Genomic DNA, 59,544 nt, shown 5'->3' with positions numbered 1-59,544 from the left:
TTGTTCAGTAAGGTGTGATGAGAGGGACTTCAAAATTCCCTTGTAGGCATTGACCATGATTGCAAAATGCTTATACAATCGCCTAGTTATGCTACTTTTGGCATGAAACAATGTGGGGAGTTGGAAAAGAACAAAAAGTAGGATCATATGATGTGATTGTAATTCATGGATAGTTTGGTTATGTACTTTTCATTAGGCAATTGTTTTTGCTGGAATTCCACACAAGCTGGAGGATGCCCATGTTTTCATCTTGTTCACAGGTGTCTTGAAAATCTCATGGATCAATTAATTTTGTTGTCTTTCACCCAAAAGAAAAAATTAATTAATTAATTTTTGTTGTCTTGAAGATGGGTCAAAGGTTGGAGTTTGGAGTGTGCCATCATTTGCTTCACGTGGAGAAATTGTTTTGTAGATCTTACTCACGGATAATAGCAATAAGTGAATCGTGTCCTAACTCACTAGCTGTTGGTGATTTCGTGCTTTAGCTGATGTTGCTTGAATCTTTCAAGCAGAGATAAGGGTAATCTGTGCAGTTCTGCCCGTTTGCTTTTAAGTCATCCAAGAGGATACGGCTTGTTTCCTCAATAAATGTTGTTGTACATTCAGATTGACTTCTTTGTTAAAACATTCTCTGTCATGCCTTTTTGTCCACCTCAATACAAAATTAGCCATTTACCTCAAAGATTGTATTATCCACTTGTTGTGGCGCTGTTATACGGTTCTTTATTTTACTTAACATGGTGGATGAAGCAGTGGAAACTAGGAATTTAGTTTCTTCACTCAGCAAGGTGAAGCTCATGAATCCGTTAACACAATTCCAAAATAATGAGTGCTGTGATTGACCTTTTCATGTAAATGCTTCCAATTGCAAACAGCCACTTTAACCATTGCTTTGGACATGTTGGGAACAGATTATCATGGTTGTGATATTCGCATTTGTTTTTTTGGCCTTTATTTGCTACCTCTCGGTCTAGAGCTGTCAAAGTAGAACTAGCCCATTCTTATCGCAGAGAAGTATGACGGATGTTGGGGATGGCAAGTTATGTTTAGACTAATTAGTTGTGGGAGTACAAACCAACGAGTGGGTTGTCTCCATTTAAGCCATTGATTGGGTCTCCTGTTGTCTTCATCAAGACATAAACAGAACTCTCAGGTGGTGAAGGAAGTTAGGTTCATCTTGGACATTCTTCAATTGAATTGATAGATAAGATCCAAGGAAGAAATAACAGGGAATTTGGTAACAGCTTATGAACTCTGATTATGTCATGATGATTATGTCATAGAACTAGGTTGATAAATTCTCTTAAAGCAGCCAAACTCCTTAAAGCGGATGCATGCTTAGCCTATTTGTGATGGGACTCATGGAAGATTCACACTTAGATCAGAAGATGCGGTTTGCCCTGTCTCCATTTTCATTTAAACGTTAAACATCTCCAAATCTAGAATGCTTTTCTGGGTTACTTCCGTTATAATGATAAACCATGAGCTATATGGCCTCCTAACATTGCAGGGACTGCACTTTGCACATTCTTAGATCAAGAATGGGAACCTTTCAAGTTTCTGCCTTTCTTTTTTTTCATGCATGACCAGCACTTATAGCTTTTGAAGTTGATTGTCCTGTTGTTGTAATAATTTGACATTTTCTTCCATCCTGTTCGCCTGCTGTTGTGAATACAGACAGGACGTGGATCCCCTGAGGACGATCTTCTACGGGAGTACCAAACTGCGGGGTGGGGCCGAGCACGCCCCAATGGGTCGCGTGGGCCGGGTATAAGCCAGCTCTCACGGCGACTAAGGCCGGGAAGTTCATGGTGGGGTCGTTCATCCAAGGGAGCGAGTGGTTGCCTCAAACGAGCATGACGTTCGACGCCGCTTTTTGTAATACGGTAATTGGTAATGATGTAGAGCCGCGAAGTGCCTATAGAGAAAAGAAAACTGTTTTCTATTGTCCCCTTCTTCTTCTTCTTTTTTATTAATCGACAATGAAATTTCTTTGTAGCATTTCGGTTTTCTCATATATGCTGTACACTAATTATGAAAACGGCAAAAAGAGAATCAATAGAGAAATGGTACCACTTTCTAAGCTTGTTCGTCCGTATGTCAGCCGATGTTCCATTATTTAATGAATGTGTGTGACAAGAGGCAAGGGGGAGGTTATATGGTTCACCGATGATGGATTCTCTAAGTCTAAACGGGTCGCGATACATTAAAATCTTCGTAACTCCTGCACAAAATGTCATGACACATGAAAATTCCAAACTTTAAGATCGACACATGAAAGTATCCGAACTTTAAGATCCTGCACAAAATGTCGTAACGCACGAAAATTTCTGAACTGGTAAGATCGACACATAAAAGCATACTAACTAAGATCAACCCCCGGACGGAAGATAGTTGGATGATTTCTTATCAGAGCCCAGTAAGGAAGATGTGTATTGCAAGAGCGAATATCTATGACTAAAATGCAATCTCTTTCGAGTTAACATAGACCCTCCCCTATGCGACCCGAATGTATAAGCATCTTGTTGTGTTGAGATGTCACGAAAAGTTCAAGGGGGCCCATTTCCTATACTTTTGTCCTCACGCGTTAGGTTTTGCTGAGCACCAATTATACTCTGTAACTGCTGTTTGTAATACTAAGTATAACGTATTTCTTTTTTCCGACATATATGCCCATGTTTACTATCATGAAATGACTCTTTCTAGTCAAATTTGTACGAGAGAAACTTGGTTTTATTCAAAGTTAAAACAAAACCTAAAGAACCTTAGGCTAAAAGTTAAGCTTTGCATTTAATCTATAATCAAATTTTTTGAATATAATTTTTAAATAAATTTACTAATATGTATCTTTTATATTACTTCTCAACATGAAAATGCAAAAATGTTATATACTCATTGTTTCTTTTTTTGCAATTTTAAAAATACTAAAAATAAAACACTTAATTTGGTCACGCCAAATGGATTTTCAAATACAAGTTTACCAAATGCTTTTGCATTTCCCTAAAGCACTTTTCAGTTTTAATTTACCAAACAGTCTAACACTTCGAAAACCCTTTATCTCAGGTATTTGCATTCTCCTAAGGGCATTTCCCCAAAGTTCGAACCAAACGGCCTCGGTGTCAGTGATGCTGCAAGCTGTTTTCCGTTGGAGGAGGAGGAACTCTGGCATGGGCAGCTACGGGTGGCGGGCATCAACGGTGCCACGGCTGAGTTGGTCCCAAAATTATATATTATGCAATTTATTTCTAATATTTTTATTTATGAGTTAAAAATTAATTCATCATTTTCTATGTAATAAAATGAATGACCAAATCACCAAAATTTAAGTGTTAATGCATCTCCAGATGAGAAGGAGTATCTTTGTTGTTTTCTAAAATAACAACCACCACAAACATAATTTCTAGATGGATGTAAAGTCTTTCATCATATTTTTCACACCTAATACCCTAAAAAACTTTAAAATTTTAAGTTTATTCCTAATTCTATCATAATTTTTTTTTTATCTTTTAAAAAATTTCAAAATTTAAGTCTAATTTCAATTCTACCTTAAATTTTTTTTATACTTTATAAAAATTTACCAACTTTTACTTAAGTCTCAAATTTACCGTCATTAACCCTTTATCTAAAATTTCTCTTAACAATCAAGAGATGAAAAACTCCCTGACCACGTGCTATGGTGCAGCAATTGGTTAACATGGACTTCTTGGCTTAGTTTACACCAATGAAGAGTATTTAATGTCCAATTTTTACAAAGCCATGACCATTTGTCGCGAGAAAGCTTAGCTAGAAGTGCTAGTAACATTCCATCACGAGAAACATTCTCCAAGTTACAATGGCATTTCTTTGTGCCTAAGAAAATGTTAAATTAATGTCCCAAGTTTGAATTCAAATAACAATTAGTTAAACTGAATTTATTAATAAAGTTTTTTCTTCTAAGGATTGAAATCAGATGAAGAAAGAAGTAACAATTTTCTTCTTGGACTTTTTCTATGGGACGAGCAAAGCAAGACAAATGAAGAAACAAGATATAAAAAAGGAATAAAAAAGGAAGTTTTTTTCTTCTCCTCTGCAGCTACGAATTCCTTTGAAAAAGGAAATCAGACCGTGGGGACCAAAGTCAAAGTTGTTGACTCCGGGCACACCTATAATAATAAAATAGGAATCTCCTTTTGGTGTGAAGGTTGCACATAACAACGCTTATTAGTTAAGGAAGAGTTTTTCTTTTTTCAGAAATAATTATTTTATACTTTTATTTCAAGGAATAATTTCTAAGTAAAATAAGGTGTTTGATAACTACACAAAATTTATACTCTAGAAATAGAAAAAGAATAGTAATGCGTTTGGTACAAAACAGTTTATTTTTTATATTTATTCGTTTTTTTATTCTTAATTACGAATCGCCGACCGCTAGGCGGTGGCGGCCGGCAACGACTCCAAGCGGTTGGAGGTGGCCATGGCAAGAAAGAGGAACAAAAGAAAAATAAAAAAATAAAATTGGCTTATTTCTAGAAATTGTTCCCAAGAACAAAATGCAACTTTTTTATTTCTCATTTCTACTTCAAATCCATTCTCGGGCTAACTTTTTCTATTTTTAACGTTAAAAATAACTCGACGTTATCAAATGATTTATATATATATATATATATATATATATATATATATTTTTGTTCCGAAACAAAATAACAGAAATTGAGAGAAACAAAAATACTGTCATGCAAACCCGAAGTTGCTGCAGCCTTACAAGAGTCAATGAAGCCCTTGCACGTAGAAGAAAGGAAGCAAATCTCTCTGCACGTGGAGCCGAAAATAGAGCTAGTGGGCCTAGGTCAAATATTTGACCTTTGGGCACACGAATTTCCCTTTGGCGTGTGAAGCGGCTACGAAAGAAAAGAAGCCGCACACATCAAGTTACAAGGAGCCGCACGCGTTTTTGTTTCGAACTTAAATGCCGGTACTTTATGCAAATGATTTATATCCAAATCAGGTGTTATTTATAAATACTTGAAAGCTTTGAAGTTCAACCTGTGTCCTAAACACTGAACAGACGTATGAGCGATTGTTAACTCAAGTTGACACATAAATTTTGTCATTTTATTTAGACTTAATCGTGTACAAAATTTGAAATTAGTCACTAAAAACAAACAAAAAAATAGAAAAAAAAAGAAAAAGAGAAAAAAAGAAACAACAACACAAAAAAAAAGGCCTAGGGGGTCGGGTTGAGCTAGATTTGGCTTTGGCCCGGCTCATCGCCCTCCTCTCTTTCCCCTGCATGGGCCAAAGCCATCTCCTTTGGCCCAGCCCACATCCCCACTTGTCTTCTTCCTAGTGTCTTCGCGTGCGGAGCCTGCACCAAAGAAAAGGAAAAGCAGCAATGTCAGAAAAAAAGGAAAAAGAAGAAAGGGACAACAAAACAAAGGAGAAGGAGACCAATTTGGAGAGGGAGAAAAAGGAGAAGGAACAGAGGGGAGGAGGGCAGGGCGGCGCTGCCCGTCGCTGTCTGAGCCGCTGCCCTCCTACTCGTCGTCGTCTGAGCCGCCACCCTCCGAGCCCCAAGCCGACGCCGCCGCTGCCCACTGCATCGCCTCTGCCACCCGCTACTTCGCCTCCACCATCGACACTGTAACCGCTGCTCGGCATCTCGACCATCCTCTTCGCCGCTGCAACACGTAGGAGAGAGGTGAGGCGAACCGGGTCTTGGCCGAGTCAGGCGAAAGCCCCGTGGGTAGGGTTTTGGCCCAAACCTGGTATGTTCTTTTAATCAATTCGGGCCAAATTTAGGTTATTCTTGCATATGGGCTTATGGGTTTTTGGGCTTGTGGGTTTGGGCTGTTTAGTGGGCTTATAGGTTTAGTTTCTTTTAAAAAGAGAGGAGGGGACCTCTTGGGTTGGGCTTGCAATTCGGGCCCACCTGCTCCTAACTGGACCCAATCCGTGCCGACGGGCCAAACCTAGGTCGGGTTGGACCCGACCGGTTTGTCCGGGATTCAATTTTTTTTAATTTTAATATTTTTTAAAAACAATTTCGAAAATCCAAAAATATTAAAATTAAAAATCTCAAATATGGCATACATGGAAAGATGAAACCTATTCTGCTGCAGGAGTCAATTGAAGCATGTTAAGCCCTCCATCGACGACCAGGTTTTGGCCATTCACGAATTCGGAATCTTCCGAAGCTAGGAACACCACAGCATCAGCCACGTGCTTTGCGTTCAAAACCCCTTTTAAGCTCGAGCTCGGCTCGAACATTCTCTCAATTTCCTCTTCGCTCCGGCCAAAGGTGTTGCAGACCATTGGTGTCGCGACTGCTGCTGGCGACACAAAGTTCACGCGTATCCCGTGTGCTAGCTGACCTTATCAAGCCCAGCAACGCATGCTTAGACATGGTATGGTCTATGTACTTGTCGGTCCCGACGGTCGCAAAAACGCTCGCCGTCCAAATTATGCTTCCCTTTATGTCCTTATCCAACATTGCGTGGGCACCGTGCTTCACACACGAGGCCATGCCTTTAACATTTACGGCGAAGAGGCGCTCGCAAGTCGACATGTCGAAATCAAGAATGTCTTGTTCAGCAGACTCCAGCGTTGCTGAACATGACGTCGAGCTTACCATACAGTTGAAGGGTCAAGCGTACTAAGTATATCACCTGTTGCTCATCCGCAACATCGCAGTGAATGTAGGTGCAGCAACGGGAGCCGATTGATTCTACGAGGTCTCCGCCCTTTTCATCCTGGATGTCAGCAATCACGACTTTTGCACCATGACTGGAGAAACGGCGAGCCGTTTCCTCGCCAATACTGCTTGCACTGCCAGTTACAATGGCTACTTTCCCCTCGAGTGTTTTTCAAGGCAGAGTTCGTCATCCCTTTTTGTATGCAAAGCCAGAACGAAAAGGAATGAGAAATGATCAGAGACATGCCTGTGGGAAAACAAAAATCTCGTAACAGGCTACTGTCGAAAATTGGTGATCCATTCTTGGCATAGAAATCTAGAAATCCTAGTTTAATCTTAGGCTGCGTTTGGCAATATTTTTGTTTAAAAATTATTCTAGGAAATAGAACAAAAATCCAAGGAACAATTTTTTAACAGAAGAACCCATTTGGTTGGTAATCGTACAAAATTTATATTCCTGAAATAGGAAAATAACAAAAACACATTTGGTAAACTTGTATAATTTTTTTTTTGTTTCTTTTAATTTTTTTCTTTTTTCTTTTTTCTTCCTTTTGGCCAGTCGCTGGCCTCGGCCATGGCCGGCAACCAGCCGACGAGGGTCAGCAGAGGGTGCAGCAAGAAGAGAACGCGTGAGAGGACGTGTGCAGCAAGGAAAAGAAAAAAAAGGGTTGTTCATCTCCTTCGCAAACGCCCTTCGTTGGTGCTCCACGCTGCACCACCGCGCCCGCACCACCACGTCCGCCTCACTCGCAGCAATCGCATCGCTTGCAACCCAACGCCGAGCCGCCGCCTACAACCTGTCCCTTGCAAATACCACCACGACTCCGCCCTCAGCCCGTCACCAGGTGCCTATGCCCGAACATCGTCATTCCACCTTAACCCCGTGAAGCCGTTGTTGCCCGACGCTACTACTCTCCACCACCCAAGTCGACGCCGTCGCTGTAGCCCACAGCAACTTGTGTCGCCTTGTGGTGGCCCGACGAGGCCGAGCCTCACCAATGGTTGGGCGAGCTCAGCCTCACCAAATCTAGGTGAGCTTGAGCTCGCCCAGCCAAGGCGAGGGGCTAGTGCCAGGGGCCTCGCCAGGGGTTGGCGAAATCGCCGACCCTCAACGGCCGGTCGCCGGTCATGGCTGAGGCCGACGACCAGCCAAAGAAAAAGAAGAAGAAAAAAAGAAAGAGAAAGAAAATTATTTATCGGAAGTGTTCCCAAGAATAAGAAATAACTTTTTCTTGTTTTTGTTTCTTGTTTCGTTCCAAATTTGTCTTTTGAGAACAAAAATATAAACAAATTTGTTTTTATTCTTTTTTGTTCTCCGGAATAAAAGAACAAATTATGTTCCATGGAACAAAAAAAACACAAACAAACAACCCTTTAGGCTACTACAGTGGACGTGAGAAACAAGCAAAGAAAAGTCCACAAGATTCCTAAAAGATATCTTGTCCTTCGGCAGCAGTGAAAGTGTGGAGAGCACTAAACATAGGAGAAATTATTGCATAGACCGGGCCCTCCATATCATTATCGATGCGAGTCCGTTCGAAAAATTATTGGATATCCTAATGGTGACAATACATTTTTAAACAATTCATTCAGTGAACATATTTGACCGCACCCGCCAGAGATGAAACGCCTCAACATGTCTACTCCTCTCTCTCTTTTCGAAGGTCCCTCTTGCATTGCAAAGAGCAAAGCACTCTCCCTCTCTGTCCTTTTCTGTGCAATATTTTCTCCTCGGGATGAGAGAGCGAGAGGAAGAGCTTGGCCATGGTGGAAACCATGGAAGCCCCCTAGGGCAAAACCCTAAAGCGCATTGACAATTGCGGATAGAGCAACATTAGAAATCAAAATTGCATAGTGAGAGTAAGGGTGTGCATGACAAAATTTCTAGAATGGAAATTGATTTCGACAAGAAATTGATTTCTCAATTTATATTTTAGAAACTGAGAAGTTAAAAATTTTAGTTTCGATTTCTTCTTCAAATCTATTTCTAGAATAGAAATCTGTTCCGGAAATAGAAAAATCAAATTACGTTACCAAATAGATTTCTATTCCAAATCGTTCTTGAAAAATAGAGAAACGGAGAAATATAAATTTTATCATGTGTGCCCTAAGAGATCGAGACCTCCTACAAATGGAAGGACTGGAGGAAAACAAAAATCTAATCGGACGGAGACGATAGTCAAAGATGGACAGCTGCCGCAATGGCTGACAACCGCCAAGGTCAAAGATGAAAAGGAAGGAAAGGACGAAAAAGGAAAAAAATTAAAACTCGATTAAAAAAACATAAAAATAAAATTAAAATGTGTTTGGTGAAAGAAAGTAAAGTGAAATAAGTTATAGAAAATGATTTTTACTTTAAAAAGTGGAAAATATTTTCCTTACTTTTGAATGTATTTTTCTAGTAGCGAATACGTTTTCCCGACTATTCATTTTCCGTAAAACAAATGTCAAAAAATCCTAGAAACGTTTTCTTGGAAATTATCTTCCTTGAAACGAACGGAGTTTAAATGATATGATAGACCGGCCTTAACAAGTGAACCATATTCGATATTTATGCATGTTATCTGGTGTATAATTCATAATATACTTTTATTTAGGGGGATAGGGAGGGGGAGAATATTGAATATATGGTTTCCGTTCTCTAGCATCTGGTCATTACCCTAGAGGACGGGTAATGTGTGCATGCATCGGGTCTGCATTCAAACATGTGGGATTCGAGTTGTTTCGAGACATGTTATCGATGTACCTGAAGAATATTTTCCTTGTGTCGATCTACCTGATGTTTCAGCAAACATTTTATGAAGTACAAAAAATCTCCGAGTAGTATTTGCTCTCTTGCGCATAGAAATGGTAAAATAGTAGGTAAACATGAAGTTATTATTTTACTTTTGATCATCCAAGAGAAATTCATTTCAGTCATGACCCTTTGTCGCACGAAGCTATAGCTAGAAACACCTATAACCTATAACATCATATCATGAGAACTTCCTCCGAGTTACAGTTTTATTTCGTTGTGCCAAAGCTGAAAATATAAACTCGAAAACCTATTTTGTTGCAAGCGCTAGCTAAACCGTGTTAAACCCTCCATCGACGACCAGGTTGTGGCCATTCACGAATTCGGAATCTTCAGAAGCAAGAAACACCACAGCATCAGCTACGTGCTTCGCTTTCAAAACTCCTTTTAAGCTCGAATTAGGCTCGAAGATTCTCTCGATTTCCTCTTCACTCTTGCCAAGCTTGTTGCAGACCAGTGGCGTTGCGATCCCTCCAGGCGACACGCAGTTCACGCGTATACCGAGTGCTCCGAGTTGCTTGCTTGCCGACCTCACCAAGCCCAGCACCGCATGCTTAGACATGGTATAGTCTATGAACTCGTCACTCCCGATGGTCGCAGCAACGCTCGCTGTGCAAATTATGCTTCCCTTTATGTCCTTATCCACCATTGCGCGGGCGCTGTGCTTAACACACGAGGCCATGCCTTTGACATTAATGGCAAAAAGGCGCTCAAAGGCCGGTATGTCGAAATCAAGAATGTCTTGTTTGACGGAATTTATCACTCCTGCATTGCTGAACATGATATCCAGCTTACCATACAATTGAAGGGTCGACTGTACTAAGGATATCACCTGTTGCTCGTCTGCGACATCGCAGCGAATGTAGGTGCAGCAGGGGGAGCCAATCGATTCTACGAGGGCTCGGCCCTTTTCATCCTGGATGTCAGCGATCACGACTTTTGCACCATGACTGGAGAAACAGCGAGCCGTTTCCTCACCGATGCCACTTGCACCGCCAGTTACAATGGCTACTTTCCCCTCAAGTTTTTTCAAGGCAGAGCTCGTCATCCCTTTTCCCTCAGCGAAGCCGGAACAAAATGGAAGTACAAATGATGACTTGCCGAATTCTGCCCTTATTTCAGTTATGATGCCTGAAGGAAAACAAATCTCTAGTTATAAGCTAGCAATGCTTGTCCAACAAGAAATTTTTTTTCTTTTTCAAACTTCAGCAAATTCCAGGGAACTTACTAAGAGAAATCTTCAAACTTTAGAATTTTCCGTGGCTGCTATTTTTTATGAAGCATTGATGCTGACTGTCCACCTAATAAAACTCAAAGTTTCACCTGGAGCCGCCTACTATCAGCTCCAGTCCATGACTTTTCAACAGATATGAATAAAAGAAGAAAAAAAGCGGGAAAAAGGACTCCCAGCTTTTTCCTCATCAAATTGGCTTCTTTGGTCTATATATCGAGAGAGGAAATTGCAAAACTTTTGGCTTGATTTGTTTCCTAAGAGACGTGACATTTTACAATATATTTTCTAGAAATTCATTTTTTAGAAAAATAACAACATTTTTCAATGTTTGGCTCAATTTTCACAACTGAAAAATATATCAATGAGGAAAATAACAACAAATTTCAAAAGTGACATGCACTATTTGTGTGATACAACGAATACACATGTTATATCAAATAATTTTTCTGAGCGTCAACGACCTCATTCTCGAGCTCGAGCATTAACATTACAACAAATGGGATTTGATTGAATTTTATTTTAAAAATAGAACTCGAATCCACCACATACAAGGATGCGAAAGCATGTATCAATCAATACATTAGCTTCCAAGTAGGGGGTGTTAATGGGTCGGGTGGGCTTTCTATGATACCTAACCCAACCCGAAACACTACAAGAGTGTTTGACCTAACCTGAGATGAAGTTCAAATAACCCAAGCAATTAGGTTGGATTGGATCGTGTTTAAGGTTTTTAAGATTAAAATGTGTTAAAATATATCTCGAATTTGAGTCCAATGTCAAATTCCGAATATTCAAAATTGGATATGTTGCGGACATTCGAAATTGAGCAAAGAATATCCGAATATCAACTTCCCAAAATTTGAATGTACGTTGGAGAATTTGACTACTAAAATAGGAAAGTCCAACTTTGACCTGGACTTGGATTTTGTTTAAAATACATGAAGATATGTTTTCGTTGAAATCGGCAAGTTAACTGCAAAAGAAAAGTCCAACCTTTTACTTCTGTTGATCGAATCCTGGTTGATTCGTCTTCCCTTGTGCATGGAATTCTTTGGTGGTGGATTATATTATTCTTCTTAAGGCTTGTTCGTGGGTAGCTGTTGATCAATGAAGAATTGGTCTCGAAGCATCGTCTCATCTTCGAGTGTTTGGAAGGGACTTTTTTCTTTGTCGTTCTTGTCCGTAAATTACATCCAAGAAGATTTAGTGTTCAAGCCAATTAAATCTTGTGGTAAGATTGGCGTGTAATTCATTCGTGAGATTGAAAGATTATTTCTTGAGAAATTTCGAAGCTAAACACTAAGTGCATTATTAGGTGTAATTGGGGCTTAGGAAACACCGAGAGTGTTTAAGTGACTCGAGTGTATAATCTCCTCGTATCGCTTGATCTATAGTGAAATTCGCTCTTCTTGCTCTCCCCCGTGGACATAGGTCTTTACAACCGAATCACGTAAATCCGGTGTTCAATTTTTTTTTTCTTTTGTCTATATTATTGTTCAATCTCTCGTTTTCGCAACAAAATGAACATGTTTTTCACAATCACTTAAGGGTTTAAGATGTTATAATAATAGGATCTTTCAATCATATAAACATGAGATCAAATTGATAAATATAGCGTGCTCGAATCAAAGGAAGTCATTATTGATCCAATGAGAGAGGTGTCTTTCCTTCAATATGAATCTTCACCATTCACCTCTATAAATGAAGGGATCTATGTTTAAAACCAGGGAAAACCAGGTCAGTTGTAGTAGGTATGTTATCCCACAGTAGGCAAACCACATGTTTAAGTCATTCAGGATTTGCTTTTTAGCTGTGGACTACCTAGAGATTTGATTTATAGCATAAACATATACAATGATGCCAGAATGATATCATTTCTAACTAGCCAAGCTACATTCCTTAAAGGATCCCATTAGCAATTTTATGGAAAATAGCATAAGCCTGATAAGTGGATGCCAACATTTTCCACCAAAGAGAGACCTTATATAGAGGGAGCGATGGGACCAACCCTAAGGCTATCAAATCTCAACTGTCCATCAAGATTCAGGATATGGATTCTACATGAGATATGGCTCATGATATATTTAATTAAATTCAACTCATGTCAAATGTTAAATAATAGACCTGATAAGCCACATAAATGGGTTGGGGCTTGCCAAGTCCAACATAAGAATCACACATCTCAATTAAGGCAAAACTTAGTGTTATTGCCTATGCTTGTTTCACTCTTTTTTTTTTCATTTCTCAAACTCCTGTTGAGTCCATAGATTTATTAGAATGCCTAACCAAAAGTTCTTAACACAATAGCTACTTGATCATGTACTTTCACGTTGTTGAAGGGTAGTTTAGTCTTCTTCTATTGAAGGGTAGTTTAGTCTTTTTCATTGTTGGTGAACCATAATGCTCACTATATATATATATATATATATATATATATATATATATATATATATATATATTGATGTAATCCGTAATTATGAAAATAATGATTTCTTATCTTCTATTCACATGGAATCAAAGCTGGAAGTCTTCAGCTCAAATCTTTCTAGGCCCAATTTACCTCTCCAATTAAATATATCCACACTTAGTATTAGGCAAAAATATCAGAGTAAGCTGGATATCAATGATCACAACACATTTACCATGATTAACGAATTGACAAGTGTCCTCAGCAATGCCACTCAGCCGGTTATGATGGCTACTTTTCCACCGAGCTTTTTCAATGCATGGTCTATCATCCTTTCCCTACGCAAAGGTTGAGATAAAGGATGGACCCATAAATGGTTTTCTGAGTTATATCAGGGAGATGGAGATCCCCTTCATACATAAAACTAGAGAGAATTCAGATGGAGGCTGGTTTTTTCATTGATTAATATGTTTGGAAAAAATAAAATGAGTTCCTAGTGTTAGGTTAGCAATGCCAGCTCAATAAGAAAGTTTTTCAAAACCCGGATGAATCTCAATTGACTTTTACTTGACCAAATCTTCTACAATTCTTATGAACAGTCTTTTCCATCACCTTATTAGTGAGAGGTCACCAGCCAACATTTACTTCGGGAGAAAATGCATGTTAGCCTCTGATATACATCATTCTGAACCCATACAACAGAGTATAAAATTTCATGCTGCTGCCACTGAGAAACTGGAAAGGCTAGAAATGTCACTATTTCAGCAATGGCATAGAGAAAGAAACATTGCTTTCATTTGGTGCTGCTCAAGTGATATAATAGTGAAATCTTTGGTCAGAGATTTTAGGATGCAGAGCATATTAACGTTGATATCTTTTCCACTGCTTCAAATTACCCTAAAAGCTAACTCTGCCGTTAATCAACATCACCAGAGAGGAAGATGGCTTCTGTCATTTTGAGGCCAATTGTTAGATATTTGCCACTCAATTGTAGTACAAAATATTTTCAATTTATCAGCAATCAACATCAAAAGGGACACTGCAACCGATAAATAATCAAACAATGAGAATTGGTGTGGGCAAGTCAACCTTCAAAAATTGATGAAGGAATCAAGCCACCTTTGGAAAGGCAGCAATCCTTCTGCTAGACAGACTTTCCATATTGTTTCCATATCCTCGAGGAAACAAAGAGAAATTGTACATCCAAACCAACCATTGCAAGGAATCATACCCTAGACAGCATCTAAGAACATAATTTACAGGCCCCAAAGAGAGGGGAAAATTGATGACAGCGAAACATTCCAAGCAAGTTGTTACATTCTAGCATGATAATGATGGCAAGAAGCGACAATCATCTGACTCCTCATTCAACAATAGTCAGATTGTGACTCGTAGAAGTCGCTGGGGCAAGGTGACATAACCTCTTGCTCGAGCAACTGCAACACCTGGTTCATTGATGGCCGTTCATCTGGGATTGCATCGGTACATTTAGCAGCTATATCAAGAATTGCTTCTACAGTTTCAGCATCAGCACCAGAGCATCTCTTATCCAAGACATCTTCCAGCCTGTTCTCTCTCAATAGGGTGTTCATCTGCAAATGACAACACATTACTATCTACACTTGACACAGTAGTAAGAAGTAGTCTTTTCTCGAGTTTTTGGACAAAGAAGGTATCAAGAAAGCTCACCCATCCAACAACATTCAAGCCTTTCTTCACAAAACATGGATCGGTCGGTCTCTTTCCAGTTACAATCTCCAACAACAGAACTCCAAAGCTATACACATCTGACTTCTCAGTAGCTATTCCACTTTGAAGATACTCTGCTTGCCAAATGATCACAACCTAACTGGTGAGAGTTTGTCAAAAGAAGCGCTAAGCATATATTGCACTAACTAGAAAACCTTGACAATCAAATTATCACATAATTTTACTTTTACATGCACTTTAAGATTCCACTTTCCAGCTGATAGTGACAGCCTAAATTCAGAAAGCAAAATAAAACTAAGCAAGCAATAGCACAAACAAGAGTTAACAATATGCAGGATTCTGCTGCTAATTATGAAACAAAATGTCATGGGACTAAATCAGCAGGAACTTAGCCACAATTCATTTTCAATGGGCCTTACCGTACAACAATCACTTCATCCCATGCTATGTCAATGTGAGCATTAATTACTAGAAGAATCAGATACTTGCTCATCCCATGTCCGTTGTATGAGAACTAACTCAGCAAGGTGTGTTCAGAAGATCTTGTAAGCATTCCAATTAAACTATTCACGGAGAATTAGTTGACAAATAGAGGCATCACCAAACTACCAGAATAATTAGGGGCACCGTCATGTTGTTATCTAAAAGTTATTACTGGACAAAGTCCAGTTTAGGCCAACTTGGCAGAAAATCACTGAAGCATGCAACAAAAGATACAGAAGATATATACGATTGCTTGATGTAACCATGGAAATAATGCCGTTTAGGCAGTGCCAATTTCCACAGTCCGGCATTTCATGTCTGATGTCTATGTGGAAAAAGATGCATGATAAGATACATACTAAAGTGCGTATCATCTGCGCCATAGAAAAAAAGGCCGAACTAATAAGTTCTTTAGTTATTCGAAAGGAGGAAAACGAAGCAGAGACACTAACCAGGCGCAAGATAACCAAAAGTGCCAGCAACTACAGTTGTAACATGTGCTTCTTCATCTACCAGAAGCTTGGCAAGTCCAAAATCAGAGACATGGGGCTCCAAGTTTTCATCTAAAAGAATGTTGCTGGACTTTATATCACGATGCACAATCTTAGGACAGCAGTCATGGTGCAGATATGCAAGCCCTCGAGCTGAACCTAAAGCAATTTTCAGTCGAGAACTCCAGTTCAAGGGTCGCGCTTCCCCATGCACTGGGACAGAAAAAATTAGAGGGATGGAGAGGAGACAAATCAATTGACAAAAGGACAAACAACATAAGTCCTGAAGAATAGCTAAAAATGCACCCTTCACCGCCTAATTGTTTCTGAATATGGCTTGGAGAAGACAGTGATTAAGTTTTGAGGTCTAGGAAATGACACATACCATGCAAGAGATCGTCTAAGCTTCCCATGGCTAAATAATCATAGATGAGAAGTTTTGTTGCAGGGAGCCTGCAGTATCCACGCAGGTTCACTAGATTTATGTGCTTGATGCTGCCCAGTATCTCTAACTCCCTTTCAAATCCTTGATCAGATCCTTCGCGATTTCTGTCAATCCTTTTCACAGCAAATGTCCCACAATCATTCATTACCATTCTGTACACAATGCCAAATCCTCCAGATCCCACCACATCCTCTTCATCAAGAGACTCAAGCTTCTCTATTAGTTCGCACGAGGGATATGGAAGATCTCCATGGAAAGTAATAAGCTTCGTGCCTGTAGAAGAAGGACGTTTTAGTACAGCAAGAAGTTACATAGAAATGGCATACATCGAATTTCAAGATATCGGATCTCACTTGCTTCTGGTTCGACTTGTTTTTTGACTTCTTTATATCTCTTTGCTGCCCTTTCCTTCTTTGTTAGCAAACAAACCCATAGGAAAGCCAAGAGCATGACAAGTGCAAGACCCATCATGGACATGGCACCAATCAAAACTCCTTTGATGTAATGCGAAGATCGCTTAGCAGGGACTGCAATTAAACCGAGTAAGTTACGCATTAATACCTTGCAGTATTAACATATTCTTATGGAAGTAACATATCTCTTCCTCCTAAAGTGCTATTAATCACTCTATGAATGTTACCGGATGCTTCGTCACTCTCAGCATGCGGCAGCACCGCAGGAAATCCCATCGAGGTTCGACATTGCTTCTGCACTTGTTGGCCACAAAGATCTAAATTTCCAGTAAATCTGCAAAAGATAAAGCACAGTTTGAGAACCGTGTTTCAATGGATGGAGTCTAAAGCTTATAAATGGCTGACCAAGGTCAACCCAGGCAGAGCACTGAGTATCATGGGCATATATCTGCATTTGTATGTATAATTTTCATGTCCACCATATTTAGTGATGGTAATTATGTGAGGTGAAACCACATTGTAAAAATCCACAGTTAACTCAATTTCCATTGCTTGGATAGAACAGAAAAGCATCTCCATTACCATGCATAATAAATGCCGCTAATTTCCATCCTAGTTGAGCTGCAGAACACACCTCCACTTCAAAGTAATTACCCTGAATCTTATTCACACAATGTTCATTGCCGCTAATTTCAAGTACATTATTACCCACTCATTCATTTCCTTTATTGCAAACAGTGTGAGGTACTTGACCCATCATTGCAGAAGAGGGTATAAGAGATTATTTTGACTTGGTAACTGCATGCGCTTGCTTAGAAGACAATACTTCTCAAATGAACGATAATTAGCTTGTCTGAGACTCTGGTCTGGTTACTTACGAACTGCGTTTAAAAGTGCTAAGGACTCCAACATCAGGGATTTCACCTGAGAAGAAGTTGGATGACAAGTTCCTGAAAATCAATTGGTATTAAGCACCAGTTAGAATTACCAACGTGGGAATTGCAATTGGAAACTCGAGGAAGTTGCATGGTCATTATGAATGAACGTACAAGCTTTGAAGTCGTGTGAGACGTCCAAGAGAGGAAGGTATGGCTCCCTTGAGAGAATTGCTTGATAAATCCCTACACCCAAATCTTATGGTCAGAACAATATTTGGATATTAATGAATTTAGCATGTATGCGGTTGAGGAGTGAATCAAACTCGTCATGCCTCCTCAAAAATGGCAGAAATAGACCAAAATAGAATAACCAACAAGAGACAGAAAGTTTACAGGATGCTGAGAGACGAGAGGTTCCCAATGGCCGACGGAATGCCTCCTTGAAGATAATTAGCTCGCAAGTACCTAAATAATGAAATGACAGAAGCATCAATCATAGCAGAGAGTGAAGTATGCAAGAAACCGTGAAACTTCACAACTCAGAAAAAGACATGTTGCGCTTACAATGCTCTAAGTTCTACACAGTTGGCAATCTCACTTGGAATGGTACCATGAAGGCTATTCGAGTGAAGTGCTCTGTCACAAAATAACATATTTCAGTGGTTTGAATTATTACTATTTCTTCGGCTCTTTAGAGACAATGGGCTCTATCAAACTCACAGTCTTTGCAGTCTGCTGAGCTTGCCAATGCTGGGAGATATAATCCCTCCTAATTGCTTGTAAGGAAGATTTCTGAAATGCCAGGATTCAAAAACACACATTAGACTTAGAAAGCGAGAATTCAAGAACTCGGATTCAACTACGCAAGTTAACAAGACGACTGATGCAAAGTACATGGCGCGGACTCTCTCGTCCGGATGGCAAGATATGCCGGTCCATTTGCAGGGAGATTGATCGGTCGCTTGCCAGTTGCTGAGCAAGTTCTGGGTGTCGTTCAGAGCGGCCTTGAATTCCAACAACGTAACACCTGGAAATCGAAGAAGAGACTGTAAACGTGTTCTCGCACCTAACCCGTTGCATAAAAACGCCAAAAGCACCAACAAATCAATGTCTTGGCCGCTCAAGATTCACGGCAAAAGTGGGCAATGCAAGGTGAAAACTGGAAAAAGAAAGAATCTTGAATATTCCCCTCCAAACAGACCCCCAAAGGGAACCTGGAATCACTAACTTCTCCCCCTTTTTCTTCCACTTTACCCAGCTCGGGGGGAAACCAAGAAAACGCAAGAAAGAAGCCCAAGAACGGAACCTCAGAGCAAAAACGGAGCCGTACCATCCTGAGTCAGAGCAAGAGCGCCGTCGCCGACGAGCACCGCCGCGAACGCCGCGGAGAAGAGACAAATGAGGAGCCCCATCCGCGTTTCTTGGTAGAGAAAATGGAGGAGGATCTCTCTCTTATCCGAGAAGCCTCGGCGGCCCTGTGGAGTGTTGTTGGAAAAGGGTCCCCTTCTTTTCCTTTCCTTTTTCTCTGTCTTGCTTTCCTCACAGAGAGAGAGAGAGAGAAAGAGGAGGGGGAGATTTCAAACTGCCATGATAGGAGGAGGGGGTGGAGTGGGAGGGGCGATGATGGGGGAGGATTACAATGTGGGGAAAAACTTTAATAATTGAAACCTAAAGCACGAAGTGAGAGAAAGAAGAGAGAGAGAGAGAGAGACAGAGGAGAGACAGGTTTTCTTGAATGTTTCCCTCCTCTTTTTATGAGCACTGGTACTGGCCACGCAGCAGCAGCAGCGAGAGAGAAGACAGAAAATATTTGAAAGTTTGCATCGACTGTCGCGCAGAAGCGGGTAGCCGTTGGTTGCCCCCATGACGAATTTTTAAAAAAAGAGAGAAAGAAAGAGAGGAGAAGAAGAAAATTAGTTTTTTTTAAAGCTTTTGTTTCATGCTTTTATATAATTATACCAAAATCACTAATGATTCACTATGCCATTTTTAATGCATCAACTTTTCTTCGAGTTATAACCCACATGATGGTTAGGCTTCATTACCTCATTGCTGAAAGAACAAATTCGAATCTTTGAATACTCATGACTTAAATGGGATCTTACTAAGCAAATCTCGAAAATTTACGTCTAAATAGCAGCTTGGGGTAAGGTCCTACCAGTGCTACCGAGAATTAGAGGATCATGTGATCCTCGAAGGATAATCTCCAACGGCCTCTCGCCATTAAAAAAAACATTTCTTTTAATTATTAGATTTTATTTTTGAGTAAATATGATACGTATCCAGAATGTTAGTTTTTCTTTATTTGAACAAAATCCAGAATGTTAGTTAACATGCTACTGCCATGTTTAATAAATAATAATATCTTGAGCAGTGAGTTATTATTAGCTCCCTTTAAGAAAGTACGGCAATTATGTTGTTGACCTTACGTCAACTTCACGTCATCGAAGAGGCGATTAGAGCTAAAATCGATTGGGGGATGGTCGACGTGGTTCAGTACTCCGGCTCGATTCGGCTTGATTCGAATATTTGAGGCTCCAATTATACTCTAATGAATTTTTAGTAAGCTCGAGCTCAACTTAATTAAAACATTCTAATTTCGATGTTCAACCTAACTTAACTCCATCAAACAATAAGTTTTACTCATAACTTGAACTAAACTTGAACTCAAGCACGAAAACTAGCAAATCTTAACAGGAAATGAGCCTGCGGTTTTAAAAGCGAGATAATCTTGCTAAGACACAACTAAATTGATCGAAACAACACTACTAGCTCCAAATTATTATGAATTGATATACTTTCATCCATTTTTAATAATCAATATATTAAAACCACATTAAAAGCATTCAAGTAACGATGAAAAGACTCAAAAGACGCAAATGAACTTGCCAATCGCATTCACCAATGCTATGCTTTTATTATTTTATCTCATAAGTAAGCTGAAAAAGTGGTTTCTCATTGTTTCTTTTAATTTTAAAATAAATCCAAAATGGATGATTTTGTTCCTGGGACTCTGGAATCTGGATATTGCTTTGACCTAATCTTCTACTAATTTTAAAATAAATATATATACCAAGTATTATTTTCGGCAATAGATGAGTCACTTTCGAAAGGTTTGCTTTGCTTTTTCTAAAAATAAAATCTTCAAAAGAAAAAACTTTGTCAGGTCTAAAAAGCCGGAGCATGTGCGCAGGATTTTCATACCGTACAGACAGACGAAGATCATAAGTCACAACAATGCCGGATGGTAAGAGCGAACTGTTTTTTTTTTTTTTTTTTTACCCTTTCATTTCACCTTGAATTGGGACCATTGCTTAAGTTGCAATTTTCCCGTGGGAGGGTCGGTTCCCACCTAAAAGTCAAATCAGCTGGTTCAAAAGAGCAATCAATCCCGAATTGGATGGTCTTATTTCTTAAAGAAATCAAAAAGTTCATCATAACATTCATGATTGTACATTTTAAACATAATAGTTGCTCTCGATTTATAATTGTGAGAGCATAATAGGAATTATGGTTCAAATCTTTGTGGGTGCAAACACAAATTTGTGTCTTCAAAAGGGAAACAAGCAGTTAGGTGCTTGCTTGATTCTTCTCGTGGAATAAGAAATCAAACAAGCCTAATGTTTGTTCCAAGTCCCTTAAATCAAGAATTGGACCAATTGCTCAAAATCAGCTAAAAGTACATTAGTTTGGCTAGTCTAGACAATTCTTGGGTCAAATAGGGTCCAATTGCAACCCTTATTGCAACACCACCAAAATTGATTGAAAGATGGAGTGCTTCTCCATGGTTAATACTTTATGCTATTTATAGGGGCAAAATTTAGTCAAGCTACTTGCGAAAAGCTCAGCTTCGATCACCAAACACTTGGAATCGACTAATTTGATTTTGAGTCGAGTGCAAATTACTCAAGTATTTTATTGAATCAAGTTTAGCTCCACGGACCGTGAGTCTAATTGGCATTCTCTAACATATACATGCATAGCGAGAAAAGTCTATATTAAACATGTAATTCTCAAATCAATGATCATTGACCTCATGAGCATCAAAGTTTGACAGGGAGTTATTTTATAATGATGCAAAGTCACGATTCAAAGCCTCCACTAATGAGCATCACAATAGTATCAACGACCTCATCATCACTCAGCTTGTTCCCATTCTCGATTTGCATTTTGCATTAGTTCATCCATCAAATCACTCCTCTCATTCTGCTTTCACTTCCTTCTCTCGAGCTCCGCCCCAACTATCTCTACCAGCTTCTTTCCACTCAGTATATCCATCATCATTACAACATCAAATGTTTGTCATTTGAACTAGGGGTATATACATGGCTATAGGGTAGAATCGAAAACCTAGTAGTCAAACCAGTTCAAGGTTCTAGAATATGTTAGATAAGTTCCAGGTTTTGGAAATTGGGGAATCTATTCTAATAAGCGAGTTCCAAGTTCCCAACTTGGAATAAGTCTTTCTGTTTTTTCTTGTTCTACGTCTTCACATGATCATGTGATATTCCATGGTATCCAATGATAAGTGCGTAATTTGAAACTACTAGTATAAGTTTCTATTTTCTATTGGTATTCATAAATGAGGCTTTTACTTTGTTAATATTTAGTAATCTCCACGTGTGTAAATATGAGTTATTATAAGTAAATTATAACAAATCATGGTCATAAGAGGTAATGATTCATTGCAATCATTTAATTAAAAGTACATGTGGAACTTGGGTAAACCTTGGAACCTATGAAAGGTAGGTTCTAGATTTCAAAAATTAGAAAACATATTCCGACAAGTAAATTCCAAATGAAACCTATACGGAACTTGAAACCGACCACCTTTAATTTGAATCAAGAAAGCATGCACCAATGGAAAAATGCAAGAAATCTTGTGCAACGAGACTGTTATGAGAAAGTAACAACAAGATTGTTATCCGCAAGTAGATATAAGCAGTTCAAGTGAGAAATAGGCTATTTATTTATATGCAATAATATATACCTACAAGGCATGGTGAAGGATGGTTAAAAAGAATCATTGCACGTGCATGGTTTAAGTGGTAATGCACATATCTAATTTTTAACATTGGTAAATGAATACATTTCATTAGTAGATGAGAGTTTTCATTTCATAATTGCGTGTGTAAAAAATATTCTACACGGGTAATATCACCCATATATATAGTTTTATATGATCTTGGATGATCTTAACCGTCCATACACGAGGGTTGGCAATGATTCGAGAGTTTCAACAATTAATAAAAGTGAATTGTCAAGCGATAAAGAGCAAAAAGTTAATCCAAACAAATAAAAGGCTATTTATATTTGTGAATTTCATTAACCCTAAAAGAAAGGTTGAAATGTTTAACATAAACTATTCAAAACATGCATATACCGGTTGGTTAAAAGTAAAGCATAAAGCAAGATAAAGGTATAAGCAAGATGATAAATAGATTCCTTAAAGGGCTGGGCTCTGAAACTGAGCAAGAGACCATTGAATAGGGGAAGGATCATCCTGAAATGGCCTGGCTCAATGCTCACACAGACCTTCCCAATGGATTGGAACATCATCTGTGAACATTTCAAATGAGTTTTGCAAGACAAGGAGTACATCTCATCGTGGCACAAAAAGATCATACGCCACATCTATAGAGCGGAGGACAGCGATAAAGCAAGGCCAGATGAGAAGAGCGTTCTTGTGGAGAGCTTTCGGCTAATCAATGGTGACAGTAATGAATTACTTGAGCTTGGTATGTTTGCAGGGCAGGGCGGAATACGTAGCGAAGTCCGCATCAAAATTGGCCGAGTGACCTCAATTGGTAAAATGTTAAAAGATTTAAAACTCAATTAGCAAAATGGAAAAATTTAGAATTAAATTAGCAAAAATGCAATAGGTTTAAGACTTTTCGCCCCCATCTGGTGACTAAATCCAATGAGCATTACAATACCTTTCATTCGAACTTTTCTCTTGAACAAAATGAACCCTATATGTCGACTAAATTCAAGGAGCATTACAATACCTTTCATTCAAACTTTTCTCTTGAACAAAATGAAATGTTTCTTTGGAAATACAAAGCGGACTTAAACCCACCGCACCAATTACTCAGATGGATTCATTCGGCCCTCGAAATATCTCCGATGAAGGCATCCAGATTCCGATCCGACGACCCACCTCTTGCGGCGGCCCGTCGACATGCCTCCCTTAGCTCTCTTGCTCTCTTCCTCATCTCTCTCCCCTCGCCACTTTCGGCATCCATCAGCTTCTTTACGAGCCGTGCAATCTCTTGCCGGGTGACTAAATTCTCGCCGCCGCCGCCGCCGCTGCCGTCTTCCTTCTTAACCCTCAACCCGATCTTCCAGTCCTCCGCGACCTGCTTGCTGTTGGGGACTTGGTCCATGAGCAAGGGACACGTCAGCATGGGAACCCCGGCGTAGATGGCCTCCAGCGCGGAATTCCACCCGCAGTGCGTCCAGAACCCGCCCACCGACGGGTGGCACAGCACCTTCAGCTGCTCGCACCAGGGCACCACCAGGCCCGCCGCGCCCTCCTCGCGCGCGCCCGCAACCGGCGACGTCTCCCCACGCGCCACCCACAGGAACCGCACGCCGCTGTCCCGCACCCCGGCCGCCATCTCCTCCATCTGAGCATCAGAGACCGAGAGGAAGCTCCCGAGAGAGACGTACAGGACCGACCCTATGGGCTGAGCGTCGAGCCACCGGAAATAAGCCGCGTCGCCGGCGCCGTCCCCATCGAGGAAGGGGATGGTGGGGCCGACGCAGTAGGCGGGCACGGAGAGCTGAGACCGGATGGCGTCCAAGGCCAGGGGTTCGAGCTCGGAGAAGGAGGTGGAGAGGAAGTAGTCGGCCTTGGAGGCCCCGGCGATGCACTCCAGAGCTTTGCCCAATAATAGCTGGCGCTGGTTTCCGAAGAAGATCGTAGGTAGATCCGCGATGCGGGTCCTGGCGACTCCTGGAATGTAGTCCACTTCCTCTTCTCCCCTCTCTGCCAAAACACAGAAAAGAAAAAAGGAAAGAGAAAACAGGCGAGTCAATCACTGGTTTCCCATTCAAGATTCAAGAAAAAATGACCTTAAACTCGGCCTATGCTTCCTGCGTTCCTTAGCAGTAGAAATCAGTCCAGGAGTGGTAAGGAGATTTCGTTTTCCCGGGCTATCGTGGACGACAGGCCAATCGAAACAACAAGTTGCACGAGCCCAGCCCATCCCCGATTTGGAAGATTACCCACGTGCACAGATCTAATCTCGGCATGACCAAACCACCGACCGCGCATCGAAAGGCGACCCCTTCTTGGACTTTAGCGTATTACAAAGAAGCGAAAATGGACTAGGCATGTACATATGTTTATCTGTTCTTTAGTAGGTTTCATTGATCTTTTCTGATGGTTTTTCTCGGGTTTACAATTAAAAATCTCCGCTAGAGTAAGTAACGTAAACGCCTCATCTTCTTCCTACAATCTGTGATATTGGGTTGTGTCGTGGCTGACACGGCTTCTCGGAAGCACCGCGTGTTGACCGTAATCATGTAAAGCAATCGCGCATGACTGAGATACTTTACTCCTTTGCATCCAATAATACTATGTTTCTCAAATATTTAGGCGCACCTGACAAGTCCACCGGAAAATGGCCCTTCTGCTGAAGCATCTCGAAATGATGAAACACCAAGAACACCGACGCTGACGTCGTCCAAAGCGTGGCCACCGGGATATTCCTCTGCTTGCCGACCCTAACCGCCCACGGCAAGTACGTGTCCGCTATGATAGCCGCCACCGGCAGCTCCAGCCTGTCCAGCAGCTGCTCCACCGGAGCTTCCAGCTTCGTGAAGATGGCTTCGAGGAAGGCAGGGAAGTTCTTGGCTCGATGGAGCTCCGACGGTAGGACATTGGGGACGGTGGCGAAGTGGACGTTAGCCGGTTTGGGCTCGGGGCCAATGAAGCCGAGCCACTCCTCCGTGACGACGAAGGTGATGAGGATGTCGGGCTTCTTGGAAACCAAGAGCTTGCAGAGGTTCATCATGGGGTTGATGTGGCCTCGGCCGGGGTAAGGCAAGGCCACCACGTGGCAACCCGAGGTCGGTTGTGATCCCATGTGAATCGGATGCTGGTCGAAGAGCGTCAAATGAGTGAAGGAGAAGCTGCCTGGACACTTGCAGAATTTTGCTCTCGACTACTTATGGTTGTAGGAAGAAGGATATAACTGCATAACATTAGGGTATGACCACAGCGACAAATGACGTATGTGCTTACGGCGCGGGGAGAAAATTGCAAAGGGTCTGTTTCATATGCCCTGCTTACATTATAAAGAAGGGGAAAAGCGAGTTTGAAAGAAAAAAAAAGAAACAGAATATATTTATATTTGTGTTACAGTTGGATTCTCTAATTAAACCTTTAGGAACATGACCATTTTGGGGCATGAGATGCAAAAAACTACATGTGGGTCTCCCGTTATACTTATGAGCTACTACAGTTGATGCAGTTATTTATATTATCAACAGGAATCCATCGAAAGCGCTAGATGAAGGACTACCATAAAAGCAATGATCAAGTAAAAAGATGATTATTCATATTTGAAAGTTTTTTATTGTATAGCATATGATTTGATTTATAGAGAAGATAGAAAGAAGCTTGATGCCAAGTCTCAAAAGTGCATCTTTATCGAATATGGTGACCATGAGAATGGCCATAGGCTTTGAGATTATGAAAATAACAAAATCATCTGCAATTGGAATGTGGTATTCCATGAAGAAAAAATGTACAATGATCGTCAAACAAAGCGTAAGGACCAAAATAAGTTGAGCTAGACACAATGCCTGTGAAGATAGTTCCACTAGATCAAAGTGCTCTCAAAGGGGATGTTCGAAATGAACGTATTATCAATGAAATAGGCAGTTCAAGAGAAATGTAGTGATATGGAGTAGACTTACGACCATGAAGTACCTATCTTGAGGAGGTCTACACATGTGAGAAAACTAAAGGTGATTTTTTTTCCATCAACAAACATTATTTTGAACCATATGTTATATATAGATTCGAGAGAATTGGAGACTTATAATAAGGCAAAGAAAGATGCATATCACGTATAGTAGGAGCATACTATGAAAGATAATGCTCATTACTTCAAAGCAAAACTTGAGGGTTATTTGAGTTGCCCACTGATAAAAGGGTTTGTTAAATAAATGGATGTACATGATAAAAAAAAATGAAGCAAATGACAATATCATATGCAACGCAAGAATTGTGATCAAAAGGGTTTTTCTAAAAAAAAAAGGATCAACTACTCTGAGATATCTTCATCAGTAATTAAATTGACATCAAATCAGAGTTGTGCTGATTATAGTTGCAATAAAGGATCTTCATCTCAAGTAGTTGAATGTGAAAATGGTGTTTATGTATGGTGACCTAGATGAAGAGTTATGCATGACACGGTCTAAAGGTTTTAAGGTCAAAGGTAAAGAACACATAGTATGTCACTTTAAGAAAAGCTTATATGATTTGAAGCAAGCTCCACGGCAATGGTACTTTAAGGTTGATGGTTTCATGGAAGAAAAGGATTTGCATATTACGAGGTTGATCATTGAGTTTATTTTCGCAAGTATGGTGACAGTGGTATCGTTTGTCTATCTTTATATGTGAATGACATACTAATGACTAGCTCCAATATGAAGAGAATCGCAAAAGTGAAGAAGATGTTGGCATCGCAAATTGCTATGAAAGATGTCGGAAAGGCCAAGAAGACTTTAGGTATAAAAAACATCAGGGATAGGAAAGTTAATAAATTATGGCTGATGTAGGAAGACTATGATGTAGGAAGACTATGTGAACGAGGTATTGAAGAGATTCAACATAAATAAGGCAAACTAGTTGCAATTCCTCATGCGAAGGAAAAATAAAAACAATTCAAGAAGAAGCAGGCAGTTCTGCGGGGGAAGAATGCTCAAAGAAGAAAGAATGAAGATCACAGCACGTTTGGCTGGGAGGAAAAGAGTTAAAGCCGAAGACTAAAGGGGAAATTGGGGGGCGGCTGGCAGCTTGGTTGAATACAAAGAGAGAAGAGAAGATAAGGCCACAAGAAGTGTCGGCCAAGAAGAGAAAGCAACATGTGAAGAAAGAGAGAAAAGGAGGAGAGAGAAAGAGACGTATTTGGATTGAATGGGCAAGGGACCCGCCAAGTCAAAGAGCAAGAAGAAAGACCCATGTGCATGAAACCGTCAACTAGGGGGAAGAATTGCGCGAGAGGGAGAGAGAAAAGAGAGAAGGGGAAAAATCAAACACAATTATATTTTTACTCAACTTTGTAACAAGAACAATTGATCACCAAGACCAATATCAACATCAACTTGCACAAATTGAAGTCTAATTGAAGACCAAGATAAGACGGTCCCTCTATCCCACAAATTTCCTTTAAATCCGAATTCTCTTTCATTTTTCTCGAAATCCGATTTTTTGAATAAATTTCTTCGATTGAGGTCCGATTAGTTGAGGAAAAAGTCCACGAAATTCCTTGTCACTAATTCACTCACCCCAGATGCTAAAAATCCCTTCAAATTGGCCAATCCAAATTTCTGTTCGTTTTCTAAATCGTTCGAATTGATTTGCCATAAAAATCCCGAACTCGCCGCAAATTTCTCGAAATATGAGTCAACATTCCTAAAATGACTCATGACATGACATAACTCCAAATTTCTAAATCGAATTCAAATTCACGTTTAATTTCAATCTGACACGATTTTAGCGTGACCTAGTCTACCGGGTAACTTTTATGAATTTTTTGTGCAATTGACTTGTGGTTGATTTTTTTCGAGCTACAATAAACCCACTCAACACATTGGCGACTCTCGATTGTCGTGAAGATCTCAATAATTAAAATACAGACACAAGGTACCAAAACAATAGAAAAATCGCCCATAGTGCTAGCCGACGAGAATTTTCCAATTTAGTGGAGTCACTCACGTTTAGTCACACATCTCGCCGAACCGACCTATCTCTTATCTCTAATCAATTTTTAACTATGCTTTGTAATGACCTCTAAAAATAAACACGATCGAGTAGTTGATTCCCGATCGAATTCTCAAATCTACTGCAGTAGCATTAAAATTTGGGATAAGTCTTTCAGAAAATGTCCTAAAACTTGCAAAAAGTACAATCAAGTTCTAAAACTTGTCAAAATGATTTAATTGAGTCCTAAAGTTAACACCGTTAGCCTTTTCCATTAAAAATGCTTACGTGGCATTTTAAATTATTTTTATTTTCAAGCTGGCTTTTTAAATTATTTTTTATTCATTTTTTTGAAAAAAATATATTTAAAAACTAAAATTCATTTTTAAAAAACTTTAAAAAAAAAAAAAAGGCGGAGGAGGCGCCGCCCATCGCCGAAGGGGCCGACGGTGATCGTTAATCGCTGCTCGACTAGGGCAAGGCCTCACTAGCACCAAGCGAGGGCTCACCGACCCCACGCAAGGGCTAGCGAGGGTCGCCTACCCTCACCCCGGTTGGGCGGCAGCCGGCAACCGTCGCTAACCCCTCCAAGGCAATGGGCAGGCCGCCTCCTCTCGCCCTCTTCTTCTTCTTTTTTTTTTTTTAACAGTTTTTTAAAAATGAATTTTAGTTTTTAAATATATTTTTAAAAAAAAATTGAATAAAAATTATTTTAAAAGCCAACTAAAAATAAAAATAATTTAAAATGCCAAGTCAACATTTTTAACGGAAAAAGCTAATGTTGTTAACTTTATGAATCAATTTAACCATTTTGACAAAATAAATCAAAGTTTTTTAATGGTTACTTGATAGAACATATAAAGGATATTGTCAAAGTTAGAAGACTTTTTATGTCCAAGTTTTGGAGCTTAAACGTTTGAAATCGTGAGAGAAATACCAAGAGAGTGACTTAGTGAGATAATGTGATCTACTACTAAGTGTTTGCACTCAGGTTGTAATCTCTTGTTGATTGCATAGTGGAATCTAGCCAAGAAGGCTGTTAGCGTGGGAGAGTGGACGTAGGCTTGGATTAAGCCGAACCACTATAAATCTTGTGTTCTTATTCTCTTCCCTAACTCCTTTATTTTGTTCATACTAGCACTCTCAATTGGTATCGAGCCAACTTTGCTCGGTTTATAAAAGTGTTTTTACTTTTGAGCTAAAGATTTTTATGGCTAGTATGTTGGCACCAGGACTTATGGAAGGGCAAAGCAACACAAGGCCACCATATTTTGATGGAAAGGAATACGATGTATGGAAGAACAAAATGAAAGCATTCCTAAGATCCAGAGATCTCTTACAATGGGATGTTGTGGAAAGAGGAATCAACCCCATTGATGCGTCTACATCAAATAAGAATGGCAAAGACAAAGAAACCAAACCCCCCGCTCTTATGTCTCGGACGGAGTTGTCCAAAAGAGAAGCGCTTGATGCAAAAGCTATTTATTCTTTATATTGCGCTTTTGTCTCTTGCTGAATATAACAGAATCTCTTCATGTGAAACAGCAAAAGAAGTTTGGGATAGACTTCATGTTACATATGAAGGGACCAATCGTGTAAAAGAGACAAAAGTAAACTTCTTGCTCGGCAAATATGAATCCTTCAAGATGAAGCAAGGAGAGTCAATTGGAGATATGTTTAATCGTTTTACAGAAATTGTAAATGGTTTGGTATATCAAGGCCATCCAATTTCTTCCTCAATGAATGTCAACAAACTCTTGCGAGGTCTCTCAAAAGATTGGAACCATGTCAAGACCTCAATCCGGGAGACTCAAAGGATTATGCCACTCACCGTTGATGAATTGATCGGCACTCTTCAATCCTATGAAGTGGAACAAATCAACGATGAAGATCCCGAAGGTAAGAAGTCCATTGCTTTAATATCTAATGCTGTTTTTGATGAAACAGAGAAAAATGACATGGACGACGAAGAACTTGCTTTTAAGATCGAGAAATTCAAAAAGCTGAGTAGAAAAGGAAGGAAGTTTAGTGAAAGAAGACAATACAAGCAGAATGGCCAGAAAAGAACAATGAAAGAAGATGATGAGCAAGGAAATCTATGCTTGATGGCACATTCAGAATCGAGTCTCGACTGCATACGTACTCGGGGATCGAGTCGATTCGAACTGCACTCTAATCCGATGAGGAAATCAAGGTAAGTCATTTAGCAATTCCTTTCAAAGTTTCAAAATATATAAATGAGCTTTGTTCAAATCTCAAATCTTCTTAAAAGGATTTTCGAACTTAAAAGGAGAATTCTCGGCTTAGGCAAAAGATCTTTCTCAAAAAGAAAATTTTGAAATTTTGCAAAAAGATTTTCTACAAATAAAAGAAAATCGAGATTTGCTTGTTAAAGAAAATGATTCTTTGAAGAAAGAATTTTCAAATATTTCGACAAGATTTTCAAATGGTTCAAAAACATTAGAGCATATTCTTTCTAAACAAGTTCCTTACTATAATAAGTCAGGACTTGGTTTCAATAAGGAAAGAGATTCTCTAATTAATTTTCCTAAAGTCAAGGAGAGACTTAGACAAAGATCTTCAAAGGCATTTTACAAAAATCATTTTCAAAAAGTGTTTGTAAAACCTGTTGGTCGAAATGCCCTCAAATGTTCAAATTGTGGAGATTCAAAACACTTTGAGAAAGAATGTCCTAAAATCTGGAGACCTACCAAGAAAGAATGGATAAAAACAACATATTCTACTAACTCTCATGGACCCAAGAAAAAATGGGTACCAAAGAAAAGATGAGTTATTTTTGCAGGATATAAAGAAGAAAGAAGAAAGAGAGTTTGGTAAGAAATGTATATATTTTTATTCTCAATTTGGTTTGAGTACACAATTTAAAAATTCTCATTATACTTGATATTCGATATATCCTTGGGTGATTGAGATTTTATAATGATCATATTCCTTGATTTGTTTTATTGAAGAAAGAATCGCATGATTTGTTTTTATGACGAGATTTAATTTGATACGTGTAATCATTTTTGATATCATGCTTAAAGACAAATGAATTTATTTGGTTTAATTTTATAGTCTCAGATTTAATCATATTTTGCCAAATAAAAATCTGATTCTACGTGATGTTAATTATGCAAAATATTCCTAGATACTCAAGGATTTCATTCTTCCTGATTTTATTGTGTTTTGACTAAGTGAGAATTTATTTTTCAAAATATCATTATGCATAATATTCTTTCTTTGAGTACTCTGTTATGATGAATTAAGAAAGAATATTTGGAGATTATATATTCTGCTCTAACGTCATGGAAGGATCCAAATTGATGGATACCAAAAAGGAAATGAGTTTATTGCAGGAAATTCAATAAGGCCAGAATGATTGCGAATCTACGTAAATTTTGGTGCAATAAAAAATTATCTCCTGCGACAATTGTTTGTTAAGTTTATGCAGGTTGAATTCGAGACGAGCTTGATTGAAGAAAATAAATTTTTGCCTCGAATTTCAAAATGCAAGTGATCGTTGCAGATGTTGTTGCTACAAAGGAAATACTGGAAAAATATTATGTTCAACGTGCACAAACAACAATTGTTTCTATTCGAAAATATTGTCATGATGACAGGGGGAGAAATCAAATCCAAAAGAAAAGGAAAAGAATCGTGATCATCTCAAAAAGGCAACAAATTGAGGGGGAGCTTTGATCAATTATGGAAAAATCTTTTTTGATTGATCGTGATCTTGTTATGAAAAGAAGGAAGGTAAATGTGTCAGAATTGTTAAGATCTACAAAATCCGGTTAGTGCATATTTTATTACCTTTTGTCATTAACAAATCTCTTATTGATATTATTATTATGACAAAAAAGGTACGTGCATTTTATGATGCATCCGTGATTTTTATTGGATATTTGATGATATAATCGAAGTGAGCTATATTGCATATCTTCAATATTCGATAAAAGCTGATTTTTGGAAATTGTGATTCATGCAAGATATTTGTTATCATTCTCTACGTGAATCCATTATTATCGTTTTTTGATTATGACAAAAATGGGGAGAAGATATGAATATGCATATGTGCTGATTGGTTGATATTATTTATTGCATAATATTGAGCTGCGATTATTTTCTATATATTATTATGCTCAATCTATTTGTTATCTTATGATATCCTTTGATTTAAATTAATAAAAGCGTGTTTACAAATCTGCATATTCAGAAATTGTTTTGTCATCATAAAAAAGGGGGAGATTGTTAGGGAAATCTCTTATGATGTTTTGAAGATGACAAAATAAATCAAAGACTACTAACGTGTTTAATGGTTAAGTAAAAGACCATGCAGATGATAGAACATATAAATGATATTGTCAAAGTCAGAAGACTACCAGAAGACTGAACGTAACATATGTCCAGAGTATATTTTGAAGATTTCCAGACTTCTGTGTCAAAGTCTGAAGATTGCCGTGTCAAAGTCTGAAGACTGCCAGACTTTAGTGTCGAAGTCTGTTCTACATCATAAGTCTCGCCACTCGACTAATTCCAGCATCGAACGTGAATGATGAACCGTAAGACAGACTCTATCTTTGAAGCCGAACCAAGTATGACCTTAAAGCTAAATCTGTTCAGAAGCAGATATGTTCAGACCCAGATTGCAAAGTCTATCGCAACTCAGACTTAGATTGTAAAGTCTATTGCTCTCAAACTTTACATCCAGAATTCGACAGAACGTAACTCAAGCCCAATCATATAATGGCTAGTGATCTGGTTTGGATTCCACATCAAGATTGATTTGATTGATTCAATCTATTTGATTGACGATTGGATCTTTGAAGACAAGATCTTTCTATACAAAGAAGCTTTACTTATGGAAACCAAGATTTCGTTTGTATGGGCGATCGGAATCAATTTGGGATTCCACCTTTGTCACTCAACGGCTACCAAATCTTCTAGATACGTAGCTGTCCAATGGGTATATTGGAAGACGATTCTCCGGGATGCTGTCCAACGGTTAGTTTGGAAGTAGAGGAGTATTTAAGGAGATGAAGGACCAATGAGCAAGTAAGAGACGGAGCGTAGAATTTATAATTCCAAAGTCTGAGCGATCTTCACTTGTCTCTTGAGAGCTTAAACGTTTGTAATCATGAGAGAAATACCAAGAGAGTGACTTAGTGAGATAATGTGATCTACTACTAAGTGTTTGCACTCGAAGTTGTAATCTCTTGTTAATTGCATAATGGAATCCAGCCAAGAAGGCTGTTAGCGTGGGAGAGTGGACGTAGGCTTGGATTAGGCCGAACCACTATAAATCTTGTGTTCTTATTCTCTTCCCTAACTCCTTTATTTTGTTCATACTAGCACTCTCATTTATCCCTTAAAATTTCTTAATGGCTTCACCTGATAGGTTAGTTATCTCTTAAGTGACCAACGACGAAAGGCCCAACTTATCCAATCGAAATCAGAACCTGAAAATCAGAATGTCACACACATCTCTAGAGCTGCGGGATTATGTGAATGCATATTACTCGGATGATCAAGATAGTGGTAAAAGTACCACCAAATATATCTTTTATAGTTGCAAGTATAGTAGTTTTTTTTATCAACAACAGAAGCAAAATACATGACGATCACATAAGCATCCAAGGAAATCATCTAGTTTACAGAAGAGCTACATCGAAAGCAACTAATGAGCACACTATTGAGAGTAATAGTCAAAGTGCAGTGCACTTATTAAAAGAATGCAATGTTCATTCAAGAACTAGACATATCGAAAGGCCTTATCGTTTGATCAAGTGAGCATTGAAAGATAATGGTTAAAGTTACGGATAATTGATGGCTAAAAAAATCCAACTGACATGTTTACGAAGGTAATCGATAAAGAGAAAAATATTTTATGTACTACTACCATTGATATTACTCCATGTTAATGATGAGGAGTGTCGAAGAAGCATTAGTTCCAATTGCTAGCTTTTGGAGTAGATGGATGCAAAATTGCTTGGAGCATTGGGTGTATTTGTTTTCAAGTGGGAGACTATTTAGGTGGGTGAAGACATTTATTTTATTAAGGGCTTCTTTTTTTTTTTTGTCTTTTCTCTTCATTTTGCTTTTAGGTTAAAAACTACCCTTCATATATCAATTAATGACAGGTAGTAGTTGGGAACAACTTAAAAGAAAACAGAGGAAAAAAAGAAGCAAAAGAGGTTGTAATGGCCAAAAAAGAAGAAAACGTGAGTGTGTGCGGCAAAGAAAGATTGAAAATGGGTTTTTTTCTTTGATTTGTTTTGTAAATTTTCTCAATTTCTTTAAACTCTAATCTTGAGAGAAAATTTTCATTATATTCTTATTTTCTTCAAAATTTAGTGAATTCACGAGGTGTTTTTGTATGAAAACGTAACCAAATTTTGGGTGAATTTTGATAACAAATTTTTTATGGTGTGTTTTTCGATTTTCTTATTTTATTGTTACATTTTGCCTTTGTGGATTGTTTGTTTGTGTTATTTTTTTTAGAATTAGCGTGCGATTCCTATCGACTACTTTAACCTCATCGGCGTTGGAAACTTCTCCTGGATTGGAACTTAGATCGGTCGCTTTATGGAATGAGCTTTCTCTAGTCTTCCATCTCAAGCTTGCCTGAACTTTATCTTTCAAACCTTTTCTGCTATAGAAGGCTTGCTTGTCTGTCTTTTACAGAGACTGCGGACATGACCAGTACATTTTGGTCTTAGGCCATGAAGGATGATTCCCTTCATCCTTGTTTATGTGATAGGATTTTGATGATCCAACTTCGTAATTTCGCCGCAAAGATTTCTGACATTTGTAAAATGTTGAGTCATGGACAGGTCGGGTTGAGTAACAGATAGAAGGTCATTCTCCAGCTTCTGGAGCTTTGCGCCGTTTGCCATTTTGAAGAGAGAGTTCAGAGCGTCCCCAGCTTCCTTGGGTTATCTTCGCATCCTGGATGTGTTGTAGCAACTCTTTATCGACCGTTGCTACAAACACAAACACAGCTTTGCCGGATTTCACCTTTTCATTTCTTGAATTCAGACATGACGATTCATATTATTTCGTACGTTAACTTTTGACCAAATGACACATAAAGATAATGTCGCATTGGAAGATTTACAGCATAAGCAAGCCAATTTAAAGCGTGCAAAATAAACTAGAGTCTGACTACGTTCTGCTGAGTACAATCTTCACTCCATCTGCGGGCTTTGGATATGGTAGATAAGTAGTTTTCACATCTGGATTTTTCAGTTCCCACCTACAAAATTATCACATAACCTCATCCGATTGAATACAAAATAAAGCAAGAAAATTCTTTTGCCTGGATGTAATGAAAGCATTAGGCAATTACTTGTATCCTACACATAAATGATGCAGGAAAAGAGCAATTTGCATCCTGGCGAGCATGTTCGTGGCGCATATTCTTGATCCCCCGCCAAAGACTTGGAAGGCTCCCACTTTTGCCGGTTTCTATACATGTAATTGGTAAGTTATTAGGACAAACAATGCGATGAATGATTCAAAATAGTCAGTCAATGGGTGAGATAATATCAACGCACATTCCATCAATCTGGGTTAAAGCATAATGGATCTTCGAAATTTCTTGAATCTGTAGAAGCATATCGAAGCCACACAATAACTTTCCATCCTCTAGGAATGAGATAACCTGGAAGCCTTTCCTTATCATTAGAAAATGACTATCAAGAACGAACTTTGATATCAACAGAACTCCCCGTTGAATTTGTTTTTAATACCTTGATATTCGATGTCCCGATTGCCAGACTGAAACACAAAAGCCGACACATTGGCCAGTCTGAGTATGTCTTCTACCACCTTAAGAAAAATAGACGAATTAATTCAAGTTGGACAGTTTTGTGATGAGAGGGGAATCTTGAGGTGACCATGCAGGTTAAGAAAAAGGGGGACAACGAATGGACCTTGCTCGTGTACTTCATCTTTGTAACATCTTCACTTGTGATGAGCTCTCCAATCTTGTTCTTGCTAAAAGCCAGGTTTTTCTCCTGCAGAAAAATTCACATAACGAATGGAGGCAACTATAAAACCATGTTATGCATGTTCAATTGCAGATCTTTTAAGCCCCAGAATGATTTAAAAAGAGAATCCAATTAGGTAATTGATCAATTTAACCTGAGTTTATGAAGAACATTTGGGTGCAAGGCAAGATAATAAGAGGCCCAAGTGCATGCACTTGAGATGGATTCAAAGCCTCCCATGACAAGGCTCACAATGTTATCAACCACCTCATCATCGCTCAACTTGTTCCCATTCTCATCTTCGATCTGCATCAGTTTATCCATCAGATCACTCCACTCATGCTGCTTTCGCTTCCTCCTCTCAAGCTCTGCCCTAAATATCTCCACCAGCTTCTTCCTACACTGGACAACCATCATCCTTACAACATCAAACGTTTGTCATTTGAACCAAGAAAAACATGTAATAATGGAAAAAAGCAAGTAGTCCTGCGCTCGGCGGAACTGTTACGGAAAGTAATAACAAGATTCTTATTTGTTTTCTGACCATCTATTTTTCTACAATTAGATTAGCAACTAATTTGGTATTACCATCTCTTATATGAATTAGTTACCAACATTTATTTGTTTCTTTTAAATACTATTTGGTCTTATATTTAAAAAATACTTCTCTTATCTTTAACCGACTTTAATTTATCTTTATCAACGCTTTAAATATACCAACTATTTATGAAATGGCCAAAATTTAAAGTGAATTACAATTGTTTTTCTAATTAGGTAACCCAATGAAAGTTTGGTAACCTAGAACTAGTTGAAAACTCAATCGGTTGAAGTCCTCTGCCGTTTCCACACCATTGTCGTGGTGTCGAGTCCCCGTGCCATTGCACTTCGCCCTACCTCCGCTGGCTTGCGGCCTTCTCACTATGATGGCTATTCCATCATGTCTCTTTGCTCGAGCTACGTAGGTTGCGACCTCCACCAGTGGCATCGCCGGCCTTGGGCGACCCTACCCGCAATGCTACATCTAGGATCAAGACCCATTCTTCGTTACAATGTACACAAACATCATGCAATGCACCTCCACATATTCTTACTGTGTGGTATTAGAGCTGCCTTCTGCCCAATTTTCACATATGCAGCCTTATTTGTCAAATTTTATATGTCGCTCCTAATCCAACTTACACGTGAGAAGGATGTTAAATTATCTCATGTCATTTATTTACGGAATTTATATACTCTTTGTACATGCACGTATAGATATAAAAGTTTTTGACATCATAAGATTGGCATGAATGTCCAAGTTTGACCAGTTCGGCCCTGAATTGTTTCCACAATACCGAGGGCGAAGAAAGTGGGGGCAGGCAAACATGTTAAGGCTAGGACAAATGCAGACGCAACCATGACAAAACCCGCTAGAAATCAGCTGAAATCCTGACGGTCCTAGAAAACGTGGGACTAAGAAACTCAGGATCAGATTCAGACATGGTGATTCACATCCCTGGAAATGCATCGAGGAACGCCTTTCGTTTCACTGTTGCAGCTTCTTCAGAGACACGCTCTTCTAGTTTAATCAATCAGCTGGTAATCACTCGGTGCGTCACCAACTTGGAGAGTTTTCTCTCAGACTTTTGAAAACATTTAGACCGGGTCGCATCAAGAAAGAAAGGATATCCGCTTCCGCGCACAATAACATGAGTAGCATAGAGGATTCAATCCGCTTGGCTAACTCGGTAAATGAAGAGAACCCTTCACTTTCTGCTGCAGATGGTAAGAAAGCAGGAGGATGGAGAGCCATTAAGTACATCCTAGGTAATGTGGTCCTCAATTTACACGCCTCACTTCAGTTTCAGCTTCTAATAGCTACTACTCTTGACCATTCGAGTGATCATTTCTCTCTGTCTCCTGTCTTTCTCTAGGGATTTATCATTTGATGCTAAAAAGTTAGAATTTCGTGTTTTCAACTTTGAAGGAATGAATCATTCGAGAAACTAGCTTCGATGAGCTTGGTGTCTAAGACGACAATGTATCTGCGTACTGAGTACAACATGGGCGGCATTCTTTTGGTTAACGTGGTGAACATCTGGTCCGGTTCCTCAAACATCACATCCCTCGCTGGTGCTTTCATTTCTGATACGTACCTGGGCAGGTTCCAAACTCCCCTTTATGGCTACTTGGCGTGTCTCTTGGTAACCTCCCTATTCGTCATCCTCCAAAAATTTTGCAGGTGTCAGTCTCGAGTTCGATAATCAACAGAAGTTTTCATTCATAGGGCATGTTGACCATGACTCTAACTGCGGGTATACCGCGATTGCACCTGTCCAAGTGCACCGGCGAATCCAATTGCCCACAGCTTCAGAGTTGGCAGGTTGGTTTTCTTTTTGCTGGACTCGCCCTCATGGCCATTGGAGAGCTTCTTCAACTGTTGGTACGTCTCCACCGTTGCACTCCTCACAGCTTTCACCTCTGTCATCTACGTTCAGACTAATGTTAGTTGGGTTCTCGGTTCGCCATTCTGACCGCTTGCCTTGGATTGTCCATATCCATTTTCTTGCTTAGTCGTAAGACTTATATCTCCAAGAAGTCTCAAGGAAGCATTTTTGTGGATGTTGGGAATAACGGATTCCCTAAAACAGATCCGATACTCAATCGAACCCCTAAAACGAATGTGGAAGACAAGCCCAGGAAACACATGTATCACTGATCAAAGATACATTACGGAATCGAGCGTACCTTATTTTCCACAGATTAAACACCAATGTTGAAATTCGAGGAAGAATCTTAATCCTGTTTTACCGAGGAGCGTACTGTTACTGTTAGGGAGAGAAAACTCTACGAGAGGTACTGTTGTCTTACATTCTTTTTTGGGAGGGGAAAAAAAGTGTCGAACATACGTACACCAAAAGGTACGTTTCCCTTTTTGTTTCTTTCCCTCAAAGCATCTCCTCCAAAGGACGCAGCCCCTCAACTAACACTTATCCCAAAAGACACAACCCCTCAACGCATTCTTTCATATCTCAACCCTTCATTCATGGGCCATTAACCTGCGGGCCGGGCTCTTAGGCCCAACATGGGCGGACGGGCCTACTTAGTCCCATCAAGTCATAGACTAAACCTATCATCTCTCACTCGCACATGGTGGGCCGAACATGATCCTATTTACCTCTCTACAACATTCATACCGGTGAATAATTCGTGGACTGGCATACTTTGAGAACTCGTTGTTATACATTTATTAGGAATATATAGCAGCTCATAATAGACATCACACTCTGAGTAGATTTAGTATACAATACCCTAAATCGATCGATCACATTTATATCTCTCTTGATCTCCTTTTAAACAATGATATATTGTATTCACAATTATGATTATCCCAAAAATAATCATAATTAGTCGACCAGTGAATACAAAACTAGAATGTGATTCTCCAAATTCGATTTTCCTCTTTTCTTCAAACTCTCAATTTCAATTCAGCTTGCTTTTCTAGAAATGTCCCATTAGGTCGAATCAATTCATGATCATCGGCAACATCCTAAAATAGTAAATACTTAATAGAAATTTTGAGAATAAGTAAAAGTCATAGGAGCACTAAATTGAGGAACTCTTTCCTCAAGAGTCTCATACGGCATAAAAGTTGAAATCAAACTTTTACCACTTTGATTGGTCGTCTCATACATACGTAGTATGAAATAGGTATTATGATATTAACTCATTTCCCATGGAGCATATGTCTACACCATCAATACTGTACATATGATAGTTCAGACATACCTAATGTCTAACTTGAGTTCACATATCTACTCATTCACATAATTTATCAAAACTCACATCTGACATCATAAACAGATAAAGTAAAATATGTTGGTTATTTTACTTTCGGACATAGTAAATAGTATATCATCATCTTAACACTCAGTTAAGGTAACATATGTATTTTAAACTTAAGCTCTCAATTATCACCTAGATAAGAAACTTAAAAACCGTCTCATCTATATTTATCACATAATAAATAGAAGCGATTACCCGTGTGAATGGGCTAATCTTTTATCTGTCCGATATACTTTCTCAAATTTATATAATGCCATAAGCATTAAGATGCATAAATGTCAAACAAAGATTCATAGGCATTAATAATGAAAAACACAAATTCATTAAATGTGAACACTTCAGGGAAATTACAATATTCAGTACATCAGCCTCTACATAGTCCTAGAGATTTTACATGATCACAAAACACATCTCTAGGTATGAGTTATGTCATAGGATTTGCTACCATTCTATGCGTAGATATGTACTGTAAGTTCACATTTTTTCGTACAACCATATCTTTAACAAAATTATACTTGGTATCTATATGTTTGGTTTTGCCATGATATTTTGGATCTTTGGTGTACGTTATAGCTGCTTGGCTATCATAGTTAACCAATAATGGACTTGCAGCATACCCAATAATACATAAATGATCCAAAAATCTCTTAAACTAAACACATTCTTGTACTATTACTGATAATACCACGAACTCAGCTTCCATCGTGGACAATACTATACACGTTTATTTCTTACTACTTCAAGATATGGCGACATTATTTCATAAGAAAGTAAAACTAGAGGTAGATTTCCTTTCACCTAAATCCCATTCCCAATCAGCATTCGATTAGCATTCAAGTCGCAGATCATTGCCTTGATAATTCAACTTGTAATCAACAGTTCCCTTTAAATACCTCAGTATTCTTTTTAATGGCCTTCCAATGTGCTTGACTTGAATTGGATTGGTATCTACTCACCATTCTAACTGCAAAACATATGTCAGGTCTTGTACACATCATAGTGCACATTAAGCATCCCACAGCACTAGCAATAAGAACATGTTTCATTTGTTCCTTTTCTTGTTGAGTCATTGTACACAGTCTATAACTCAATCCTTCACCTTTTGCAATAGAAGTATCTATGAGCTTACAATCTTGCATACAAAACCGTTCAAAAACATTATTTATGTATGTTTTTTGCGAAAGAGATAATGACTTCTTCGAACGATCTCTTGAAATCTTAACTGTATGCAGCCTCACCCATATCTTTCATCTCAAAGTTGGAAGATAACAAACTCTTGACAGTATTAACAAACTCCATATTACTTATGGCAATTACTATATCATCAACATATAATGATATGATCACCAATTGATTTTTTAGATCTTTTGATATATACACAATGATCATCATCAATTATTATAAAATCATATGCCATTATGGCATTATGAAAACGTATATACCATTATCTCGACGACTGCTTAAGACCATATATCGATCTCAAAAGTCGACATACCTTTCCTTCTTGGCCTTCCATAATGAAACGAGCAAGTTGTTCCATATATATTTTTTCCTCTAATTCTCCATTAAAAAAATCAGTATTTATATCCATTTGATGTAACTCAAAATCCATATTTGCCATTATTGCCAGAATAATGCAAATCGAGGTAAATCTCACTACAGGAAAAAATGTTTCATCATAATCAATTCATTCCTGTTGATTATATCCCTTTGCCACAATGCGAGCTTTATGCCTTTCTATCAAGCCATCAGCTTTAAGCTTTATTTTGAGAACCCACTTGTTTCCAATGGCTTTGCGTCCTTTTGGAAGATCAACCAATTCTCAAACATGATTTGACTTTATTGACTCAATCTTATATTCCATTACATGCATCCATTTTTCCTTATTAGGGCAATTTAGAGCCTCATTAACATTTCTTGACTCATCTTCATCTTATGGAGCAACCATAAAAGTTTCCCCTTCAATATCAAAACGTCTACGGGAAATACTTTTGCGACTTGTTCGTCGTATGGGAGATTATACACTTTACACATCATTCCACATTATACTCCCACTCATATTAGATAATGATAATATCGTTTTATCATGTGGTTGTAATTGAGAGTGAGTTGAATTAAATTCATCACTTCTCATGTTACTCCCACTTGGACGAACTCCACTAAATTCATTATCCAGATCCAAGGTTTCAAATGGGGAGTAATCCCCACCTATTTTGCCCTTCTTAGGAAATTCATTCTCTAAGAATATGACATCCCGTGATTCGAATTCAACTATACTTCCACTTTCCTACTCACCTATGAACACATACCCTTTCGAGTGTTCAGAATATCTTATGAAAATACTATTCTTTCCTTTGGGACCCAATTTCCCAAACTTATTAGAGAGCTCATGAGTATAGGCAACACAACCCCATGATTTAAGAAAACTTAAGTCCAGTTTTCTACTTGTCCATAACTTATATGAAGTGGAAGTAATTGATTTGGAAGACACCCAATTAAGTATATAAGCAGTAGTAAATAACGCATCACTCCAAAAAGTGATAGATAAGTTAGCATGCGCCATCATGGACCTAACTATTTTCAGTAAGGTTCTGTTCCTTCTCTTCACAACACAATTTTGTTGAGGAGTATATGAATAGACAATTGTCTTTCTATTCCTTTTTCATCACGTAAATTTCTAAACTCATCAGATAAATATTCTCGACCTCGATTGGATCTCAATACTTTTATTTTCTTGTCTAATTGATTTTCTACCAAGTTCATAAACTTTTTGAAACAACTCAATTCTTCAGATTTATGAGAAATCAAATAGACATATCTAAATCGAGTATAATCATCTATAAATGTAGTGAAATAAATAGCTTCATGCCTTCCTCTCACATTCATTGGATCACAAATGTTAGAATGGATTAAATGCAAAGGAAATTAAGCTCTTATGCCTTTTCTAAATGGTTTTCTTGTCGTTTTCTCTACTAGACAATGCTCACATATGAGCAAATCGATTTTTTCAATTTTGTCCAACAAGCCCTCTTTAGCTAGTCTATTCATACGTTGTTGACCAATATGACCAAGTCTAGATTGCCATTTATTCACATCATTATCATATAAATTAGGAGACGTGAAAATTGAATAACAAACATTGACATTACCATAGTCGATATTTAATACAATAAAACCATTTAGAAAATAACCACAATCATAGTAATTTGTATCCAAATACAAATTCACACCACTATTATGGAAGTTTATATTAAAATCAAGCTTAACCAACACTAAGACAGATACTAAATTTCGACGAATCTCCGGAGCATACAATACATCATGTAGGAACAAAGTGCGTCCACCACGCATATTCAATTGGCAAGTGTCAATCCCTTGTACTTCTACTCTGGAGTTATTTCCTACATAGATCCACTTAGTTCCCAGTTGATACTCATCGAAATTCCACGAAGGATTCTCTATGATACTCTACATGGTCTATTGCTCTCAAATCTACAATCCACAAAAGATTAGATTTAGTTAAGAATACAGAACTTAACACATTAGCAAAGTTCTTAAGAGTACAAGGGGTGAGTACCTTCTTTGGCCTGCGACAATCGTGAGCGTAGTGACCCTTCCGGTCACAGTTGTAACACTCCACCCTTGAAATACTCTTCACTCAAGGACATTTTCCTCTCTTATGTTGGTTAGGTCTTAGTTTCTTGCAAGAAGGACTTGATCCCTTACATTTCCATCCATTGAACGAATCAATGCACTTGCACTTAGAGCTTGAAGCCCCTACTAAGTTGGAAGCAACACAGTAAATATCTGCTTCCCGTTCAAATGCCTTTAGGCGGTCCTCCGATATCTTAAGATGGCACATAGCATCCTCAAGATCTTCTACAACATGGTTAAGATCTTTTAATACTTCTTGCTTTTCACATATTGAATTTTCATATTCAATATGTTACAATTCTCGCCGTTCAATTTGTCTTCTTTGTTCAAATCAACAATTATGTTATTAGTTGCTGAAATCATCGATATGAACATATTAGACACATATGCACGAATTATTAATACCTATCATTTATGCATCTATTTTGCACAAACCCATCATATTAATAAATAATTTTAAGTAAGGTTTCAGAATCAAATTGTCACTATGTTTCCAATCATCATCCAAAGAAACCTAACTCAAAATTATCATTAATATAATCTTCTATGCAAAATAAGTTTAGTAAAGTCACTAAAACTTTCTTGAACTTCCCACAACTAATTGTAAATTAACATACTAATTTACAACAATAAATAACATTGAACTTTCAATAATTAAACATGTCAATTACACTAAGTAATATATCCACAGGAAAAATATCAACATAGAAAGATATATTTACACCTAAAACATCTCAAACTAGTCTAAGAAATAAGTATGGAAAGTCTCTTCTAATCTATTAGTAAAATGGTCTAAGAAATCTAAAGGCACATTGGCCAACAAAGGAAAAACTTTTGGAGAGCTCTCATACCACCTCCAAGGCGCATTCACTCTGCGCCATGTGACACTTATTCCAAGGGTTGAAGTTTTGGTAAACTCGATCTTATAGTATTCTTTTACAAAAGTTACTGTAAGCCTCCTATAATCTAGGACCACATTGACTTCCCATAGGCGATCTAACACTACTTGTTATTCAGGTGGAAAAGTGTTCATTAAGGCCGATACCTTCTCAAAATCCGGCATGAGATAATCATTCCAGATGATTTCTTGTATCATCTGATTGACCATGACCACGTGTGATACTAAATCACCGTCATTTCACCGATAATTAGCTAACTCTGTTATTAGCCATTTAAGTCTTGCATCTTCTTCGTCCATTCTTGGAAATGCAGGTATACGTGCATAACGCATCATAATTTTTGCAACAAATGCATAACAAAAATGGATTACTTATAATCCACAAAGAACAAATTGGAAAATACAAAATTTTCCTTTTTCCTTTTTTTTTTGGGCCAACACCGGTCAACAATGGTCAATGCCGGTCAACGGTGGTCAACACAGGTCAATAGTCAAAGGTCAAAGTCAATGGGTCAGCAGGTCGGATCAATCGGGTCGAGTCGGACAAATCAACTGGCATGTGCCACGCATGCGTCGCACGAACCTGGGGCAGAAATGGCATGTGCCACGCACGCGCCTAAGGGGGACCAAATCGACGCATGTGTTGCACGTGCTAATGACCCCCGTTCATTCCGGCTGCGCGTGGCGGCGCATCCAGCAGTGATCCGCCACTCGTTTTTCTCATATTTACGAGAGCTTTGACCCTACGTTATTAGAACGAATTTCAATTTACAAAAATCACAAAACGGGGTGAACGATGACGGGTGTCAGGATTTTTTTGTCCCCGATTGGCCGACGGCGGTGTTTCACGAAAATTTAATAAAAACCAAATCATAAACATGAAAAGGGATCGGGAAACATGAACAATGGCTCTGATACCAATGTTGGGAATAACGAATTCCCTAAAATAAATCCAATACTCAATCGAACCCCTAAAACGAACGCGAAAAACAAGCCCAAGAAACACATATATCACTGATCAAAGATACACTACGGAATCGAGCATACCTTTTTTTCCACAAATTAAACACCAATGTTGAAGTTCGAGGAAGAATGCTAATCATGTTCTACCGAGGAGCGTACTGTTACTGTTAGGGGGAGAAAACTCTATCTCGAGTGATACTATTGTCTTACGTTCTTTTTTGGGAGGGGGAGAAAAAATGTCTAACGTACGTACACCAAAAGGTATGTTCCCATTTTTGTTTCTTTCCCTCAAAGCGTCACCTTCAAAGGACGCAACCCCTCAATGTAATACTTATCCCAAAAGACGCAACCCCTCAACGCATCATTTCATATCTCAACCCTTCATTTATGGGCCATTAACCTGCGGGTCGGGTTCTTAGGCCCAACATGGGTGGACGGGCCTACTTAGGCCCATCAAGTCATAGACTAAACCCATCAGTGGATATGGCTAAGGTGCTCATGGCCGCATGTCCGAAGCGTCGCCAAACTCTTGGACCCAATTGGGAGCAACCATCCTATGATCCTTCATCAGATGAATCAGACTTGGGGGTGGTCTGGCTAACTCGTACGTACAGATTCCGGTTTCTAAATAAAGCAGCTCTTATCAATGAATCGGATGGCCAAGGAATGTCGAAGAAGGGCTGGAGGCTGTGCAGTGTCCAACAGGCAGAGCAATTCAAATGCTGGATAGGAATCTTGCCAGTTTGGATATCGGGAATAGCCTGTTTCATTGCCATGGACCAGCAGACTACATTCGGGATTCTTCAGGCTATTCAGATGAACAAATCGATCGGACCCCACTTCGGGATCCCGCCAGATTGGATGACCCTCTTCTCGATGATCGCGCTCTCGATATGGATCTTCATCTATTAGCGCATTTACATCCCCCAGGTGCGGAGAATCATTAAGAAAGACAAAAGGTTGACAATGCAGCGGAGGATCAGCACAGGGATAATCATATCGATTCTCTACGTGCTGGTGGCTGGATTTGTGGAGAGGAAGCGTCGAGAGTCGGCCTTAAGCCGGGGTTCGTACGAATCTCCTATTACTGTCGCGTTACTCTTGCAGCAATTCGTCTTATTGGGAATGGACGAAGCATTTGCAGCAGTGGCAGTTTTCGAGTTGATAAAAACATTCAAATGCTCAACCTGACTCGACGCCATTGGCTAGTAAAATTTACTCATAATTTTAACGAAACTCGAACTCAAGCATTGAGGCTAACAAATCTTAATACAACAAGGCCCGTCGTCCTAAAAGTGAGATAACCTTGCTAAGACACAATTAAATCGATTGATACGATGCTACTAACTTCAAATTATTATGAATTGACACATAAGCGGCCCGAAAAAGTGATTTCTCATCATTTCTATTTTTTAAAATAAATCCAAAATGAATGGTTTTGTTCTTGGGACTCTGGAACCTGGGATACTGCTTTACCTAATTTTCTACTAATGTTAAAATAATATATACACACACCAAGTATTTTCCTTTCAGTAATAGATGAGTCACTTTCAAAGGGTTTGATTTGCTTTTTCTAAAAATAAAAACTAAAAAAGAAAAAACTTTGTCTGGTCTAAAAAGCCAGAACACGTGCGCCGGATTTTGCTACCGTACAGACGAAGCTTTTTTTTTTTTTTTTGGGGGTCGAAATACAGACGAAGCTCACAAGTCACAATAATGCCGGATGGTAAGAGCGAAATTTTTATTTTCTTTTTTACCCTTTTATTTCACCTTGAATTGGGACATTACTTAAGTTGCAATTTTTCCTTGGGAGGGTCGGAAACCAAGGTCCTGCATGGTAATTTATCTTTCTGTTTTTTTTTTTCTTTTATTCTTTTATTCCTCAAGATAAAAAAAAAAAAAAGAAAAAAAATCCATTTGATAATGTTTAAAAAAATTATATTCTCCAAAATAGAAAAGTAGTTTGGAATAGATTTGAAACAAAAATAAAAAGTAAAAAAAAAGTAATTTTTTTTTATTTCTAGGGACAATTTTTAGAAATAGTCATTTTCTTTTTCTTCTTCTTCCTCGCGGTTTGTCCCCCCCCCACTGCATGCTACCTGCTTGCCTCCACCAGCCGCCGCTGCTACCCCCTCCCACTGGCTGCCGTCAATCGCTAGCAGTGACACTAGAGGAGGACTAAGAATAAGAAGAAAAGGAAAAAAAGAAAATCTAAAAAAATTATTAAAAAACTAAAAGAAATTCTACGTTACAAAAATATTATGGATCATATTAAATGCATTCATATTCTTTTTATATTTTGATAATAGAAATTTTATATAGTTACTAAATGCGTTCTTTTACTCAAAAATAATTTCAAATAATAAAAATAAAAAAGACTATTTATGAAAAGAAATTGTTCCCAAAAAACAGAAATATTACCAAACATACTCCAAATCAACTAATTGAAGAGAGCAATTGAGTCCGAATCGGGTGCTCCTCTTTCACAAAGAAATAAAAAGTTCATTATAACATTCATGATCGTACATTGTAAACATAATAGTTGCTCTTGATGTGATGCTTGTGAGAGCATCATGGAGTCTCGTGGTTCAAACCTTAGTGGGTGCAAAACACAAATAAACACAAATTTGTGTCTTCAAAAGGGAAAAGTGATTAGGCACCTAATCAATCCTTCTCATTGAATCAGTGGATATAGGTCCCTTAAATCAAGAATTGGACCAATTCCTCAAAATCAACTAAAACTACATTGATTAGGCTGGTTTATACAATTCTTGGGTCTAATGGGGCTTGATTGCACCTCTTATTGCGACACCCACCAAAATTGATTGAAAGATGGAGTACATCTCCTTGGTTAATACTTTATGCTCTTTATAGGGGCAAAATTGAGTTAAGCTACTCACGAAAAGCTCAGGTTCGATCACCAAATACTTAAAATCAACTAGTTTGATTTCAAGTCGAGTTCAAATTACTCAAGTTTTTTGTTGAGTTGAGTTTAGCTCCACAAGCCATGAGTCTAATTGACATTCGACATTCTGTAACATATATACATAGCGAGAAAGTCTATATTGAACATGTAAATCTCAAATCAATGATCACTAACCTCGTGAGCATCAGAATTTGACCGCGAGTTATTTTATAATGATAGCAAAATCAATTTGTAATGATTCAAAGCCTCCACTAATGAGCATCAAAATAGTATCAGCCACCTCATCATCACTCAACCTGCTCCCATTCTCGTCTTCGATTTGCACTAGTTCATCCATCAAATCAGTCCTCTCATTTTGTTTTCACTTCCTTCTCTCAAGCTCCACCCCAAATATCTCCACTAGCGTCTTTCCACTTCGTGCATCCATCATCATTACAATGTCAAACGTTTGTTGTCACGACCCCAACTCTATCTCCAAGGTCATGAGCAGCAGGGGTTACTTTTGTGACGTCCCTAGCTTGTCACCGTCTCGATTCTTTTTATCTTGTTATCATGCACATATGGAAACATGAATAAACAACTTCCCGGATAAACAACAGCTAGAAGACTGGGACCTACATCAAGCATAACACACACTAATTTATATTATAACAATACTTTTACAAGTCCTTTCTCTACCGGCCCTCTTTTCTTTTTACATCACAATACAAGGTTTCCATGTAGGCCAAGGGAAATCCTATCTCCTCTAGAGTGACTATAGGTCCCAAAATTAACGTGAGACTTCCATGCCTACAAGACTGAAAGATGAGGAATGAGTTTTGGGGAAACTCAGTAAGTAAAATTCCTAGTTCTCTACTAAGAAAGCATCTCATCATCGTTAAAGCCTAGCAAGTACAACACTCACAAACAGTGTCGACAGCAAATCACTTGCAATTCCATTGCCACCTCTCAACTATCTGTACATGATCCACTTTCAACTTACCAAATAAGCTATTTCACCAAACAAGCTTATCAACATTACATAGTAACATGTTCAATAAGTTCATTAACTATATAAACAGTTCTTCTCATACTTTTAGGGGTTTCCCGCCACAGGCTAGGCAGCCGACCTTAGGGCAGGCATCCCATACTTTTAGGGGCTTCCTGGCTTAATCAGGGCATCTGGCCATCAAGCCAGACATCCCATACTTTCAAGGGCTTCCTAACTCAATCAGGGCATTCGGCCATCAAGCCAATCATCCCATACTTTTAGGGGCTTTCTAGCTCAATTGGGGCATTCCGTTCAATGAACGAGGCATTGCCACGAACGTTATGTGACAACGGACGCTTTTTCCTCTTTAAGTGCACACACACAAGTGCATAACACAAATCGGTTCTTATCTTTTCTTTTAGCTGACACATGCATAGCCTGAAGGCGTGCTCATTCGGTCATGTGTGCCATAAGTTCTTGCACTACTCTAATAAACATGCTAGGAACGATCCTTGGTCCATAACTTGAACCGATCACTTAGTGTCGATCCCCACACTGGACAAGGGCATGCCTCAATGTCGATCTGTAACCTTGAGGCTTCTTGGACAAGGCTCGAAAATGAACCTCGGTACGGCCCAATGTGAACATACCACATGCCATGAATGATCCTCAGCTTCTGATTTGATTCAACATCAAGCGCAAGGTCTCCACACCAAATTGAACCCTAGAATCAGCACCCTTTTGTGCCTTACCAAGATCTCGTGGATTTGGGCGATTCCTGTACCAATCAAGGTTTAGAATCGGCACGCCTCAATGTCAATATAGGCTGCATTTGGTTAAGCATTTCCAATGGGCTTTCATGCCTGAAAGCCCCTTGGGGAAATACTGGACCATTTGGTTCAACTTTGAAGATGGCTTTCAGCTTTCAATTTGCCTTCAAAATGCCGAAATTATTTTTCCCTTCCAAAACTACCCTCACTAATTCTTCATATTCTCGATTTTGCCCCTGATTATTATTTTTTTAATTGAAAAAAGAGGTAGCCCTTTGCCGATGCGGCGAAGGGTTTATTTCAATTTTCAAAAAAAGAAGAAGATATATATATACATATATTATACCCATCAAAACCCATTGCAATTTTTTTCTTTTACCAAACACACATTCAACTCAAAAAGTCCATTTGCAAAAAAAATTTATCAAACACAATTGCATTTCCTCAAGTAGCTTTGGGCTTTCAGCATTTGCTTTGAACTCAAAGCCCCTTACAAATGCTGAACCAAACGCAGCCATAGGACCTTGCAGCCTTAGGCAATCCTCGCACCAAGCGAGATTCGAAACCGGTACACTATTTATGCCTATTCAAGGCCTTATGGTTTGGATGGCCTTGCCTTACAATGAACTCAATCCAAGCGAACCTCGGCTTCATTTCTGGACGTACATGACATAAGCACACGGCCAAACACAATTGCTAGTAAAACCAAACAAAAGACATCACACACCACCCACGACTTGACCGGTGAGCACTTAGCTAACCTCGACAATGAAATCTACTCTCCAAGAGGAGAAAGATGAACCTCACTTACTTCGGCAAACTTAAGAATCAACCTAGATAGCTTGGTGGGTTGAGAATGCGAGGCTGAGAGAAAGGAGAAGGGGCGGGAGGGTAGAAGTGAATGGCAAGGGGTGTAAAGTGGTGGAAATGAATGTGAGCCTCCCCTATTTATAGACACTGTTGACACCTAAATTTTGGCGACCCATTTAGTCATTTATCGCCTTAAAAAATTAGGGATTAATTTTATACCTAAAAAAATATTAATTGCATAGCATATAGATTTAGGTGCATTTGTTTTTAATTTGCATTTTTTTACATTTATTTACTGGACCGATGGCGGATGGGTCGAATTAGTGGTTTTGGGTTTTAAATTAGCAGGCTGGGCTAGGCCCACGAAAGGAGAAAATTAACCCAAGCACGTCGTTATGTTTAATTAATTATCTTGTGAAAAATTAAGATTTGATGCGATATTACGATGATTTTGGAAATTAAAAAATCGCATTGTAATCTTATTTTTATCAATAGATGATGAAATCGGGAGAATATTTTTTTGAAATGAGGATTTTTGGAATTTAAGAAAATCAGGTTATGATCTTATCTTTAAAAATAAGTATAAAATATTTAGGAGATAAGGAGAATAAAAAGATTTTTATGATCAAGAGGTTATAGAAATTTTCGAAATATCCCACGAAGATCACATTCTTTTTGCATATAAAAGGGCCGGATTAGGGGCTTTTCGAGGGTTCTTTTGGGGATTGAAGAAAAAACGAAAATCAAGCACACCAAAAGAGAGAAGAGCTTCGGTTTCATTGGGGTTTCGAGGGTTCTCTTGGTCTAAAAAAAAGAATAAAAAGCTCTCCTTTTGCTGAAAAGTGCACCAGAGCACAGGAGGAGACAGAGAGAAAGTGACGTGAGAGGAGACAGGAGGAGAGAGAAAGAAATAAAAAAGGGGAAGAAGAACTGTTCTTCTTCCCCGGTGAGCTCGACTGTTGTCTGCCCGCGCTCGCTGCCCGCCGGACGCGATTGCCTCACTACACCGACGCCGCCCGGAACCGAAGCCCACCCCGACCGCTGTCCATTGCTCGATGCCGCAACAACGACGCCCTTGCTGCCTTGCTACCGTCGCTCCATCGCCTGCAAGCTCGTGCTGCAGCTGCTGTCCAGAGGCCGAGATCTCGCCCACCGCCGTGCTCCGCTTGTTCTCGCTCGCCATCACCGAGCACCACCGACGCTGCTCCTGCTCCGTTCGCCTCGCTCCCGCATCGCCGCGCCACAACCAATCTTCGTTGCACCAATCGCCACCGCAACTAGTCCACCGACGCCGCCAGACCACCCTCACAATTCGCGATCACCGCCGTTCCAGGACCAGCGAACCCCCCACGTTGCCACTGCTACCTGCTTCTGCAGCAGATCCCGCATCCTGCAGCAAAGTCCGAGTCGCCCCGCTGTACCTCCAGCCCGTGCCGACCCACAACACCATCGTTGTCCCAATCTCGCCGATCTACGCACCCGAAGCCCCGCGCCCCGCTTGCCTCCCCCGACGCTCACGCCTCGGTCTCGCCGGGACTGCAGCTCGGCCCGTTGGCCTCCACCGAGCTAGACCCGAGCTAGATCGCAGTCCTTTCCGCCTCGACTTTGCTGTTCAGCCCTCCGCCCGCGACGCTTCGCCAGCCGCCTAGCGCCTCGCTCCGCCCGACGAAGCCGCCGCTGTGCCGATCCGAGTCTCCCCTCGAGTGACTCCCTGTTCTGCTGCTTGTGTGTCCACTTCACCGGTGATCCGCCTCAGCCCGAGCCCGCACCTCCGCCCGGCATCTCCCGCAGCCCGCACCACCTCGCCAGCCGATCCCCTGCTTGGACCTCGACCAACTACCTTTCGATGACCCACCACCAACCGCGTGTAACAAAAGGAAAAAAAAAAAATCATTTAGGTAATTCTTTTCTTTTTTATTTACTTTATTTTATTTTTTATGTTATTCTCACTTATTTACTTTTTTCTTTAGTAGGATTATTCCTAAATATATGATTGATGTTCCAACATGGAAGTTTCCCTCAAGCTAGAGATTGACAGTCCGATTTTCGTACCCGAAATCCGACTCGCAATCCTTTACAAAAATCGACAATCCAATCTCAAGCTCGAGATTTGATTCGCAATTTAATTTAAAATTGGCCAACCCGATCTCATGCGCGAGATATGGTTCGTCGATTTTTAGATATCAATCTTATTTTGTTTGATTTCATGTCGTTAAGTTGGTTGAGTCAATCTTATTTTTGTAAAAAAAAAATCCAAAAAATATTTGAGTTAGGATTAGATTTGCTTTAGAATATTTCCAGCGTTAGGATTAAAATTGCAATCTTATTTCGAAATTTAAAAATCCAAAAATGTTGAATTAGGATTAGGTTTTTTTATATTTAGAATATTAATTTTATTTTGAATCATGGAAAAGAAAACCAAAAAAAAAAAGAAAACACATTCATTTTGGATGTTAGTTTTATCATTATTTAATCATGTGAAAATTTTAATTTCAGAATTAATAAAAAACACAAAAAATCATCATGCATATATCATGTTGAATTAGGGCATTCTTTGCACGTCATTGCATGTTAGGATTGCATGTTTATCAATTATAGGTAAATAATCTCTCCTAGATAAATTGCATGTTTTTGTTAGGAAAATAAAAATGCCCATGTCATATAGAATTAAATTCATGAAATGCACGTCATTTAGTGATTGTTGTTAAGTTCATTTAATTAGAAATTGCCCGTCATTAGATTAGGTCATTTAATAAATGTCGCGTGACATATAGCTCGCATATTAAATTGCATGTTGCATGTCATTTTAGTTGAAATAATTTTGTACGTTATTGCATTGCATTGCACGTCATTAGGATTAAGTCATTTTGGTTAATTTAGATTGCATATTTAATTATTTCATGTTCATTAAGAAATTACAAAAATTCTTATTCGTTCATATAGTTTAGGACATATTGCCATGCCATACCATTTCATATTATATTAGAAGCATTGCATTGCACATGGACTATATTTTCATTAAGAAAGAGAAAACAAAAATTGAGTAATTGCTTGTTAATTAGAAACCATATCTAGGATTGTTGATATGGATTTTAATTTAACATTGCAAATGATTTCGTAGCTTTGGAGGTAAGTTCTGCATCATTTAATTGCTTTCTTGGGTGTTAAATTGGTGGTTTGCGCACTTGCATGAACACCTCACATGTTAGGGAAATAGATTTAAAATCAATCCAAGCTACCTGCCAAACATTTTTCAAAATAAAAAGAAAGGTACCGAAAGGGCGTTAGAGAAATCTAACGTAATCAAGTCTCTGTACCCATAGTCTCTGGTTCGTAGGAGTAAAGTAAATCTCCTGTTACTTTACTAGGGTTTCTAATCGACCCACCAAAAATAGATTAGTGGCGACTCTTAGTTAAAATTAAATTGCATGTTAACAATTCAAACCTAAGTCGCGAATTGGTATGGGCTTGGGAGAGCCCGAGTTAAGTCTAGGCTTAACAATCCATTAGCCAAACCCTAGGTGATCCACACCCCTGAAAAAATTGGTCGCGACAGACACCAAGCTAATCATTACTCATCCAAGCGGTCTAATCACATTTCTTAGAGTGGCACGGCTATGGCATCAAGGTGTTAAGCCTATTTTGTAAGGTGGCATGCTTACGGTCCTAAGAAAACACTTACCATCTTTTTTATTAGACCACCTATTGGCTTACTCTCCAAGGCTCAATTTAGACTCATGATGTGCTTATGGTCCTAAGAGACACATAAGCCCCTTTGATGCCTAATGTCTTCTTTTAATTGGTTGGCTCTTGCCTTGTTCACCAAAGCTATATTTTAGGGTCATTATAACCTAAGAGTCTAAAGGATATGTAAGCATGAATTACTAACTTCTTCTCAAAGGCAAATCTCAAGCCATCATTACCGAGCCAAATGTTCCACTCTAATTATTCCAAGTGTCCCACCTAAAGTCCTTAGTTGGCAAGCCTACTTGTCCAATAATTGCATCTAAAATGATGAGGTGGCATAGCTAAAAGATCCTACTTGACAATCTAGCTTGTAGGCATCATCGATGATGACCTGCTTTTTGCCCTCTCATTGGACCACTTGTACCCTACATTTAATGAGTATTTAATGAACTTTGAGGATAAGGCTATCAAGATTGCCAACTCGGCACCTAGGTTCTTAGGTCATTAATGAGAGGCTTGGGTTTTGCTCTCTGATTGAGCCATGTGTACACCACCCCTTTCTTGCCCATCAAGGATATCTACAACTTCATCATTACTTTTGAAAAGTCAAAGGACACATCACTCTCTTCATTAATGAGAGTGTTATAAAGTTTTCTTCTCTTTTGTTCTTTTCTTCATTAAAAAGGTAGTCTAAAGAATTCCATCGTCTAAGTTGGTTATGGGGCCAGAAAATGGATCATTACGTACACCTGAAAAAATTGAATCATGTATACATGAGGTTTGGCCATCACGCCCCATGCTCGCCCGAACCATTTCTTTGGACAGTCGATCGGCCTAAACAGCAATCCTTGGTCCTTCGGTCAATCAAGGCCAATCCTAAGGCTAACCATGGCCTAGCACTAAGTTAAGGCACTCATGGACCTTAGAAATAGTGACAGAATAGCCAGGTCTAACCCTAAGCTCATTCCAATTGATACTCGATCCATCCGTATGACTCATGGCCGATGTATTATTGATTCATGATCGGACATCACCAATTCAAGATTCCTTTCCGATCACTAAGAATTAAATAAGGAATGATTCATTTTTGGTCATAAGATGATCGCATTTGATCAAGTCAGATCGTTTGTGTATCGGTGCATAGCTTGTCGGAATCACCTGCGACCGGGCACTATGACCGATTAGATTGACCTATGACCATCTGCTGATCCAAAATCATCCTGTGACCAATTCTCATGATCAAAAATTCATCTTATAAGGTGGTGATCCTATCCCATAGGAATGGTTGGTAGAAAATTCACGGCCGACACCTCGACCGGTTCATGGCCGGTCGGTTGATCGATCGATCGGTCAGACCATGACCGATCCTTGATTCCTTACCGATCAAACTGATCGATCCATGGCCAATGGCCCATGATTGATTCTTTCAGGATCTTATGGCCAATCCTCACGAGCTCGAAATCGAGAATGTTACATTTGTCATTTGAACTAGGGGTGAACCCTCCGGAGTAAAATTGGAAACCTAATAATTAAACCGGTTTGACGTTCTAGAATATCTGGGTAAGTTTCAAGTTTTGGAAATTGGGGAACCTATTCTGACAAGCAAGTTTCAAGTTCCCAACCTAGAATAAGTGTTTTTGTTTTTCTTGTCCTATGTCTTCACACGATTCTGCGGTATTCCATAGTTTTCAATTATGAGTGTGTAATTTAAAATCATCAATCTAAGTTTCTATTTTCCTATGATATCTATAACTGAAACTTTTACTTTATTAATATTTCATAATCTCCGCATGTCTAAATATGAGTGGTGATAACGGAATTGTAGCAAATTGTGGTTATTAGTGGTGATGATTCACTACGATCGTTTAATTAAAAGTACAAGTGGAATCTGAGTAAACTCGAAACCTATGATAGGTAGGTTCTAGATTCCAAAAATTAAAAAATCCGTTCCGACGAGTAAGTTCCAAATAAAACTTGGATAGAACCTAAAACTGCTTACCCCTAATTTGAATCAAGAAAACATGCAACAATGGAAAAATGCAAGTATTCTTGCACTTAGCAAAACTGTTATGAGAGAGTAATAACAAGATTGTTATCTGCTAGTAGATATAAGCAACTTAAGTGAGAAATAGGCTATTTATTTATACGCGACAATATATACTTGAAGGGCATGATGAATGATGGTTTAAATGGTAATGCACATATCTAATTTTTAACATCGGTAAATGAAAACCATTTTATTAGTAGACGAGAGTTTTCATTTCATAATTGCTTGTGTAAAAAATATTCTACATGAGTGATATCGCCCATATATATAGTTTTATATGATCACAGATGATGTTAACTGTCTGTATATGAGGGTTTGCAATGATTTGAGGGTTTTAGCCGATATTGCTAGTATGAGTACCTAGAGGGGGGTGAATAGGTATATAAAAGATTTTTCTTCAACACTCGCACAATACTAGACAGTTGATGGATTTTAGACAAACGATAATCAAAGTAAGACTGAGAGAAGAGAAAATTGAACACGCGGTTTATAGTGGTTCGGCTTATATCAAGCCTACGTCCACTCTTCTTCACTTACAGCCTATTGGCTGGATTCCACTATGAACAAAAGAGAAGTTACAGCACAGCTTTGCCTTGATTCCACAGTGTAGATGTTCTACCACACCTCCTCAAGATTTCTCACAAATATAGACTCTTTTTTGTATACAAGTATTCGCTCAAAGGAATTGTCTAAACAAAAAGGAGCTTCGGACTTTGGAATTCTTCTGTCGCGCACACCTTGAACAACTAAGACCGTCTTCCTTATATACTCCTTTATGCCATCATACCCATTGGCACTTACCAAAGGAATTCCTCCAATCTACCCGTTGGACGGAATCAATTAGGAAGATTGTTCAAGCTATTAAAGGAACGTGTTGATAGCCCATCAATCTTGTTCGCCCATACAATCAGGATCTCGGTTTCCATAAGTAGAACCTTCCAATAATATTTAGACAATCACCGGATCTTCAATTATCGAGTCAATCTTCGATCAATCAAAGGACTCGTTATGTCTTTTCCAGCCACGAGATCTTCTCCAGTTGATAAGGTTAAATCCTTAACGAAACATCCAGTTCTGGATAACCTTTCTTTAACGGATTAGAGACTGTCAATGAGGATAGACTTTGAGTCTTGAGTCTAGCTGTACGGAGGTCTTCAGACTTTAAATAACAGAGTCTGCAAGCCTTCAGACTAGACCGATAGAAACGTTTTGTCAACTTCAAAACACTTCAAGAAGATTTCTCCAACATTAGCAATTAATGAAAGTGAATTGTCAAGTGATAAAAAGAAAAAAGTTAATCCAAACAAATACATCGGCTATTTATATTTGTGAATTTCATTAACTCTTAAAAAAAGGTTGAAATGTTTAACATAAACTATTTAAAACATGCATCTACCGGTTGGTCAAAAGTAAAGTATAAAGCAAGATGATAAGTAGATTCCTTAAAAGGGCTAGGCTTTGAAACCGAGGAAGAGACCATTGATAGGGAAAGGATTAGGGGTGAGCATGGTTTCCGAATAGAACCAGAGAACTAGACCGGTGGGTCCGATTTGGTTCCCGGCTCCAAGGAGGGAGGTTCCGGTTCCTAGTTCTATTTTTTTTTTCAAAAATGGAACCTCCCCTAAAAAGTAAAAACCCTAATTTTCAATTTGTTTCTTCTTCTCCCTCTTCTCCCGTCCCCGACTCCCCTTTCTATTTCAGAGTTTTTCTTTCACCCTCTTCTCCCTCTTCTCCTCGTCCCCGACTCCCCTTTATGTTTCAAAATTTTTCTTTCGCCCTCTTCTCCCTATCCAGTGTCCCCGACTCCCCTTTCTATTACTCTGAAATCTCCAACGATGACTTGACGCCACTCGCTGCCCTCGACGCCGCTTGCCCCCCTCGACGCTGCTCGATGCCCCTCGATGCTACTCGACCCCCTTGATGCCCTCGATGCCCCTCGGCCCCCTCGATGTCGCTGACGCCCCTCAATGCCCTCGATGCCGCTTAGCCCCCTCGAGGCCCTCGACACCTCTCAACCCCCTTGACGTCGCTTGACCCCCTCAACGTTGCTTGCTACCCTCGAGGCCCTCGACGCCGCTCACCACCCCTAAGCCCAAAGAAACTCACTTCCTCCACCACCACCTCGATCGCAGGTCCAATCTCTACGCCATCATGTTGTTTCTACTCTTCACTATTAGATTTATGTTGTAACTACTTTATTTGGTCAATTTTTGAGGCATGGGAGTGTCATGCTTGTGTGCCCCAATCCAAGGATTGTAACTGTTTGCTTAGAACCTCTAGAGAATAATCTAAAGGTTGGGCAAGCAGAGAAGGAACAGGGCAATACTGGGGATAATGTCTACGCCCAGATGATAGATGATGCCAGTTCAATGTCAGATATACATTTCTTGATTTTCCATATTTTCCTGGTTGTGGATCCAGAGCTTATGTTCATAGGATTAGCGATGGAATTGTTTACTTGCAATATTCAAGGGCGAAAATGTAGAGAAAGTTCCCATTTGATGTGAGCATGACTATTCTTTCTTGGACTAATTTG

The 59,544-nt window shown here is 39.1% G+C and overlaps 3 protein-coding genes and 3 pseudogenes across 4 annotated transcripts; 1 reads left to right on the top strand and 5 right to left on the bottom strand.

Annotated features, from left to right (window-relative positions):
• Positions 1–6,062: 6,062 nt before the first annotated feature.
• LOC120290271 lies at positions 6,063–6,971 on the bottom strand (annotated as a pseudogene).
• Positions 6,972–9,611: 2,640 nt separating this feature from the next.
• On the bottom strand, positions 9,612–10,569 carry LOC104434321 ((+)-cis,cis-nepetalactol synthase NEPS3). The gene has a single exon (XM_010047268.3). The coding sequence runs from the start codon at positions 10,510–10,512 to the stop codon at positions 9,736–9,738; it is 777 nt and encodes a 258-aa protein (XP_010045570.2). The 5' UTR covers positions 10,513–10,569; the 3' UTR covers positions 9,612–9,735.
• Positions 10,570–14,158: 3,589 nt separating this feature from the next.
• LOC120290140 (LRR receptor-like serine/threonine-protein kinase FEI 2) lies at positions 14,159–19,197 on the bottom strand. Its single transcript, XM_039305837.1, has 13 exons — positions 18,856–19,197; positions 18,420–18,552; positions 18,246–18,317; positions 18,090–18,161; positions 17,919–17,990; positions 17,697–17,768; positions 17,526–17,597; positions 16,875–16,981; positions 16,588–16,761; positions 16,175–16,507; positions 15,751–16,002; positions 14,795–14,928; positions 14,159–14,697 (listed from the first exon to the last, which is right to left on the bottom strand). The coding sequence occupies exons 1-13, from the start codon at positions 18,935–18,937 to the stop codon at positions 14,473–14,475; spliced, it is 1,800 nt and encodes a 599-aa protein (XP_039161771.1). The 5' UTR covers positions 18,938–19,197; the 3' UTR covers positions 14,159–14,472.
• A 4,279-nt stretch (positions 19,198–23,476) lies between these two features.
• Positions 23,477–25,763, bottom strand: LOC104418948 (UDP-glycosyltransferase 87A1). Of its 2 annotated transcripts, XM_018867142.2 has the most exons (3): positions 25,135–25,763; positions 23,592–24,516; positions 23,477–23,524 (listed from the first exon to the last, which is right to left on the bottom strand). In XM_018867142.2, the coding sequence occupies exons 1-2, from the start codon at positions 25,616–25,618 to the stop codon at positions 23,627–23,629; spliced, it is 1,374 nt and encodes a 457-aa protein (XP_018722687.2). In that variant the 5' UTR covers positions 25,619–25,763; the 3' UTR covers positions 23,477–23,524; positions 23,592–23,626. The 2 variants fall into 2 exon arrangements, with proteins under 2 accessions (XP_018722687.2, XP_039161084.1); XM_039305150.1 differs by having other exon boundaries at positions 23,514–24,516.
• A 9,868-nt stretch (positions 25,764–35,631) lies between these two features.
• Positions 35,632–36,875, bottom strand: LOC104434320 (annotated as a pseudogene).
• A 1,271-nt stretch (positions 36,876–38,146) lies between these two features.
• Positions 38,147–46,989, top strand: LOC104434319 (annotated as a pseudogene).
• The last annotated feature ends 12,555 nt before the right edge of the window (positions 46,990–59,544 follow it).

The sequence above is a fragment of the Eucalyptus grandis genome, chromosome 2, assembly GCF_016545825.1.
Source record: "Eucalyptus grandis isolate ANBG69807.140 chromosome 2, ASM1654582v1, whole genome shotgun sequence".
Classification (NCBI taxonomy): Eukaryota; Viridiplantae; Streptophyta; class Magnoliopsida; order Myrtales; family Myrtaceae; genus Eucalyptus; species Eucalyptus grandis.
This window is presented reverse-complemented; position numbering and strand designations above follow the sequence as displayed.

Bases quoted from the DNA above. Each gene is read 5' to 3' on its own strand.
- LOC104434321 (XM_010047268.3), bottom strand. From the start codon at position 10,512: ATGACGAGCTCTGCCTTGAAAAAACTTGAGGGGAAAGTAGCCATTGTA.
- LOC104418948 (XM_018867142.2), bottom strand. From the start codon at position 25,618: ATGGGATCACAACCGACCTCGGGTTGCCACGTGGTGGCCTTGCCTTAC. The intron at 24,517-25,134 runs GTGCGCCTAAAT...GTGTTTTGGCAG, and splicing joins TTTTCCGGTGGACTTGTCAG to AGAGGGGAGAAGAGGAAGTG.
- LOC120290140 (XM_039305837.1), bottom strand. From the start codon at position 18,937: ATGGGGCTCCTCATTTGTCTCTTCTCCGCGGCGTTCGCGGCGGTGCTC. The intron at 18,162-18,245 runs GTGAGTTTGATA...ATTTTGTGACAG, and splicing joins CTCAGCAGACTGCAAAGACT to AGCACTTCACTCGAATAGCC. The intron at 14,698-14,794 runs GTGAGCTTTCTT...TGTCATTTGCAG, and splicing joins GCTTGAATGTTGTTGGATGG to ATGAACACCCTATTGAGAGA.